This window comes from Oreochromis aureus, linkage group 12 (assembly GCF_013358895.1).
Source record: "Oreochromis aureus strain Israel breed Guangdong linkage group 12, ZZ_aureus, whole genome shotgun sequence".
Taxonomy (NCBI): Eukaryota; Metazoa; Chordata; class Actinopteri; order Cichliformes; family Cichlidae; genus Oreochromis; species Oreochromis aureus.
Window position 1 is genome coordinate 29,178,105 of NC_052953.1, and position 72,089 is coordinate 29,250,193.

The 72,089-nt window shown below is 40.6% G+C and overlaps 1 protein-coding gene across 1 annotated transcript; it reads left to right on the top strand.

Annotated features, from left to right (window-relative positions):
* Nucleotides 1-224: 224 nt before the first annotated feature.
* On the top strand, nt 225-32,859 carry htr7c (5-hydroxytryptamine (serotonin) receptor 7c). The gene is made up of 2 exons (XM_031743679.2): nt 225-682; nt 30,729-32,859. Exons 1-2 carry the CDS (start codon nt 225-227, stop codon nt 31,465-31,467), a joined length of 1,197 nt encoding a protein of 398 aa, XP_031599539.2. The 3' UTR covers nt 31,468-32,859.
* The last annotated feature ends 39,230 nt before the right edge of the window (nt 32,860-72,089 follow it).

A 72,089-nucleotide genomic window follows, 5' to 3' on the forward strand; every position in this document is an offset into this window, starting at 1 on the left:
CCACGTGTCCGGATAGCACTTCTTGAGACGAATCATTGATAAACAGAAGACAGTTAAGAACCCTGTTGAGTTGCTGGCAGCTCCGATGTGGTGCAGCTGCAACACACTCGATGTAAAACCGCTGGACAGGAACCGACAGCAGGTTACACACATCCAAATATGCGCGTAACTGGAGTGCTCTGGCGAGGCCACCCTTGCACCCCTATCCGGATAACATTGTCGTGATGTTCAATATTTCGGGGATTGAGCCCACTTTTAACAAGAAGGAGGACAATTCCGAAGTTATCAATGGCTCTCTGCAGCTTCTCCTCGTCACCATCAGCCCCACAGCCATGTGGAACGAGTCGTGCGGGGAGCAGCTGCAGGATTTCACTCGCCCGGAGAAGATCGTTATCGGGGTGATGCTGGCGATCATCACGGCGGTCACAGTGATGGGAAACACGCTGGTGGTGATCGCGGTGTGCGTGGTGAAGAAACTGAGACAGCCTTCAAACTATCTGCTGGTGTCTTTGGCGGTGGCTGACCTGTCAGTGGCAATAGTAGTCATGCCGTTCGTGATCGTGACAGATCTCACCGGGGGCAAGTGGCTTTTTGGGGAGGTGTTCTGCAACATCTTCATCGGCATGGATGTAATGTGCTGCACTGCCTCCATCATGACCCTGTGTGTGATCAGCGTGGATAGGTAAGTTTCCAAAAGTTTTCAAAGCACTGTATCAGAGCTGCTTTCGTTACTGCTTTGATGACTTTCGTTATGCACAGGTACCAAAATTACGCACGCAGCGCGCAGCGCGTTAACCGAAGCCAAGAACAGACCAAGCTGCAAATGAAGTAATGATCCGCAAGCGGAGCGAATGAAATAACGGTGTTGTTCTGTGAGACATTCACACGCATTTGCGTAGTTATTTGTGCGGTTGAAGCCACTGGAGCAGAAGATGAGTTCATAGACTGTGAATGATCTACAGCAGGTCTTATTCATTTGCTTGACCGGACCACGGCAGCAGCATTTCCTGTATGCTTTGAGGATCAGCGCCCATTGACCTTACAGCAGCTATTTCCTTTATAGATGACTTACCAATGTCCTGCATATCTGCTCCAGTTGATGTAGGTTGCCCCTTCTCACTGTTAGTCTTAACAACAAGAACAAAGCAGCGGGGAAAATTCCCTTTAAGTGCATGCAGCAGTACACAGTGTAAATTTCATATTAGAAATCTGAACTGTTTTTTTTTGTCACAGAAAAAACTCAAATATGATCTTTCATATTTATTTTTTGCCCATTTTCTATTTGTCCCTATTCATGAAACTGAATTCCCAGTTAATTGCTTTACATTCCACTTTCAAAATGGGGAATGTAAGACCTGAGCTCTCATCCCCACACACCAAAATCCCACTGCGCATCTCAGGTATTGGAGTGACTGCTCACAAAACCTGAGCTAACTCTGCTCGTAAAGAGAAATGAGAATTTTCCACTGGTCTCAATACAATCCACACTGTGATAAACATCAGGTGATTGGTGTAACCAATCTGCCCCTGTAACCATAATGAAGGAAGAGGCTCATGGTTGTATTGATTAACTGATTATTTCCCTTGACTTTCCAATCAGATGTTATTACCTCAGGGTATTATGCTCAGAATTATGCATGTTTCCTGTGTGTGAATGAGTGAAGCACGTGGGGCTTAAGTACGCTTGATAAGCTAATGATATTATGGGAGGAACTGGCTCACAGATATCACACTGTGATACTGTGATTGCACCAGTCAGCTGTAGTAAAGCTGACAGAAGTATGGATGTGTTTTGGGTTGGTTGATGAGTTTGGATAGAGGCTGAGGGTTAGGTCCCATATGGAACCATGTGGAACCAATAACCTGTAATATTGCTTAAAAGTTTGAAGCCACTTTAAATAGTTCTTATTTTTGAAAAAAAAAAAAGAACTATTGAATGGATCAAGGCATTCCAGTTTCTTTTTGAAACGGAAGTTCTAAAAAAATGTAGGCCTTTGCCAAAAACCTAAAAATTTGACGCAAGATTGCATCCAGTGGTGTACAGTACTCCCCTCACAGAACTGCCAACCTGCACCTACAAGACAAGTAAAGCATATCTCTGGTTTAAGAAACAGATGCCTCATAGATTCTCAGCTGGGAGCTTCATTAAGTGGTATCTCTGCAATACCAGTCTCAGGGCATGAACAACAGTGAAGAGGGCACTCTTGGATGCTAAGTTTGACTGCAGAGCAGTGAAAACAGGAGAACAAAAAAAAAAAAGTGCCACGAGGAGGAAATATTTCAAACATGTCAAAGAACACGGATGTGGGACAGGTGGTGAATGGAGGTTTCAGTTTTTAGACCAGGAAGAAGAACATCTGTGAGATGCAGAACCAATGAAAGGTTTGTTGTAGGTGCTTGATGTCATTTGTCAAGTCTGCTGGAAAAAATGGGATGCCTTGGTGGCACATGTTTTCTCCGTTACTTTGCCATACTCTACAAACATGGCCCGATAAGAGCTGATCTCTCCCAACAGTACAACAGTACGCTCATGCAAAGCACAGCTCTAAATATGAAGAACTCTTTAGAGTAGAAGCAGTTAGCTTAACCCTATTGAGCTGTCCTGTGAACAGCTTGACTGTTTGGTGCATATGAATTGCTCAGGAAACCAATTTAGCAAGTAGGAGGTACATCAGGAAGCATGGGGTTAATGTCTCTAGATTACCTCAATGAAGACAGAATGCCAAAGGTCTGCTGGACTCTGGTTTCTGCAAATGGAATGGAAATCCTTTGAAAAAAGCAAAATTTGAAGGACAAAAAAGAATAGTATTAGAAATCATAACTGCCTTTTACAAATCATTTAATGACTAAAAGTATGATTAAGAAATTTTCTGCGTGAACCCAAACTTGTACATCACGCAAGCTGAACTCATCGGAGCCAATCTGAAAAGGATCAGAGAGACTGTGGCAAAAAGCCTTAGCTGATCTTACCCACTTGCTGTGATTATAAATGTGGCATGCTCATACTATACACTCAAAAAGGACAGATGGAGCCACCTTTGAGCGAGCGTGTCTGTAAAAACACAGCGTCTAATTGAATCTGTAGCCGTGAAATCAAAACCAAGTCACCGAGCCACCAAGGTTGCTTTCTGCATCTGTCTGACCTTCCCCTAGCAAACGACTGAAAGAGAATTTCAGCTAATGTTGTATCAGTTTAGGTTTGTTTTCATCCCTAACATCAGCTCTACAGGCAGTTCCCCCGAAGTGTTTGTGTCGATCTCCATGAAAACAGAGTCAGTTTAATTAAACAATGCAGTGTGTGTTGGGCATATGATTCACAACAGGAAGTGTAGAGATCACTCATTAGGATGAGAATTACCAATTAGACGCATGATTAGCTGTAATTAAGGGCCTCTCGCAGTCGTCTCAGAGTCCCAAGGACATGCTTTCTAAAAAAAAGAGAAGCTCAAGAGCAGTGCTGCAAATTGACCAGATGTGTTTGCAGCGATTATATGCTCCCTGAAGCCTAGGTGTTCCACAACAGAGAGGACTATTGATTTTCTCTCAGAGCTCATTTAGATTTAAAGGGGAGAGCGTGCGATGTATATGCCAACATAGAAGGACGGTCTCTAGTGTAAGTGGTTGATTCATTTATGATCCTGGATTTGACAGAGTTCAGTGGCGGTGTTTCAGCGTGATCGCTGTCATCCTGGTGGAATACAGTATCTCCGTAAGGTCATATCATTCATCCTGTTAGAACTGTGGCACAGGAATGAGTTTGTAGCTGTGCTGAAAGAAGAATCAGACAGTCCTTGAAGCAAACTTAATGTCACATATAAAAACAAAAGTGTGTCCCTTTAATAATTCTTAGCCTGATCAAAGACCCATGCTATTGTATTTTTTGTCAGTAAGGCAATTTACTGGTGCGCATTCATAAAGAAATATGTAATTAACTAAATTACCAGCCAGCAAATTAAGCCTTGGTCTAACTCTAAGCTCTCAGTCTCTTACCACTGCAAACTGTGCCTTATAAAAATGACTTGACAAACGTGAGACTTGAGCAGTTTGCCTGCGCAGGGGAAGCATTTCCTGTTTCAGCGAACAATGTGAGAGAAAACATTCTTACTGTGACTCCAAAGGGTTTCAGTCTTCTCACATTAGCACAACAACACCATGGTGTTAATAAAATGACCAGATAGGAACTTTGTGTGTGTGTGTTTTCTCATCTAATCCAGCAAGTTAAATAAAAAAAAAAAAATCAAACTACTAGAAAAGTTTTAGCAGCAGACAATCTGGCAATCAGAATTGCAGTTTTAAGGCAGAGGGCCAGCAAGAGGCAAATAAGGGTTATTTTGAGTTGTGGCTCATGCAAAGCTACATTAACAGAGTCCAAGAACAAAAATAGAGAGCTGGAAACGAGCACAATAAAACTACATCCATGATGTGTCACGTCAAGTAATTAGCTCTGATCTTCTTTGTTTTTTCTTTGCCATTATTCTCCTTTGAGTCTCTGCTTCACCACAAGTGACTTATGTTTGGATAAAACTCATTTACATTTCATTACGTACATCAGTTCAACTGCTCGCTAGTACAAATATTTAATCAGCCAATCACATGGCAGCAACTCAGTTCATTTAGGCATGTAGATGTGGGCAAGTTAGCTACATACCAATTTGACGATCAAATTGAGCATCAGAATGGGGAAAAATGATGGTTTAAGTCACTTTAAATGTGGCATGGCTGTTGAGGCCACACGGCCAGAAACTGCTGATCTGTTTGGATTTTTCACATCTTACAGAGAATGATCTGAGAAAGAAAATCAAAAATCCAGTGAGCATCAGTTCTGAAGGCAAAAACACCTTCTTTGATGCCAGATATCAGAGGAGAGGCCAGACTGCTTTGAGCTGATAGGAAGGTAATAGTAACCCAAATATCTAATCGTTACAACTAAGATATGCAGAAGAGCATCTCTGAATGCACAGCACGTCAAACTGTGCAGCTGATGGGCTACAGCAGCAGAAGACCACACCGGGTGCCACTCCTCTGAGTTAAGAACAGGAAACTGAGGCTATAATTCACACAGACTCAGCAAAATACAACAACAGAAGATTGGAAAAATGTCGTCATAAACATCATGAAAGCATGGATCCATCCTGCTTTGTATCAACAGTTCAGGCTGCTGGTGGTGCAACAGTGTGGGGATATTTTCTTGGCACACTTTGAGTTCCCTCCCCCCCCCATCCTTTCATGACCACAGTGTACTCATCTTCTGATGGGCACATGCTGGTTAACACACGCCCAGCAGGATAACACCATGTCACAAAGCTCAAATCATTTCAGAGCAGTTTCCTGAACACAGCAGTGAGTTCGCTGTACTCAAATGTCCTCAACAGTCACCAGATATCAATCCAACAGAGCACCTTTGGGATGTGGTGGAACAGGAGATTCACATCATGTATGTGAATCTGACAAATCTGCAGCAACTGTGTGACGACGCCATGTCACTATGGACCAAAATCTCCTCTTTCCTGGGTCTTGTTGAAGCTCTGCCACAAAGAATAAAGGCAGTTGTGAAACCGAAAGCTGTCCAACCCAGTACTAGCAAGGTGTAACTAATACATGAACTGGCGAGTTTATTTGATTAGTGCCACCACGAGGAGTCATGTTTTAGAGACTGTGGTGAGTCAGATATGTGGTACAATTCTTTAGGAGCACCTATATACAACAGTGTAATAAAACATATTGATATTTGGTGCTAAAGTAACAATAATTGTGTGTATATTGCTCTATCAATATATGGAAATATATAAAAACCCATTAAGAAATTATTATTAAACTTTCTAGAAAGATTTGACTTTCATTTAAAAAAGCACCGTCCTATGTTTTCTGTTCTAAATATATATATTCTAAACAAACAACCTGCTGCTCTACTCCCAAAATACCCAGTAATATAAAAAGCTTCAGTTAGTTTGTACTGTTTGTGCAAATGGAGACTTAGAGTTTGACTGTAAAAGCGCGTTCATCACCTCCAGCCTCTTTAAATGGAGATTCAATAGTGCAAATCGAAGCTAACACACCAAAGCATGACCCAGTCACAGCAGAAGAGTCAGTCTCTTGATGTGCTGTGAAGTGAAGAAAAGTGAAGTTACATACCCAAGGCCTCCTGCCCGAACTAACGTAGGCCTGCTCCTTCATACAGCGTTCCAGCATGCACTTTCAGTAGCAGCCTTCATGCCCACTTCCCTAAAAAGTTAGTATCACTTTAGGCTACATTCAGTTTTTACCTTGACTGAGAGTAATATGTTGTACGCTCAATAATTCAGAAGTCAAAGATGAATGATTTATTCACAACAGTGGGAAGCGAGGAAAGTCCTTTTTTCTGTAGTTCCCCAGAAGTCTAAGAAAAGACGACTCTGAAGGAACGGAGGAGTGGGGCTTGTTAAATTTGCAAATCAAATGGCTTAACTGTCAGTGAACTTGTCTAAGACGGAGAGGGATGTAGGTCAAGAAAAAAAAATATCACAGGAATGCAGCGAAGTAAACTTTTCCATCAAGGTTCAGACTTAGTGCAACATAGGTGTGATCACACATGTAAGCTCCTGCAGGGAGTGCGATGGATGGGGGGAAGTATGTCAACCGGTTCTCCGCAACTGATAATATTTTTTGTGAAGGAGGCGTGCACTTTTGTCCCAGGAGAGACTTCCTTTGCTTAGAGCAGCTGGGAAATGTCCACCTGCAGCACCACACATAGATGACTTGACCTCTGTGATGTTTCCTGTGGTAATAAGATGTGACACTAAAGCGCCACTTTCCTGGGCACTATCCGCTCCCCGCTTGTCGGCCACCTCTCCAAAATCTGAAGGAACAGACATCTCAGACGAGGCCTGTGCAATCAGGTCATGCTCATAAAGATGTGCTTAATCAGTAAAGAAAGTGTGTTTTGGGATTAAACAGGATGTCACAGTGAATTTTTAATTCCTGTGGACCCAACCAGGTTAGAGAAAGTGCTAAACTTGAGAGGTTTTAGAGACCACACGAGACCCACTTCCTGCTGCAAACCTCTACAGCTTTTCTTTTACTCCAAGCAGATAAACCACTCTTGTATTTAAGAGGAAAGAGTATTTACTTTTAAAATACATCACTGTTCCTGCAATGTAGACAAACACTTCTTCTTCTAAAGCAAACTGCTGTCAGTGAAAAACATTTCAGAGCAGCATTAAATAAAAATGCTGGGAGCAGGATTTTTTCTTTTTTAGATCAAGTTAATCATTGATAAATCCTGCTTACACAACGCACCATAACCATCCTGTTTAACGGTCTGTTTGAGTTTTATTAGAGGAGCATGCAAAGCGAAAGACAAATTGCACATTGATCATGTGACAGGGTGAGGTGTGTGTGGGAATGGACCTGTAGGGGTTTGAAATAACTGAGAACAAAAAAAAAATCAAAGAGAAGAGAGTGAAATTATAAAAATGATTGCAATGTTGTATTGCTGTTTGAAGGCTTTAGTTTTCAGCACATGGTGCAGGCAAACATTATCATTATCCTTCTTGTTAGTTATATGCTTTCCACAGCATGTCTTTTAGCCTGTCTTCCTTCTCTCATGGCCGCCCCTTCCTGAGCCTTCCATAGATTTCTTCCTGTTAAAAGAGAGTTTTTCCTCCCCACTGTCACCAAACTGCTTGCTCATAGGGGGTTAAATGATTGTTGAGTTTTCTCTGTATGTATTATTGTAGGGTCTACCTAACAATATAAAGCCCCTGTGGTGACTGTTGTTGTGATTTGGAGCTGCATAAATAAAACTGAATTGAATTGAATTATAGCGAAGTCAGATCCAGTGTCAGTCACAGTGTGTCATGTGTATTCACTACATTTGGAAGTTACATTAATGAAGAGATTTCAGTTTGTTGATTGAGATTTATCATTAAATGCACTTAAAATTAATCAGGACTGATTTCAGCATTGTTTCAGGATTGATATGAATTCATAAATGAAGAAATTAAAACTCAAAACAGTGGTCCAATACGAGAATATAAGGGAGACTATTGCAGTGACAGTGTCTAATTTTACTGTATATACTGTGGAAAACTGCACAAGCCACACATATGAAAAGATGTGAAACATGAGTGGCGGTTGAGGCAAACCTAACCTCCAAATCTGGGTCTTTACAATCTGCACAGTAGCGTGCACTCTGTGCTTTACACTGATCGATCAGATCAACCTGCAAGCAAACGAGCTTATTAACAGAGAATGCAACTAAAAGAAAGTGACACAGATTATACCAACCTGACCCTGTCACTGTCATCTGACAATTTACAGTTTTTGTATATTCTTTGATTTTTGCATAATACATTTAGCACATTTAATACTATATTAATTAGTTAAGTATAGAAAATAAATTCAATCAAAATGTTTTTCTGGTCATGGGCCTTGACACACATAGAAGTTTTAAATTCTCAGTTTGTGTTAATTTTCCCAGCATTTTTCAGCCCTCATAACATCATAATTACAGCAAATAGCCTCAGAACATTTAAGCTTTGTTAAAAAGTCCAAGTCAAACCACTTTTATGTCAACTCCATGTGCCACAATCTAAAGCCAAACTCTTGTTTAAGCTTTTTGGACAACCAAATCTGGTTATCAATATCATTTTGAACTCCATGTTCATGATGCAGAGTAACAGAAACAAGCATTAGCACCCTGAATGTTTTATCTGTTTTTTGATAACTCACTCGAGGAAACTTTAAAATGTGTATTTTGGGTAAACCTTTGTGGGAAAGGTGTCGGGTCAAAACAATAGCATATGTAGCGTCTGAGAGCAGTAGCTTATCTTGTATTTACCAAAAATTGGATATCAGTCCACGAGGCATTGTGTATCAAAATACTTTTCTAATATAGTCTAGCTGGTAAATGAGTGAAGGAGACCTATATACCATTATAAAGGTCACAATATAGTTGTGACCTACATAATGGTTTGAACACATCATGCAGATTTAGTTGATACAGCAAGTTTTTTTTTTCAAATCCCCTTAAAAATAACTTAGCATGCAAAAGGGATCACAGAAAGCTTCTGAATGATCTGCATAGCTTATTTATTATTTTAGTTCTGCATTTCAAAGTATGTATTTATTGCATAATTTGAGCTTATTTTTAATCAAATCTTTATGTAATTTTTATGTATTTCAAAGAGATCGGTACTGGAGTTTAGCTCAGGCTATAAAGGCTGTGGTATGTGTCACAGTTTAGAAAACGGGACGAATAAAAGACAGACATGTTCCACAGCCAGTGGATATTACTGAAATGTAAGATTGACTTGGTTAGGGCCAGTAAAAGTGGTTCCAGAAAAAAAAATCACATACACTTTGACTGAGGAATGACCACAGAGACACACATGGTGCAGAATCTTCTTACCCCTGTCCTGCAGTCTGCACACAGACTCTTCTCTCTGGTGTGAACAAAATGTGTGGGCTGGGTGTAATTACAACTCTGTCAAATAACTGATACTCTGAAGTTGTTAACATGAAAGTTAAGAGGAACTTGGAAATTTGAAAAATCCTCCCAGTTCACAAATAACTCAAGAGCAATAAGCAAAGGGGATCTATGTAAGAATTAACTAAATGTATGCTTAAATAGAAATTTAAAAACATCAATTGAGGACAATAATTTTCAGATTTTGATGTATGTTCTGTTGGAGACATGACTACGTTTTTATTGGAGTGAAACTACTAGGTTATAGCTAAGACACAGGAAAGTGCTGGAGTCTTTAAGATACTGATACCAGAGGTAAAGCAAAGCACAGAAATGTTTTTCATGTCCTCTAAGGTCAACCATATGGAAAATAGAATTTTACATAAAACGATTTTATTGCTAAACTGATTAAATTAACAGATATTGTGGCATACTCGCTAAACAAAAGGAGCTAAATTATTCCCATTGCAAACTATGATTCATCTGAAAGTGTGTGTGTGTGTCTTTGGGCAGGTGCTTCTTAAATGCCTGAAAAAGCACACGTGGAAGCTTTGTGATTTACTTTTAGGTAGCTTTGGTTAGAATAGTCCCAGAAACACGAATCAGACTTTGCCACATTTAAAAATGAATGACATGTTCCGAAAAAAAATTCAAACTGCCCTAAATAGCTTGTCTGAAGTCAATCTGGAGACTAAAGAAACACTTCAAATCAGGGAGAAACTGGAACAAACCACTTAATAAAAGTTTTGAATCAACCTAAATACATGCTCTGGATCTCTGAATTATGGGTGCCTTTTGAAAAGCTCATAGCTTGTCCAAAGCTTCATTTCTTCAGTTCTTTATTCACTTTAACACGTACATTGAAAAAAAAATTCAATGCATCCTGTCTTTCATGAAAATGCTGCACGAGTTTGAAAAGCACAAAGATTCATGCTTCACGAACATGATCGCATGATGTGTCTGTTTGATTTATTGTGTCTATTTGGAGGTTTTCTTTGTTGGAGCCTCCTAATCAGTGAGCTTTAAAACCAGATTCAGATCAACATTCGATCTCAACCACCGGCGTTAATACAGAAGCAGCAGTATGGGTATGTTTCACTTTCATCTGCAGTGACACAGCGGATGATAGATCACTAACCAGACCACGGATAGAGATCTGAGTTTATTTTGCTATTCTTGGTCTGTCACCTTATTTACCCAGCAAACTCTGGGGACAGGATGCAGAAAAGGGCAAAGTGCTGAGTGAATTTAGTGTGGTATAAATCATGCTTTGTGTTATGTGGTATAACAAAGGTGGGGTCCATTACTCATCAAGGCCGAACAAAGCACCAACAAGAATTTACTAAGCAGTGAGATAATGGGTTTCCTGTTGATGGAGCTGAGAGACTGCAAACATACACGCACATATGCACACACACACACACACACACACATGCATGCACGCTGTGGATTGCAGATAATATATTCAGGACATTTAGCATATTGTTGCTCTTGCAGAATAACTCTGCAACTCAAGCTGACATTCAGTTCATTTGTGCACATGGACTGAATATTTATACGGTCCACAAAATGCAACGGTATTAAAGATCCTACAAACAGTTATTGAGAAGTTATCTCTGATAATTCAGTGAGCAATCGTGTGCATTACTCTGTGTATAGTGTGTTGCATGTCTAAACGTACTGTCTGCATTGGAGCACATACTGTAACGCTGCCGCGGGTGACAGCTTTTAGCGGCAATGTCTTCAGACATGCAGACTTTAATTAACTTGTGCATGTTACTCTAACTGATACAGCGCTCTTCATATATGCTCACTGCTGTGCATCATTAAAATATACTTATCAGTTAACAATCCAAGAATGTTTTATGATGGATGTGCTCATTGGCTATAGTTCAATGTGACTTTACAGCAGATTTGTTTTCCCTGTTATTTAGGTCAGGTAAATGCTGGGAAGTTAGTGATTTAACTCCCGGCACTAGACAGAGTTTGTATTCCAGCTGTGAAATAGCAAACTGAGTTATGGCACACCCATCACTGCCAAACTGCCCTTCAGCAAGACACCGAACTTTAGAACTGACAACTAACTGGGTCAGTGCACTGTGTGCTGAACTTCACTCTTTGAAATGTCTGGTGTGGAAAAGGGAAAATTCTAGCAAGAAGCAACTACAAAAGTTTAAAAACAGCAGTAAACAGAAACATTACCAATACAATGTCGCGCTCTTAGCTGATTTTGAGTATTCAGGATTGCTCAGAAAAAGGAGAATCTCAACACTGACAGATTAGCCTGGCATACAGAATAGAAAGCTCCTGTAAGCTGACAATCAGAAGGCATTTCAACATACAGCGAGAGAGATGTGCTGACCACATAAATTCTTGATTCAACTCTCTCTAGATCTGTAGCTTCAAATCTTGCAGAAAAACACACTGATCCTGAGTACTGACAGTTTAGTCTGCAGGTTAGTGACATTATTCAAAATAACACACAACAACAACAAAAAACTAAAATGTAATTATACAGTCCCAAACAAAATTTTAAGACCACTTCAAAAATGGCAAAAAAAAAGTCATATTTTGCATGGTTGGATCTTAACAAGGTTTCAAGTAGAGCTTCACCATGCAACAAAAAGAAATGGGAGTGTGACAAAACATTACTTTTGAGCATGCAGTTTATTGAAAACAACACTTAAACTGAAACAGGCTGTTTTACAGCTGATCAAAAGTTTAAGATCACACCTCCAAAAAAACCCGTAAACCACCCCCAAACCAGAAATCAAAATTTCAAACATGAACTCAGCAATGAGCAGCTCCATTGTTGTCCATTTTTGAAAACTTCCCTTGCCATCCATCCCCAAAGGTTCCCATTTGGATTTGGATCAGGGGAGCATGCAGGATGGTCCAATTAGAATGATGTTATTCTCCTGGAAGAAGTCCCTCGTCCTGCGGGCATTGTGTACTGTAGCGTTGTCCTGTTGATAAACCCAGTCGTTACCACACAGATAACAGCCCTCAGTCATGAGGGATGCTCTCTGCAACATCTGGACATAGCCATTGGCCGTTTGACGCCCCTGCACCTCCTAAAGCTCCATTCTTCCACTGAAGGAAAAAGCACCCCAGACCATTATGGCGCCCCCTCCACTGTGGCACATAGAAAACATCTCAGGTGGGATCTGCTTGTCATGCCAGTAACGCTGAAAACCATCAGGACCATCAAGGTTGCATTTTTTCTCATGAGAGAATAAAACTTTCTTCCACCTTTCAATGTCCCATGTTTTGTGCTCACTTGCAAAGTCCAAACGGGCAGTTCTGTGGCGTTCAAGGAGACGAGGCCTTTGAAGACGCTTTTTGTTTTTGAAGCCCTTCAGTGTCAGATGCAGTCTGATGGTTATGGGGCTGCAGTTGGCACCAGTAACGGCCTTAATTTGGGTGGAGCATCATCCAGTGTCTTGATGGACAGCCAATTGGATCCTCTGGCTCAGTGCTGGCGAAATTTTTTTGGGTCCTCCACTTGACTTTTTTGTTCCATAACCCTCAGGATCATTTTAAAAAATTCTAAATTATGCTTATGCAGTTCAACAACCCAACCACATTCAAAAAGGGAATGTTTTTTTTCCTTTGCCATCAGAACATCATGACAGTGTGACTACCTGACAGAAAATGTCAATGAATCCACATTTTTACACAGATTTGGCCTTTTAAAGGCATGTGGTCCTAAACTTTTGATCAGCTGTAAAACAGCCTGTTTCAGTTTAAGCGTTGTTTTCAATAAATTGCATGCTCAAAAAATGTTTTGTCTCAGTCCCATTTCTTTTTGTTGCATGTTGAAGCTCTACTTGGAACCTTGTTAAGATCCAACCATGCAAAATATGATTTTTTTGGGTCATTTTTCAAGTGGTCTTAAAGTCTTGTTCGGAACTGTATATATAGGGTCACTCCTTCTCACTCTGCCTTGTTCCCAAACAGTAGCAGCGGTGTCAGAATAATATAGCTGTCAGGTAATTATCAGAGAATGTTGTATGATGGATGTCCTCAATGGCTGTGACTTTATAGCAGATTTGTTTTCCTTGTTATTTGGGTCAGGTGTTATTAGCTGGTTATGGTCCGGTACTATAAATCAAGTTCGACGCACCATGGATAGTGTTTTTTTAAACTTTATCTTAATCATTTAAGATATGTACACACATACATGGGTGTTTTTTTATATCAGCGATTTTCTGCTTTAATTAAAACTAAACAACTGAAAAATTGGAAACCCCCCCAAAAAAAGAAGTGTTGTCAAGATTGTGCCAAAGCAACGAGCGGTGATATAACAATAAGAGGATCAGGCAGGTGATAAAGCAGATAAAGGCCCACACTGCTTTTCCTTGTTGATGCTGATAGTAATGGTATTCGTGGTAGCCAGAAGCTGTTTACAATGAAACATTTGATTGTGTCTTTTAACATGGTTTGCTTCAAAGAGGTAAAATACGATATTTATCTCACATTTGTGAGGAAAACTTTTTTTAAAAATTATATCATAATCATCAGTGAGTAAGAAATGTGCCCCTGATTGTAATGACTCACGAGCTTGTAGGTGCTCAGATCAGCAGTTCCAGTGTTCATGGATTGAGTGGGTGTGTCTGTGAGAGCACAAAAAATATACATCACCTGTAAGAAAACAGATTGTGTGCTACATTTATTGCTGCTCTACACTTAAGTTCAAAACTGCATATGCTTTGTGGAAGGTGGAGACACCTCTTAGAAAGAACCACAGTTTTCCTCCTTTAGCTCAAATGATGGAGCTTACTGCTCGGCATAACACAGGAAGGATTTCACTGCCACTCAGTTTCCCAAATCTGATTGAATAAACTCTAACATGAATAATTTCATGATGTAAATGAACAGGACGCTGGTGCATATGCAGTCAGTCTACATTAAAAAACACACCGTAGCTGAATAAGCCAGCTTCGTTGTTCGCACACATTCCTCGCTGCACTGCACTTTTTCTTAGAGTGACAGTTTTTCGCCTATAATTATGTGCACTGCTTCTGCAACACAATGCTAACCTCTATTTTGCCAGATCACTATTATCACTGTTATTACCTTGTTGTCACAGCTGTGTTTGCTCACCTGCAATGGCATTTTGTCTGTCTGTCTTTGAAATTAGGCCACACTGAGACTGGGGATGTACATGGACATGTACAACTGTGATTAAATATGGGTTTTCAGCAAAAAGTTAAGACAGCTACTGGCTCCATAATTGCAGGTAAAAGAAGAAAAACAAAAACATGAAGAAGTGAGACCTTGAAAAGAGGGTCATTTTTCAAAAACTAATGTAAATTTATGAGGAAAACAAAGCTGTGAGGTTGATTGTGAAGCTCTTAATCAGAGTACAGCTTACTTTGCACTTCTTTTTTTTGCATTAAAAAATAGTGCAGTGTATTTAGACAAAAAGAAACGAGGATGAGGTGACAGCTTTTGTGCATTCAACACAATGGACCCATGCAAGTACGTTACTGGTTAAATCATCAATATGGCTCCGTACTCGGCTGTCACAAAAATTTGATCCAGTCTTGCAAAGTGAATTGGTGGCAAAAAACTCCACATTTTTGGGAGTTAATTTGTGCTTTTATAACATCAAATACTATTCAACATTTTGTCATAATGTACCACTTTGTTCCCAGAAAGTATCTAGTTCTTTAATATAAATGTAAATATGTGAAATTATGAGTTTTTCCTTGGAGTACGTGTAATTAATTAATTAATTTTATTACATTTTTATTTTGTTTTACCCTAAATTTTCCCAAAAAGTGCCATCAGACGCAGGTGAATAATTGATATTTTTTCCCCCCTCGCTTGCCTTAGATGAGATTAGCAAAATTCTTGCTATAATGAATATTCTTGTCATTAGTCATTTCTTCATCTCTGGGTAGTGCACTGAATTTGACCTCCACGTTTGATGTTCTGATGTGTGTCATCCAGTACAAAATCAAATTTAATTCATTGCTTTCTTCTCCTGGAAATTATTAATATCAATCTTGCTGAAGTCATATCCTATCTTTGCTTATGTCATTACCTCTGGCTGAACATACTTTTGTCATTTATTTGATCAAAATCTTTCTGTATAGAATACAGCTTAATTGATTTATACTTCAATAGATTTTCCAATTAAAGTGACAAATCCAACGAGATAGAAGACATGCAGTAGATCCACTGAATCGTTTAAAAGATTACAATCCCCCCTCAGATCTCCTGTGCTCCTGATTGGGATGAGAAAATGATCACATGAATAAATGAGCAACGTTTGCATATAAGATTCTAAAAAAGAGAACACCTGCATTTTTTCTTTACCAATCATGCTTCGTGTTTGAATGCACACAGATGAGCTATTGTTCTATATGGATAAAAATAAAGGGAGAAGCCTTTAGTGAATGTACTTGTATAGCTCCTTTTAACAGCAAGGTCATTTGAATTTTATTACATGAGACAATCAAAAGGAACCATAACAACACAGAACTGCAGAAAATACATATAAAAGACTTTATATAGCTTACAATATGTATATATATATTAGGGGTGCAACGATACACAGAATTCCTGGTTCGGTTCAGTTCGATACTTTGGTGTCACGGTTCGATATTTTTTCGATACAAAAAAATGTTCAGGCCTTTTTAATTTGTCATTTATTAAAATTATAAATATACATTTTAACTCAAAAGTACAGTTTTTAAATTTAATGTTGCTGAAACAACAAAATAATAAAAAAATAAATAAATAAAGAGAGTTTATTACAGAGAAATGGCTCTTTCCAAAATAAAAGCTATACTATACGCTTCTTCTGGGGTATATTCTCAGCAGCATATTAAACATATCAGGTCCCCATAAGGAGAATCATGTGCTGACGGCTGTCTAAATGACTCGGGTAAAGTTTGTAGCATGCATGCTTGTTGTTTTTGTCTGCTTCCACTTGTCTTTGCACTAGGATGATGTCGGTGTAAATGTGCAGTCCACTTGTGTTCCCACTAGTGCTGTCAGCGTTAATCTCGTTAAAATGACGTTAACGCCATAATGCAGCAAATCTCCGTTAACGAGTTAAAATTATAACGCGGCAAATATCCGTTAAGGAGTTACCGCGGATCGCGCCGTGCGTGGGGCTGGATGGCGTCAACACGTTAACGAGCTAACTGTGCTAACGCAGTAGTTCCCACCAATGTAATTGAGCATTGCGTGGCACATCCGACATACTGTTTTACTTTTGTCCATGACACGCTTACCTTCAGGGTCATACTTCACATGAAAACCAACATAGTTCCAAACGCCAGATCTGAATGAGGGTGGGGAAGGTTCAATTTTGGGAACTTCTGTCTCGCTAGCTTGCGCTGCGCTCAGTGGATCTGCGCTTGACAGTGCAGCCTAGGCGGAGTAGTCGAACGCAGATCCACTGAGCTCTCAACACAGACAGCATCGTCAGAAGAAAAGTTGATAAAATAAATTAAAAATTTTGTATTGTTCGATACATAGGCGTACTGAACCGAAAGCACTGTATCGAACGGTTCAGTACCGATACATGTATTGTTGCACCCCTAATGTATATATATATTTGATTGTCAATATAAAGTTTGATTTGGTACAGTGATGCTAAAGAGAAAGTACACGCTTTTAGCAGCAAAAACGTGAAGTAATTGTTTTCTTTACTTCATCAGTGTCTCACATTGTTGTGGAAGACTTTGGCCCACTCTTCTTTACAATGCTGTTTCAGGTCATTGAGGTTTGCAGACATTCATTTATGGACAGACCTCTTGAAGTCCCATCGCAACATTTCAATCAGGTTGAGGTCTGGACTTTGACTGGGCCAGCACAGTGATTCTTTCTTTTTCAGCCATTCTGCTGTTTATTTGCTGCTGTGCTTGTGATCATTGTCTTGTTGCATGACCCAGTTTAGTCCAAGCTTCAGCTGTCAGACAGATGGCCTGACATACAGAGGGGTTCATGTTTGACTCGATTACTCGAAGAGCCCAGATCCAATATCTGCAAAACAAGCTCAAATCATCACCCCTGCACCAACATGCGGACAGCTGGTGTGACGTATTTGTGCTGGTTTCTTGTGTTTAGTCTTCGCCAAATGTAGCACTTTGCATTGTGGCCAAACGCTGATTTGGATTTGCTCTCGTCTGTCCAGAGGACATTTTTCCAGATGTCTTCTGGTTTGTTCAGATGTAGTTTTGTAAACCTAAGCCATGCTGTTATGTTTTTTTTTTTTTTTTTTATTATTTTTTTTTAGAGAAACAAGACTTTCTTCTTGCAACCCATCCAAACAACCCATATGTGTTCAGTCTCCTTATAATTGTACTGTGATGAACATTAACATTTCACATACTAATCCAGGCCTGTGGAGGCTGAAATGTAGCACTTGAGCTTTTTGCATAGCATTCATAGCACAGTCTGACCTTGGGGTAAATCTGCTGGGAAAAAAGACAACTGTCTTGAATGTTTCCACGTGTAAAAAATCTAAGGTCATTCCTGTTGTCTTTCCATTGTGTTAACACACACCTGAATGCTCCAGACCAGAAAAGTGCCAGAACTTGTGCTTTTATAAAAGTGCTCACACATGCATTTGATCATTAGCACCTGGCTGCTGCTTACCCTTGTAATCCTTATGGAAGTGATAAGACTGTACTTGATCTTTTTTTTTTTTTTTTTTTTTTTTTTTTTAAATAAATGACACAGTGTAATATGTCATGTTCTGTTGCTCATCTGAGATTGTATTTACCTAAGAACCAGATTATTTTTTAATATATGTAAAATCTTATAATTGAAAGAGGGTGTACTTTGTTTTTACAACAACTTTACAATGTCTTGTTTTGCCCTCACATGGGTTATAGCCTTTAAATATATCCTCTTGCTCTTAGCCGAGCTTTTTAATATCTCTGATATTTTCATCTGCCCAAAATAAAAGGTCAGTAAGAGGATAAGAGGTTGACAAAAGAGCAGCACTCAACGGTTGCCTTTGTGTTGCATGGTAGTGTTGTGACTCTGGAACAAGTTGGCTACAGCTCCTCCTCACTGTCCTTTTCCATTTGCAGAGGCATGAAATGATGGCGTATAATGGGGCGCGCAGCTACTTCAGCTATACCAACTGCTGGCTAGATGCCAAATTGGAAAAAAAGTGAGTCGGTTCAAAAGAGGAGCTGTCTGTGGTATCCTTGGTAACTAAAATTGCTCAACATTTTTTCTCAAAGGTCAGAAGAAAAACGGGAAGAAGTGGAGACTTGGATTCCTCCCCCACATCTGAGACTTCCTTTAAGCTTATTTAGTTTTCAAGGTGTCCTTTGAGAGGGAGAGCGACAGAACCAAAGGGAAGGTGACAAAGATGGAGGGGCTCTTCACCCTGGCTCTCTCTCATCATCATGACAGGGAAAAAAACGGAAAGGAAGACAGATTTGCTGGCACATACTTATTCACCTTCCAGTACCAGACTTTACTCGTTGTATAATAATGAAGAGAAAATGAGTACACTCTTTAATATTTAACGTAACATTTTGGGAGCTTGCATTTGAGACTGTTAGTGAGATGCTACTCACAGCTGAAAGTGTATATTTAGGTGGCCAGTAAGCGCAGCACAATGACAAGCATGCACATGTACAAATGTAATTTCCTTTGGAGAGCCAAAAGCCTCTAGAGGCTTTGTAGCTGCATTACAAATCAGGTCGCCATGGCTGCCACCATAAAGGAACTCCATTAAATAATTGACAGGGAGCAGAAAATGGCTAAATGCATAACAAGCAGGCATAAATCCATTCAGGAAGGAAAAGTAGATTGTGTGACAAGATGGAGCGATTTACTAATGTGACAGAGAAGAGAGAACGGTCTCATTTCTTACTAAAAAACACAACATTGAGGTAACTGAGAAAAAGTTTTTGTGGACTGAGGAGCTTCCTAACAGTGCTGGTCCAAATCAAAAGGCACCATGCATACATAAATTCTGTCTTAACCTCATTATTTCTACTTACATAATAGTTATATATAGGTGAGGCTGTGCAGCTGAAACAAATTGAGACCAGTTTGCCTCTGTTACATGAATATTAATTAAAAAATGAAGAAAGACATATGACCTGAACCAAAAATTTATGAGACTGCAAAACAAGTCACTTAACAGCGATCACTTGGAGAGCAAACACAAGGATCAGAAGGTAATGTCATAACAAGTACCGCGTTGTTCTAACGCCAGGTAACAAAGTAATCACTAAATTGCTTCTGAGCTGTGAAAATGTAATTGCCATGGTATTAACAAAACAGCAACAACTAAAACATTGCTACAAAGGTAAATCTATTAGCTGCTTAACACCTAAATGTTGTTAAACAGCTAATAGGCTGTTAGCTATGTCAGCGGTCTCTGTTAGCTAGCATCTATTAGCTAACAGAGGTCACGCGTGCTGCAAACTTTCTCATATGTGTATCAAAGTCACAATTATTGCAGACATGCTAAACATGTACAATGTTACAAATGATACCAAAAGGAACCAAAAACTGAAAGATAAGGAGGACTTTCTGCTTATTAAACAGCTAATAGACTAATTTAACCTCGATGAAACCAAAGCTTAGATGTAATTTGTCTAACCTCTACCATAGATTTTAAGTAAATGCAGTACGACAGATAGATTATATGGACATAGGTACAGGGCCATTTATACATTATACTGACAGAAGCTGTTTAGCCTTGGAAGCTCATAGCATGAAGCTCTTGGTACACAGTTTCTGTGCTGATGTTAATGTGAGACAAGTTACTGAGTCGAGAGAGTTGGACACTTTTACACATTATGCACATTAGCACGCGGCAAGCCCGTTCTGTAACTGTATATGGTCTGTTGCTGAGTTGCTGTGGTCCCTAAACTCTTCCATCCATCCATCCATCTTCTTCCGCTTATCTGGGGCAGATAAGCAGGGGCAGCAGCCTAAGCAGAGAAGCCCAGATCTCCCTCTCCCCAGCCGCCTCCAGCTTGTCCGGGGGAACACCCAGGTGTTCCCAGGCCAGCCGAGAGATATAATCTCTCCAGCCTGCTCCGGGGCCTCCTCCCAGTGGGACATGCCCGGAACCTCTCACCTAGGAGGCTCCCAGGAGGCATCCTTATTAGATGCCTGAACCACCTAAAATGGCTCCTTTCAATGTGGAGGAGCAGCGGCTCTACTCTGAGCCCCTCCCAGATGGCTGAACTTCTCACCCTATCTCTAGGGGAGAGTCCAGCCACCCTTCGGAGGTGCTGATTCTCATTCCCACTGCTTCACACTGGGCTGCGAAGCCGCCTAAACTCTTCAACTTTGTGAAATTACAGCTCACAGTTTAATTGGTTTATCTATTTGCTTGATTTTGTACATTTGTTGCAATGGAGCTGAAAACACCTGATAACAAAGATTAAGAGGTATTAAGAGGTCTGAAAAACCTGTGTGTGTGTGTTGTTCGAAAACCCCCCCCATAGCTATTTGTGTTTTTTTTCAAATCAGCTTCTTTACCCAACAGCACAACAACCAGTAATAGAAATAATTGAGCCATACATAAAATGTCTAGTGTGTGATAGATTGACCAACAAGCCATGATGCACAGAAAGATGTGACTTAGTGCTTGGGAACTAGCCCGAGGAGCAGAAGAGCAGAATAAAGTCCTCTTGGGGCTCCATTGTCAGGAAGAAGAGATCAGAAATACTGGCAGGAGGTTGGAGTCATATGATGTTGTCGGGGTCTGATGGGACAAAGAGTCGGAGGAGCATGCCGAAAACAGAACAGTGTTAAATAATGTGTGTGATGGGAATTGCTTGGTTCAAATAAACTGCAAATACTGCACTATGGCAGTAGAGTAATGTAACAGTATAGATAAAGGCAAGATGTAAGTGGTGCGTTAGTGCTTGTGATGCAGCGCTGACCAGTAATAGCAGACAGCAATAACATCAGCGGCAACAGAAAATGGTGGCAGCAGTGGTTTAAATCAAATAACGTGACATGACAGGAGCAGCAGCAGTGAGAGACACATCAGGAAAAACATAAATGGTATTATTGACCTTGGAAATGGCGCTTTAGAAAAAAAAAACTAAAGGAAGTGGAGCTTGTTAGTGATTTGTTATGTAGCACTAGCGGCAGGTGTTGGTGAATTAGTCGAAACAGTCTGACTTTTATTCATTTATTTTTTAAATTTTACCCAAGTAGGTCCGTTGGACTAGAAATTTGCAACATTTTGCTCTGAAGGCCTTTGAAGTAATTAAGAGTCACTTTTCCGTCCTTTAGTTTTATGCATGTTTTGTTGCCACGTGTTGATGCATGTAGAGCAACATGCTCTACATGCTCATGTTGGATTCAGGGGCCATGCAGTGCCTCCTACATTATCCATATTTTTGTATGGTCACTGACTCTCATTATAAAGGGAAGATCATCAAACTGACTTTGACTGAGTTTAGCTGGAACACCAGTGAAAACTTTAGTTGGGATGCATAAATTCCACCCTTTGGTCTTTGGTGCACTTTCCTCAGATACTTTAATCCCAGCTGTTTTGTTTTGTCACCGTTCTGGTTTAACTCAATGCTTTTGTGTTGCAGATTTTTTCCCCCAGCTTTTTAATTCGCCTTTATTCCTGTACCCTATTATCTACCCCGCTCAGCTCTCTTCTGTTCTCTGCTGTTTTTCCTTTGTTGTCCAAGGACACCCAGCACTGACTGGGATGGACACAATGACTGTTGGAAGTGGATTTCATTTATCACTGTGTCACTAATAGCTGCCCATCATCCCTATTGCCGTGAGAGCCCTTAAACCTCCAATAGTGACAGGTGGTGAGTTGTGTAGGAAAGGCCATAAAATATCCACTCAGAGGGTTTACAACAATTAGGAGGAAGTAAAACAGACATAAAGGATTTAAAGTCTGATGAGGGGAAGTGCTTTGTGAAGCTAGGTGTGTCTTGTAAGTATACAGGATGACTCTGTAAATAGGTCACCGATAGAAAATGGTTTTCATTGCTACATAATTAACAAAATAGAAAAAATCCAACAGATTTTAAAGGGTCAGGGATGTTATCGGTGAGCACTGAAAACCAGGATTGTTTTGGGACCCCAAAGCAGGCCTGAAGTATTGAATGTTGAGAAGGATTATAGATCACTTTTGTCTCAGATCTGTCCTTGAGCTGTGTTCAGCATGCCCACATTTCCCTGTGGTTCCACATGGATAGTTAAGTGTTTACAGGACAATACAGTAGTAATCAATCTCTGTTAAAATCTCCCTTGTTCTGTGGAAGGTGCTTCCAAATTAATATTTTGCAGACTTGCCTTCACAGAATAATTCAACTTTATTCCCACTTTATGCTGTGTTTACTGTGCTTTTTCAAAGTTGGCACTTTAATGATAACATAACTTTGTGCTATAGATAGGAGTACCAGTCACAAGTCTGGACATGGGTTGTACTGTATACACATGTGGGTAACAGTTTGATTGCGGCTGTTGCAATATTATAACATGAGTCAGTGTGGCTACAATGGTGAACTGGAGAAAAAAAAATGGACGCTAGAGGGGTATAAGTTTAACATTCAGTCAGATTAAAAGAAGTTATATAGACTTACTGACCACTTTATTAGGTACACCTGTTCAATTGCCCCTTATCACAAATATCTACTAGCAACCTGATGCATTTAGGCATCTAGACTTGGTCAAGAAGACCTGCTGAGTTCAAACTGAGCATTAGAATGGGGAAGAAAGTTGATTTAAGTGACTCTGAACATGGCACGGTTGTTGGTGCCAGATGGGCTTGTCCGAGTATTTCAGAAACTGCTTATCTGGTGGGATTTTCCCACACAACCATCTCTAAGGTTCACAGAAAATGGTCCACTGTCACGGCGGGGTGCGCCGGTGTGTCGATGAGGTAGACCCAAAAGCAGAGACAGTGGAGATAGAACTAAGTTTCCAAAAATAAAGCGAGCCTTTATAGTGGCTGATGGCATGAGAACAACACTAGAGACACACTGAAACTGGGAAAACTAAGGAGACTAAGAACACTGTGTAAACTAAAAGACTATGACACTCTGTGAAAGAACTATGAAAAACTATGAACACAGAGTAACTAGGAATGCTATGAAACACAGTGAAACAATGAGGGACAACTATTAAATCTGTGGCGAGGATAATAGACGACCTGACAAAGAACAGTAAGAGACAAAGGACTTAAATATACACATAAGGTGATGAGGGGGAGTGGAGACACGTGAGGAAACAGCTGACTAGGATGAACATAATGATGCACAGGAAATGTAAACCAAAACACAAAGACATGAAAACTGGACTTTCAAAATAAACAGGAAAACATGACAAGACACAGGCATGACACGAACTTGACAACATTAACCAGGCAGGCAAAAAGCATGACCAATAACACCCAATAAACAACAAGGGGAACTTAAACACAGGGGAAGATGACACAAAGAAATTAAGAAACAAAGGACTAACAGCAACCTAGAAATTGACTGAAACTAGAACACAAATGAATACAAAATGACACACTAACAACCCACATACTGGGTCATGTGACCCAGTACCGTGACAGTCCACAAAAGAGAAACTATCCAGTAAGAGAAAGTCCTCAGGGAGAAAATGCCTTGTTGTTGCCAGAGTGGTCAGACTGCTTCAAGCTGATAGAAAGGCAACAACAACTCAAATAACCACTTGTTACAAGGCAGAAGAGCATCTCTGAGGAATGCCGAAGGGCATCTCTGAATGCACAACATGTTGAATCTTGAAGTTGATGGGCTGCAGCAACAGAAGACCCAACACGTTCTCACTTCCAAAGCGTAATATTTTACGCTAGGTGACAAATCGTCAACACATTATGCTTCCGGGCACCCAACATGTCCCTAAATGATGAGATCGGAAAAATGAGGAAACATGAGAACCGTTTGGAATCAATCTACACATGTTTGTTCATTTTACTTAAATCGCTTTGGAAAACACTATTTAACGTCATTAAAGAGCTGGTTAGGGCTAGGGATAAGGTTATGGTTAGGGATAAGGTTAGGGTTTGGGCTGGAATACATGGCTGGAACGTGTATTACCGCGGGACCGTCACTCTACTGGATTTCACCCATAACCCGGTGTGTAGCATAAGAACGCAGAAGGTCACCTTTCACGTTCCTCAGGAACACCGCGGGATGTGAAACATCGTCGGGATGTTACTCGAGAGTGAGAACGGGCTGGAAGACCACTTTGGGTGCCGCTCCTGTCAGCTAAGAATAGGCTACAACACAGGCTCACGAAACCTGGACAAAAAAAAAAAGACTAGTAAAACAGTGCCTGTTCTGATGAGTCAACATTGAGATGGGGTCCGAATTATATCAACAGGTCAGGCTGGTGGTGATGGTATAATAGTGTGAGGAATGTTTTTTTGGCATACTTTAGAACCAACTGAGCATGTTTTAAATCCCACATCTATCTCTTTAAGACCACAGTGGGCCCATCTCCTGATGACTGCTTCCACGAGGATAACGCACCATGTTACAAAGGTCAGATCATCCTAAACTAGTTTGTTGAACATGGCAGTGAGTTCACTCAAATGGCCTCCACTGTCACCAATCCAGCAGAGCACCTTTGGCATGCAGTAGAGGTTCACATCATGGATGTGGATGAACTATGAGATGCAATCATGTTATTATGGGAAAAAGAACTCTGATTAATGTTTCCAGCACCTTGAAGATTGCAACGTGTTAGATTGACAGGTAAAATAGAAACTTAAGGGATGAGATTAAAATGTAGGCTATTGTCAAAATGTTGTGGTTGCAAAGAAAGTATTAATGTGTAAAAGTTGTCTAAATGTTTCAGGTTGGACTAAAGTTTCGGTCCAGCATTGCCATCTTGTGTGTGTGAAATGCAAAAAAACAAAACAAAACAAACCTGCAGTCACCCCCTCAACACTTTTTTGTCTTATTAGATTAAGAAAAGGAAAATTAAGGTGTTATGTTTGTTGTCGGTAACTATAAAGTTTGCATAAATTTGGCTTATCAACTTTTTTTTTCTGGTAAAAAAAAATAAATCATTGCCTTAAGTAGCAATTTCCCCCCTCGACACGTTGGCTGAAATAAAATAATAGTTATTCACAGACTGGCTGGAGGTAATACACAAATCTGAGGGAAGAAGTGTGTCTGTCCAGGGATGACTCAGTTTGGCTTATGTAAGAGTCTAAATGTGATTAAAGAAACAGCTCTATTGTTATTTTACTCACTCATTCTCACCTCACCATGAGCAGAAATCACACAAGAGAACAGAACCTGACCTAAACAGGTATAATAAGTGTGTTAGAACAAAAATGCTAAATTGTGTGTAAAACTCGGAAAAAGACGAAGCTGCTCCTTTGCTTCCTTGTTGAAAATTCATGTCGTGCTCTGTCAGAAGAAAAGCAGCTCAATTTCTGTCTTATGGTGCTTCCTCAAATAGAGCTGAAGCGCTCCTTGAGGACTTGACTCGTTGTCAGATGTCGGAGAAATGTTCCAGAGCTCTCACTGAACACATCCGTTGTGCTTCAGTTGAAGAAAGCTCAGAATAAATAAATGCATGTGTTGAACAACTGTACTCTTATTTTCTTCTTTATTTAATTTTTTAATTATTCATTTTTTTATCCAGAGGTCCAACCTTACATTTGTTTAGTCCAGCTCATAATACCCATATTACAACACGGTGTACTTAACAAATCAATAAGCAAACAAGCTTTTCTACGATATATCTTGCACACAGCTGACACTCGAGTGAACACTGAACTGTGTTTTCCGAGATCTTCCCCATTTTCAGCACTCTCGTTCACTTTAGATAAATCAAACCAAGCGTGAAAGCGGCCAGTACTCACAAAGCAATGAAGCTGCGTTTCTCAAAAAACGGTTTGATTTCAGGTGACGTCTGCACCTCTCTGTCCGCTCGCTTAAATCACACGCAGATGAATACAGAGATCTTCCAAAAATGGGCAACACTTAAAATTTTTAAACTCATGTTGAACCCCACCCCTGCACATTTGTGCTTTGACATAAGAATTATAAATGGCTTAGTGAAGGGACTTCAGTGGAAAGTTTCTGTGGGAAAAAAGGTATTCTGACAGACACAGAGCTCCAAATTTACCACCTTGTCTCTCAGCCAGTGGCTTGGATAAATATTTCACCATGTTTCCCCTCTCAGAAGTAAAAGGTTCGTGAGGTTCTCCTGGAGATGACTGACGACTGTTGCACAAGAGGGCCAGTTACAGTGTTTCAGAGCAGAAAATAGCACACTATACTGTGCTCTATGGGGTAGCCTAGTGGAGGTAATGGAATTCTCCATTAGTTTGGGCATTCTGGTTGCCTATGGATGGGTAATTCCTGAGGGCCGCTGTATCTACCAGAGATGTGAATAAAAAAACAATTTAAACATCACTGACTGTGTTCAGGTCATACTTGCATCATAATGTAAGGTTCAAATATGGTATGCATTTTGAAAAATGCTCTAGATTTCTATTCAGACTTACAGATGGTCCAGTAATGCATAAGTCTTGAACCACCTCTCTTTTATGTTTTCCTAACACGGGAAACAGATCCAGCAATTTACTTATAACGTGCAAATGGAGAGGCTGTTGCTTGGGAGGTAAAGCAGGTCATCGTTTATTCAGAAGTTTGGTGGTTCGAAGTCTGGCTGCTCCAGTTATCTTTGGGCCTGGAGTTCAAGATCATCCACATTCAATGGACTGTGAATGTTTTATAGAAAACACTTATATGAAGTAAAAAGCTTGAGTAGAAAAAGCACCATATAAGAACCGGCCCTTTTAAATAACTGGAAATACAGTATAGTCAATATTTGTTATGACCACCGTTATTCTTCAACACAGTCTGAACTCTCTGAGGAAAGCTTTCTCGTCATTTCTTTAAGGAGTCTTCTGGAATAGTTCTCCAGGCTTCTTGAAGGACATTTAAAGCTCCTCTTTGGATGTTTCTGCCTTTTGTTCCCTTTTCTGTTAAGATGATCAGGCACAGCTTCAATAATGTTGGGGTCTGGCTTCTAGGGAGGTCAGTCCATGAGTGACAGTGTGTGTGCGTGTTTTTTCTTTTAGTGCATTCACAGTGTGTTTGGAGTCATTGTCATGCTGAAAAAATCGATCTGTTCTTGTGTTATTAAGCATACCTTAGCCTTTCTCAGTGCCTCCCTTCCTTAAGAACGGCTTCTTGACAGACATCCTTTCACTCAGACCATTTCTGATGAAGCTTGAGTGAACAGTAGATGGATCAGTAGATGGATCCTCTCTTCCGGCGCCCCCCGTGTGCGGCAGCCTGTTACAGCAGCTCTGCTCATTCTGAGTTTCTTTCTTTCTTATTTTTTTTCTTCTCGTAATCAACAAATTTCCCACCTGTGGGACTAATAAAGGTCATCTTATCTTATCAACTGAAGGGCCACATATATCTCTCAGGTCATGTGTCTCTCAGGTCTTTGCTGGGTTTTTTCCTATTTCTTGAAGACAATTTTGTGCCTGTCAAACTATGTGATCTTTGGCATTTTTTATAGATTCGACTAAAGAAACGAGAACATATGATATATTTTTAAGACAGACTGCTAGTAACCAAGTGCATAAAATGCTATTTGGTTCTTGTCTGTCTAGAGACAACACAGGTTCATCCCTTTAGTTAGGTAACTTTTTGATGCTTGAATGAGTCACAGGTCAGTGTTAAGTAGCTTAATAAATAAACAAAACAAAGTCCAATATCTTGACTGCAAATTTTTTAAAAAGAAGCCAGTGTCTAAAGAAAAACTTTGAAATAACACCAGGAAGCTGGTGAAAAAATAAAAAATAAAAAATAAAGTCTGGGTCCTTGGAAGAAAAATGTGAAGGAATGAGGTGTGGTTCAAGACTTTTGCACATCCCTGTGTATGAAAATAAATTTCTGCAATCAGTATTTTAATATCAACATTGGATTAAGTGACTGTGTGTAATGTGGGAGACATCCCTTGTAGCGATCCTGCTTGGTTTCTCAGCTCAGTTCTGTGGCGCACTTATGTTTTTTGTCTCAGTGCTCATAATGTGACAGTGGGTCAGTGCTGGGGACTAACTGTGTTCACCTGGTGAACACAGGAGTTAGTGGAGAGAAGGAGAAAGAACAGTAGACTTTTATTTCTGCATGTTTCTGCCATATTAACCTATCACTGTTACGTCGTACGCGGCAAAGGGAAATACACTTACATGTACGTGTTTTTTGCTGTTATTGATCTTGTTACCCTGCCTCTCAAGGGTTAGTAAAGTTCAATTTTTAGAATGCAAAAATAAGAATGATTAAACCCACAGATGTTTGCATCAGCTCATCCTGCTGCAAGACATGCAAGAAGCAGTGTGATGAAGTGTTAAAATGCGTGCTCTCTTAGCCAAACCGCAGTCATTTGTCTCCAGAAGGACGATGAGAAGATTGTGTGTCCAATGAGAGTGCGCCTGGAAACAGCTCTGCCTTCTAAAGGTCTGAGTATGAGTCATGGTGGCAGAGAACTGCCCTCCACCCCCCACTGACAAACAAATATCCCCCCAAATAAGCACCACAAACACCATCTTCATTACTGAGTAATGGATTCAGAGAGGAGTGTTGCATTACTGCGTATCTATTATGAATTCCATAGAAGCATGCCATGTACCCATCTTGGCTCTGTTTCATATTTATTTGACATTGTTGTCTGGGTGTGTTTAGTCTCCCCTGTGAAACTTAAGTACATTTTAAGTGAGGGGTGTAAACTACTCAGATTAGTGGAGGGATTAGAAGAATGAACACAAAGTAGTTGTTATATAACGTCCACTGAGGACGGATAACCTGAGCTGAAGGATCTTAGAGTCTGACTGTGTGATGGTGTGTGGCACATAAGTTTACATGGAAACTGAAAAGTTACTGTCTCGTATAACCAATGACAAAGGTAACCTACACCAACGCAACTATCAGTCGCGAGTTGTAGCTGTATCTTTTTCTTTCTTTCTTTAGTGTCGCAGTATTTTCTGCCACCGTCAGCCCACAAGACCTGCCATGGGCGACAACATAATGACACCTGTCTCAGATAAACGACTGACGTTTCATTCGGCGTGGCAGTTCTGATACGAGGCGTGTGAGGCTTTTTAAAGCTGATTAAAAAAAATCTGATCTGGGTTAGGTGTCTGTGTGTGTGTGTTGGTGGTGAGGAAAGGGTATAATAAAGCGCTCCTAGCAAAGCGCTAGTTGTAGCCCCGGTGTCCGTTCCGAGTCATTCCGATTTAGATCAATACCACTTGCATTATGTGTTGGCAGTAGTTAATAGGCACCAGTGTGCATCAGAGGTGCTGGACTAGAGAGCATTTTGACATTTTGTGTACCTTCACTCACATGTGTCTTCAACCAGCATCTCTTAAAAATGCACTAGAAATGATTTCTGAGGAGTGTTATAATGTTATTTGACAGCCAAGTTTGTTAATGTCCATACTTAATCTGAATGTAACAGAAAATGAGCTGCAGATGGCATCGAGCTCTGTAATATTTGTGACTAGCATAATACTAAGCTGTACAAACACTGGAGAAAATGTTTATAGATGAAGTAATATTTTAAAACTACACCTGACTTGAACAAGCTGAACTTTTAAAAACCTGCCAATAGAGTAAAGACCCAAGTCGAAAAGCACTGAATGTAATTTGACAGTGAATCACAGCGATCCTTAACATTATTTTTTATGTTAGAATTAACAGCAAAGCAGAAATCAGATAAAATAGCCCGGAGAGTGGAATATAGAGTTTTCATCAATGACGCATCTGGTGCTGATGAGTGCTGCAGGCGTACCGCCAAAACATGCTGTGTTGTACACACAGATTTATCATTTTGTGTGAATAGTGGCTATTTTCCCAGTTTTGTACAAATTCTAGCCTTTCGCACCTCATTTTGTCTTTTTTTTTTTTCCCTGACACCTCCAGCTGCTATTTGAAACCACTGAGCTGCCTGTTTGATTGATAGCTCGTTCTCTACTTACCAAGCTCAAAGAGCCAAAGAAAAAGCAGCAAATAACCCTCCGGGCAATGACAGGGCTTAAGTCCTTTCATTCAGATGTCTGTCTTTGAAATGAGTGGACGTTTCTTTGATGCTACCACACTACAAGCCTAAAAGGGTCTGTGTGGATTGTAAATGATAAATGATTAATAAGATTTTGTTTTTGAGATGACAGAGAGACTATATTAGATGAGGAGTTTAAAAGAAGATGTCAATGTGACATCAACTGCTTTTAGTACTTTATAAAAAGATCCCTGCAACTGAGCAGTGATGCTTCATTTGTCTCCTTTTCTCGCAGGTATCTGGGGATCACACGGCCTCTCACCTACCCAGCCCGGCAGAACGGTCAGCTGATGGCCAAGATGATCCTGGGAGTCTGGCTGGTGTCAGCATCCATCACACTGCCGCCTTTCTGTGGCTGGGCCAAAAACGTCCACACAGCCGGTGTGTGCCTCATTAGCCAAGACTTTGGCTACACCATCTATTCCACAGCTGTGGCCTTTTATATCCCTATGCTGGTCATGCTGGTCATGTACTACAAGATCTTCAGGGCAGCTCGCAAGAGTGGCGCCAAGCACCGCTTCACCGACCTTTCACGACGCGAGCGTCTCGAAACAGTGGCTAACGAGGCTCTCCGAATGCAGGGCCTGAAGCCGCCCGGGGTGGCAGAGGAGTGTGCCGCATTGTCCCGCCTGCTGACCCGCGAGCGCAGAAACATCTCCATCTTCAAGCGGGAACAAAAAGCGGCCACGACACTGGGGGTGATTGTGGGCGTCTTCGCCGTGTGCTGGCTGCCCTTCTTTATCCTGTCCACCGCCAGGCCCTTTATCTGCGGAGTGGAATGTAGCTGTGTGCCCATCTGGCTGGAGCGCACGCTCCTGTGGTTAGGTTATGCCAACTCGCTAATGAATCCCTTCATCTACGCCTTCTTCAATCGAGACCTGCGCTCCACTTATCGTGACCTTCTCCGGTGTCGTTATCGCAACATCAACCGTCGGCTTTCCGCCGTGGGTGTACACGAAGCTCTCAAGGTGTAAGACCGAATGGTTAAAGCCGCTGCTCTCGTACACTCGGTGCTTAAAGGGCGACACTTAAACAGCCGGCCTGCAGACAGATATGGCCTAACGGGATAAAAGTCAGTGTTAGTGGCTCGCTGCAGACAGCACGATCACTTCAGTGTGTGAGTCAGTCATTCTATTTTTGGAAAGAAAATCACAGAGCGTACTTGATGGACTATTCAAGTCGACACTGCTTTTGTGCATATGCCACAATTCCATCCTGTTCCAGATTTATGATGGAATAATGCCGTAACAAAGGAAATGACATATAAACACAATCAATCATTCTAGGGCTTTCAAAGAGACCATAAGGCAAGCAGATTTCTGTATATTAACAAAATTGATGTTTGATAACAAATAACGTTTGTTTCGTGGCTTTCTGAGCGTTTCCCTCTCACCGTGTATCCACGCAAATCCCCGATGATTATTTTTCAAACGGGAGGCAATCACTTTGAGGCGTATTACAGGACTGAAACTTATATCACGCCATCACAAGTCAGAGCCTTCAAGCTGGTCCTCTGACTGAATTTATTTTGAGCACCCTATGTCGCCCAGTTATTTAAAATTTGGTGATTCTAAGTAGAACAAAGTGGGGTGGAAAATGCTGATTTAACACAACATAGTGAGAACGTCTCAGTGTTTGAAGGTAGTTTGTTTTGTGTCTGCATGAAACATTTTTCTTACATGCCACTGTATACATAAATCAAAAGAGAAGTAGTGGCAGCGGTGTTTCATGGGTGACCCAGACACTGCATCGCACAGAAACCATGATACTGTGGAGCTTTTCACTTTTCTCCAGTCATACTTGGTAAATAGAGCAAACTAAACGTTTCCACATTCTTAAGGCTCGTTTTCCTCACTGGTTGTTGACAGTGTTTTTATCTCTCTTCTCAATCAGGATGTGTGCCCCCCCCTCAGTTCAGTACATTTCCTTTTGAACTCCTCAGTGACTTGTACGAACCCATGTCCGATATCATCAGTCGAGCAGTGTGTGCTTTTTTTCTACCTCGATTTTTTGAAATGCTCTACATTTCCTCCCCCCCAAAAAAGAAGCTGTACTGCTGTATCATTTTGTATCGAAATGCTATTTTTTATTGTGTAAAGTCAATCTGTCTACAACTGTGTGCGAGCGCTTTGAGTGACCACTCTGTTATTACCTTGAGAAAGAAGTTGGGGAAAGTGGTAAAAGTATTTCATCACTTTGTAAATAAAGAAACACCGAAAATGTCACTGTGGCCTAGATTAGTATGAAAGCCGTTCGTGCAAAGTCAGTGAAGTTCTCGTTCTTTGGACTGAGACTGCAATGATTTAGGAGACAATCAACATGGGTCTTCTTGCTTTCTAGCCCCACCACAGAGCATCCTCAAATGCCTGATGCACCCAGTATGTCATGCATAGAAATAAAGACCAACCTTTAAGCCCATTAGAAGTCTTTAATACATTTGTGACCTTTCTTAAAGCAGTATCGCCAAGACTGTTGGGCTACAGCTAGGATTCTTAAGGATGGTTGCCCCTCCCGTCTGCCCCAGAAATGCCTTTGTGTTAAGTCTGCTTTGAGCAAATGCTTTTATTCAGAGTCTGGGTGACAGCTGTCTGCTTACTCCAAGGGAAAAACAGTGACGAAGAAGAGTAAAGTAGGATGTGTCTTGTCTTGTGGTCAGAAGGTATGTCTCAGTACAGACATATTTGGGTTGTGTTTGTAGAGGAGTGTCACTGTATTGCAGGCAAATCACCACTTCAAATATATTTAACACATAAAGACCAACTTATAAGACGAACAACATGGCTTTCCAGTCATATTATTAAGGCTGACACCAAACAAGCCTTTTTATTTTGCGTGTACTTAATATATACATATTCCTTCACTCACATACACATACAAACTGCTTCATCAAAATTACTTTGCACATCACAGGTATGATGCGACCAAACTCATTTATTTAAAAAAAATATTCCAAGCACTTGCCGATGAACCCCTCCCCCTATCCAGCGTATAGTGGTGCTCTTTATAGGAGTCTTTTGAATTAAACTTAGCGCTGCCCCTCATGAGCAGTTTGCCTCAGGAGACCATACCAGGGGCAAATGCATCATAGACAACATACTTGTGGGATCACTCAGACATGCAAACCCTTCACCTTAAAAAGGTTGGAGAAAGAACATAAAACTGATACTTTTCATTTGCAGACAGGTGCTAACAGGTGCTTTTCAGAGCTTTTTCCTCAAAATAGTTACTTGTGTTGGTTGAAGAGCTGTTGTGGTAAACTGTGAATTGTAGCAACTTTGACACTTCCTGTCCATTGTCCAATGCAACAAAAGTCATTGCAAGTTTTCCTGATTTTGCCAAGAGAAATTAGGCTAGCTTTATTTAATCCACAAGAACGCTGTTACTGTTCATCACAACACAACTGCAGCGACATACAATCCCAACACAAATGTGATTTTTCGAAATGTTTTCAACTCATTCCTGTGTAAAATCTCTTGGAAAACCCTTTAAATGTGACACTTTTAATATTATTACTGTTATTACATGAATCCAAAAATAAGCCTTGGCGGAACATTTGGCCATTTCCTTGATTTCACCGTCTGTCGAATGGTTTGGTGGGACGGTACCCAAATCTAACATAAGGACATTCCTAATTATATTCTTTCATTTGCACTATGAGTGGCTCTCCAAGTCAGTTGAACAATGTTATGCAATTCAGCCCTGCTGACAACAAAAAAACCCCATATGATGATCACAGGGGAAAAATCTAGTTAACTGGCCCTTTGTGGACTAATGTCTATTTAGGGTTCAGAGTCAAAAAAAAGAGTTTCAAATTCCCTGGAGTAAAGAGCAGCAACACAGCCTCAACCCGCACGCTGACATTTTGTTTCAGCACACAAATAGGAGGCAGCGCTGGTGGATCTTGTGTGCTGCCCCTAAGACCTTCAGACTCCCGGCAACCATGTCAACGGGCGTTACTCTCGGGGAGTGAGCACCACTGCGCCTGCGAGGAGCGCCTGCCCTCTTGGTCATCGTGTCTGGCCTCCTGCGCTGGCGCCTGATGTGTGTCATCGCTGTCGGTGAACGGGATGAACTATTTTCATTTGATGTAGTACATTCATCTAAGGGAGAAGGATAGTAGCAGAGAGTCTTTCACATATGCTGCCCAAAGGCTCAGTTGCCAGCTCTGACAAGCTGTGGGGGTTGATGTGGGGACGATTCACTCACGCTTTGCTATTTTTAATCTGTCCCAGCAATTAAGCGAGGAAGCTCTGATTAAGCATGGGGAAAAAGGAATTTAAAGTACTGTGATTTTGCTACCCTCCATGTACCTGCTGCACATGCAAATAATAATAATAATTATCGATTAGGAGATAGTCTTTGTTTGATACTGCATAGGACAATTATGGAGACCAGGAACTTGAAATATTTGCTTACATTTCTATTCAACTCCGTTAATACATGATTAGTCCACATTTATTGTGTTTAAAATACTGTTTGCGTTTCTTTCAGTACATGACAAAGTCAAGTTCATTTATATACAATATGTTTTGTAGCTGATGACACGTCACATGTTGGTGCAAAAACTTTTGGAAAGTATGAGTCTGACTTTCAACCACAAACAAAAAATGTGTGCATTAACATTTACACTGCGTTAACAGAATAAAGTACACAGCTGTGGTTTCCAACATGTCAACGGAAGGACTGGATGTCCTGAGACGATTTTAACCAGGTAAGAAATAAGAAATAAAAAAATTGCAATGAAGTTTATTATTATTATTATTTTGCTGAATTTTGTGAACTGCCACAGTTTCCTTCTTAAAGCCCCTAAAAACGGTGCAGGTGGTTCCATTAAAGTTGGAAACACCTGCACCTCATACAAAATTAAAAGAGCCATGTGATATTTTCACTGAATGTACATTTAGGCTTTCATTTAATATTTCTTAATAAAAGAAAGCATGCATTAAACTATTTTTTTGTTTTTGCAAGGTGAATGTTGGGATTTTCATATTGTACATTTTTTAAGTGTGTGCTTACCTCTAAGCATCATCACAGTGAGCTTAATAGCATCATTGTCATTTGCACTGAAGACTGTGAATGTAACAAATAGTAAAACAGGGTAATTAGCACAGGCAGAGAGCTTAATTAAAAAGATTTATTTTTACAGTTATTCACTGTGGGAATAAAATAATTAATTTAAGAAAATCATACATTAAAGATTATTAAATATTCTCCACTGCTTCCCTTCTCTGACTATAAGATGGATATATGGGTAGTTGCTGAATTTCTATTGCATTTACAATTTCAGACTTTTAATGTAACAGACTAGTTATTTCTTTTACCTGTAACTTATCAAAGCTACTCTCAGATAATTCCAAACACACATCGATGTAAATCTGATTTCTAAGATAGTTTGGACACACGTGTACCCGGATGTTACATCCTCAAATATAATCAGGGCCATAAATGTAGCCTCGTTTCCCACCTTCTAATTAAAAAGGGATGCTATAAATACACCAGTAAACATGTCAATTATGTGTTAATCCAATTTATGTGGTGCGTCCTGAAATATCAACTTCCTCCCACGGCCACCACCCATGGCCAATCACAGCACGAGAGTCTGTTCATTGTCTATGGGACTTCCTACGGGGATGGGCCCGTGGCAAATGCAGACAAGTTATCTAAGTGTCACCAAGAAGTTTTCTCCCCTCATTTTATTTTGTGGAGGCAGCAACCTGTAATTAGGTTTTGTCATAGAGCTGGAAGGTAAATGTCTGCTTTTTAAGGTTGCAAGCATCAAAGGACCTGCGTATGAGGGCAGCCTCTCCTGTACACTTCAAAGTGAACGAAGTAGATATAACCCTTCTTTTGCATAGCAGTTTTTTTTGTAACTCGGGTATGAGAGCATGGACTTGATGCCTTGTATTTGCACACATGTTCACAATGCTGGCTGCCAAGAAGCCCTCCTACACGGCTTGTATCGGATAAGCCTGTCGATTGTTCTGCACTGCATCTTTGAGGCCAATCAGTAAGAGTGTGAATGTGTGTGGAAAGGCCCCCATATGGTCTAATGCTCCACGTTCCCTTAATATGTTAAGCATATCACAATAGTAGCACTTCCTAAAATCATCCGCTGTTTTTTGGGATCTTAAAGACTTTGCAGACATTGTGATTAACCTACAAGCCTATTCACATGGAGGTCTGATATTTTTGCATCTTCCCATTTCAGTGCCAGGTTTTGTTTAAGTGGATTTTCTTTTATAAATAGGCTACAGTATTCGTGGTGGTAAGAGCATATTGCGAGCTACATTTTTCAGACAGACTTGATTTTCCAGAATTAAAACTCCCACTTGGAACAGTGTGGCATAAAATAATAATAATTAAAAAAAGAAGAAAGAATAGTACAGAATATTATTTTTAAACCAAATCTGCCACATGGAGTTATTATTAGGCTTGCAATCTCATGAAATAGCCTATCTAATAAAATATTTTAGGATGCAAAGAAATGTCAGCAATCGATTATTTCGTGGATGGACAGACTTGAAATGATTAGTAAGATTAGAATAAGTTTGTTCTTTTATCAGACTCACTTAAACGTATTCGCCACACATCAATTGTCTGTCGTTTTGTTCGTATACATCTCACACAGTGACCAGGGCAGGTCAGCTGCTTGTCATCTGCTCAACTACCTCAATTGCTGTCTCGCTGCCTTTTGAGAACAGTGAAAGAAAACAGCAGTTTGGTGAGATTGAGGATAATGGGCTGCCTTTTGCAACCAGCAGCCTATGAAATGACAGTAAATGCCTCAACCTGTAAAGGCCACCATTTGGTGTGAATTAATTCTTTGTAATTGTGTGCAAGACGCAGATTTAAAATGCAGTTCCATTGTCGGACTGAGGAACATTAAGTAGCGGGCTTTTATGCAAGTTAACAAAGCACAAAACAGTTATATTAAAGCCACTGTGAGTTGGTTATTATGCGTTCAATCAACTCAGTCGCTTTGCCATTTAGTTTCATTTTGTCATTATGGGAAGGAGGATTTTGGATAAAACTCCTCCATTTATCCAGACTTGGAACCGACTTTAGAAGTGCTGGGTTGTGTCTCTTCCTGGAATCAAACCAGAGATCTTTCACATGCACGGTGAAAGTGTTAATCACTATACAATGGAGCGACTAAAGAAAGTTTATACACTGTAACAAAGAAAAAAATCATAGAATAGACCGAGGTCTGACCAGAAAATTACCAGAAAAGTGCAATTTTCTATTAACCTTATGGGGAATTCCAGCATTTGTAAAACAGAACATTTTACAATTTTAAAGAACTGTAAAATGTTTTACTTACCATCTCTGTAGTTAATGGGCACTTTCATCTGTTCAGTTTTGTATCCTCTATGTCAATAATGGACATTTCCTCATCATTAAGATAAGATAAGATAAGATAAGATGACCTTTATTAGTCCCACAGGTGGGAAATGTCATGGTTCTGGGTCCGGTGGACCCAGTATTTTGAGTTCCTTATGTTTTGGTTTATTTTGCATGTTTGAGTGTGTTGGGGTTGTCTGGGGTTTTGATTATTTGTGATATATTATATTACTGTGATTCTGGTTTTGGGGTTTTGTTCGCAGGTTTTATGTTCTCATGTTTTGTGTGGGTTTAGTTCCATGTGTCTCTCAGTGTCGGGTCTGCGTCTTTGTGTGGTGATCTCTTATTTCCCGTTTTATTGTGAAGGTCTGCGTCTCAGGTGTATGTGTTCGGTTTTACCTCTTGTCTCGTCTTGTTAATTACTCCCAGCTGTGTCCACCACCTGTGTGTAATCTCCCTGTGTTTCTCTGTGTGTATTTAAGTCGCGTCTTCTGTCTTTGTAGTTGCTGCTTCGTCTGTGTTGTTTCCCTCGGTCTCCCTACCTCTCCCCGTCTTCCTATGGATTTCCCTGTGCCTCCCTGCATATCTGTTTCTGGTTAGTTTCTGTTAGTTTTTCCAGTTTAGGTTTTCTTAGTTTCTAGTTCACCCTCGCCACCGCTGTTTGTATTTTCTTCTGTTAAATAAACTCACCTGCACCAGAGCTGCCGCAACTTGGGTCCTCCCTACTACTCCACACGTCTGCCACACCGGACGTGACAGGAAATTTGTTTTGTTACAGCAAAGTGCAAAGTCATGTAGCAGAAATTAGAAAACACTGGAAAGCAATAAAATACAATAAAATAAAATAAAATAAAATACCATATACAGTAGAATAAAATAGAATAGAATAATATATACAATAGAATAAAATGGAAATACAACTACTATATACAACTGAGTAGGAAAATACAAAAATACAACTTCGTCAGAAGAAGAATTGCACATATAGCAGTCTTATTGCACATGTGTGGGTTTGTGTGTTTGATCAGCTGCAAAAGTCTTTATTATGGAGTCTGACAGCAGTGGGGAGGAAAGACCTGCGAAATCTCTCCGTCCCACACCGTGGGTGCCGCAGTCTCCCACTGAAGGAGCTGCTCAGTGCCTTCACAGTCTCATGCATGGGGTGGGAGATGTTGTCCAGCAGTGATGACAGCTTAGCCACCATTCTCCTGTCACTCACCACCTCCACTGGGTCCAGAGGGCATCCTAGAACAGAGCTGGCCCTTCGGATCAGCCTGTTCAGTCTCTTCCTGTCCCCAGCAGAGATGTTGCCGCCCCAGCAGACCACACCATAAAAGATGGCTGAGGCCACCACAGAGTCATAGAAGGTCTTCAGGAGTGGGCCCTCCACTCCAAATGACCTGAGTCTCCGCAGCAGGTACAGCCTGCTCTGCCCTTTCCTGTAGAGGGGCGTCTGAGTTATGAGTCCAGTCCAGTTTGTTGTTCAGATGAACACCAAGGTACCTGTAGCTGTCCACAGCCTCAATGTCCATACCTTGGATGTTCAGTGGTTGCAGTGGAGGATGCTTGTGCCTGCGGAAGTCTACCACCAGCTCCTTGGTTTTACTGGCGTTGATCTGGAGGTAGTTCAGCTGGCACCAGTCCACAAAGTCCTGAGTCAGTCCTCTGTACTCCTTGTCGTCCCCATCAGTGATGAGGCCGACTATTGCAGAGTCATCAGAGAACTTCTGCAGGAAGCACTGGGTGGAGTTGTGGGAGAAGTCTGCAGTGTAGATGGTGAAGAGGAACGGAGCCAGAACCGCTCCCTGTGGGGCCCCATGCTGCAGACGACCCTGTCCGACACACAGCCCTGAGTCCTCACATACTGTGGTCGGTCGGTGAGGTAGTCCAAAATCCAGGTAGTGAGGTGATGGTCCACTCCTGAGTTCTCCAGCTTGTCCTTCAGAACCGAGGGAAGAATAGTGTTGAAGGCACTGGAGAAATCAAAGAACATGATTCTCACAGTGCTCCCAGCGGTCTCCAGGTGAGCAAGGGAACAATGTAGGAGGTGAATGACGGCATCATCTGCTCCAATGCCAGGCTGGTAGGCAAACTGAAGTGGGTCCAGTGATGAGCTCACCAGGCGCCGAAGCTGAGCCAGGACCAGCCGCTCCAGGGTCTTCATCAGGTGGGATGTCAGAGCCACCGGCCTGTAGCTGTTGAGGTCCTTGGGGCGTGAAGTCTTTGGCACTGGAACAACACAGGAGGTTTTCCAGAGCTGTGGGACTCTCCCCAGCCTCAGGCTCAGGTTGAAGAGGTGCTTGATCACCCCACACAGTTGGTCCGCGCAGGACCTGACGACCCTTGAGCTATTAATCATATAAATTGAATAATTCAGCATATCTTCATCATTTGCCAGAAATGTATTTAGCACTAAAGTTTTATAATGACCTAATCTAGCCATTACTAGCCCACAAATTGTGGTAATTACCCAGTTAGTTTCCTCACCCCTAAAATCATATTAAAATAGATATAAATCACCGGACTAATAGAATATAATGTTTCTAATTACTAAACAGCAAGGACAGAAAGATGATCAAACAAAGTTGGAATATATAAAAACTAAACATGATTTCTGTGTGCAGTGTATAGACATTCTCTTGCCTGTGAATATTATAGTTCTGTGCACCTGTGATCCACCTGAAGTAGCGCGTTAGCATAGTATACAGTCGATGGGTTTTCCTTTCATTTTTCTGAAATCTTGAATATTCTTCTAACTTTCAGCATATTCAGCATTATTTAACATTATATGGTTTCCTTTTTAAATCACGGGCATATGTGTATCAAAAAAAATTTGAGTGAAATGCAACTTCGGGTGGCTGATGTGAGGCATCTGCTGAAAATCACGGGATGTAACGGTAGCTTGATGAATGTGACAGTACAAGTTTAATCTGCATTCTTCCAGTAAGTGCACAAAAGTTGCTCTGTGTGACTATGTGCGAGGACAGCCTGAGACTTGAGTGAAGTCGTGAAGTGTGGGTGAGGTGGGAACTAAATTGCACAGCTTGCCTATGTCAGTTTGTTAAGTCTCTGGCAGTGCAGCAGGGTGCAAAGTGAAGACTGACAGCAGTTGGTCTGTGAGTGTAGACTCAAGCACAGTCAGGTGTTCCTGTGCTGTCTAAGCCAGTTAGAGCAGCAGTCAATCTCCACCTGCCTCTTGTCACTGCACATTGTTGCTGATCTGTGGGGTCGAGCCCGTGCAAGAATTTCTCATCCTGACACCTTACCTGACTGCTCTCAAATCTTAGCTCTGTTTTCTGTTGCCAACTCCCCACAGTGTACTGCCCCACAGTCACTCAGATTTGCTCTCAGTGATGAGTAGCACGAACAGGACAAGATGAAGGACTCAAAGGAATTTTTCTAAATTGAGTCTATCAAACGGTTCCGTCCTGCTGGGAAGCAATATGCCAGATTGAGAACTTGGCCTATTTTGTTCCTGAAATCATCCAGATCCATGATCCACAGTCATGATTCCAGTGTTTTGTGTTTGTTTATGAAGGCTACTGTATATTTGTGGTATTATTCCAGATCCATCCATCCATTTTCTTTCATTGCTTGTCCAATTCAGGGTTGATCACCACCCTATTGCAGGGATAACACACAGAGACAGAGAACCATTAATGCTCCCATTCGTAGCTACAACCTATTTAGAATCATCAGTTAAACTAACAAGACTGTCCTTGAACTGTGGAGGAAGCCGTGCAAGCACAGGCAGACTATACACACCAAAATGCCCCAGTGAGCTGGTAGATTTGAATCCAGACCCTTCTTGCTGTGAGGTAATGATGCTAACCACTGCACTGTTGTGCAACCACCAGCCCAGATCTTTTCCAGGAAAAAAGATGCTGTTGCTGAAACACATATGTCTGAGTGTCTTGGGTGGTGCAATAGGACCATCCATCCATCAGTCTTAACTGCTTATCTACTTCAGGATCACAGAGAACTGGCAAAGCAAGAGACGAGTCTCCAGTCTGGGCAGTTAGTTATACTGTATATACAATCACACTGCTGGCACTGTGAGGCTGTATAACTATACAGAGATAGTTTGTGTAACAAAATGAACTTGTTAGCAGCAGCAGCAACAGCTTCCATTCATGTCTTAAGGCCAGGTCACCCCATGCTTTGGCAGCACTCAGATGCCCCCTGTAGACAAGCCACTGCAGTGTTTCAACATTAAAATGCCTACATTAAGAACTTTATATGCTAATGTTCAGCAAGTAACATTCACCATAATTTTTGCCATCTTATTTCATCAATGTAGCATGCTAACATTAGCTATTTAGTACAAAATAAAGCAGACATATGAGGTAAAGGGAATTTTGATAGAACAAAATTCAACTCAGTAGAATGTCTGTACAGCATACTGACACTGACTTTATTTTGGACTTGCAGGAAAAGTAATGATATCTGTCCTCTGGGTAACATAAATGAAATATTTGTGTTCAGAGAAAAAAAATAAAATAAAAATGCACAACTGGAATACCTTCGGGAGAGATGGTACATAGGAAGCTCTCCATTTATAGTTCTCTAGATAGAAGGTCCTATTTGCGTGTACTCATATTGATGGATTGTAGAGATGGACCTGGTTACAGAATCAGAGCTCCAGTCTTGATTTGCAGTATGCACAAGCTGTGCTGTGCGTGGCAGGCTCCAAAAGTTGGGAGGAGCATGACCGAGGTGCAGCCGTCTTTGTGCAACAAACAGAAGCATAAACTAAGAATCAGAGGTAGTAGCCGATGTTATGTATGTATGTAAATATCCTCTAAAACACCAGTTGGGTAGCTGGAGGGATGAGGGACATTTATATTATTTTACTTTCTTTTGTAAAAGATAATACTCATAATTATACTTATTCACTTATTTTCAGGAGATGGAGAGGAGCTGGGGGATCAGTGTGGTGAGGCGGGGTATTTGAAGCTTAATGCTTTCAAATGTGTCATTTAATGCAGACATTTTTCTTTATTGATTTTTTTTCCCTCTGCGTGGTCCTATTCCTTGCTGAGATATCACAGATGACACACTGGCTCTGTGATATTCGTATAGCATTTATGACCTTTATGTGGGCAGCAGTGCTTTGCAGAGGCTGAATGCAACTCAAGCAGCCCAAATGGCCTTCACGACACAAGCTTCAAACAGCAGCACTGGTTGCTGCTTCCATCTTCAGCGCTCACTAACACACTTCAGCCATCGAGTGGCATCTCCCACAACTGTTTCTTCTGTGCTTACTGATTTGTAAGCAATATCCACTCAGGATAATGAACATGATCGTCCTTTGTTTGGTATTTTTTTTCTTTTGTAAAATAACAGATTCTCATTGATTCAGAGTCATGATGGAAAATCACAAATCGTTTAAGTGCATCAAGGTTCAAGGTGACAGTGTTTTTTTCTCAAAATCAATAGAGTTATAAGCCATTATCTGTAACACAGGCTGTATAGTTTTCTTTTTTCTGTGAAGTATTTTTAACTTTTGTATAGTCCTTTACAGTAATGCAGACATATATAAATTCTGAGTGCACTTTAGACTCTCATCACTATTCATAAAAAAATCGGGACCTCTTACATAAATTCACTCAGGTATGTCAAATATGTATTTTTTGGATGATGAGGTATTAAAGCTGTTCTCTGAATCCTGAATATTTGATTTGTGGACTGTGTTTAATTATGCCATGAAAGAACACACACACACACACACACACACACACACACACACACACACACACACACACACACACACACACACGTATATATATATATATGTATATAGAGGACTGGGTGTTTTTATATATATATATATATATATATATATATATATATAAATGGTATATATATATATATATATATATATGTATATATGTTTTTATATATATATTTTATATATATATATAAAAAAAAAAAAAAAACACCCAGCACGCCCCTGCGGGCAGTCTATCCTTCAATCTTGTGTCCTCTACCAGAGGCCTGGGAGCTTGAGGGTCCTACGCAGTATCTTAGCTGTTCTCAGGACTGCGCTCTTCTGGACAGAGATCTCCGATGTTGTTCCCGGGATCTGCTGGAGCCACTCGCCTAGCTTGGGAGTCACCGCACCTAGTGCTCCGATTACCACGGGGACCACCGTTACCTTCACCCTCCACATCCTCTCGAGCTCTTCTCTGAGCCCTTGGTATTTCTCCAGCTTCTCGTGTTCCTTCTTCCTGATATTGCTGTCATTCGGAACCGCTACATCAATCACTACAGCCGTCTTCTTCTGTTTGTCTACCACCACTATGTCCGGTTGGTTAGCCACCACCATTTTGTCCGTCTGTGTCTGGAAGTCCCACAGGATCTTAGCTCGGTCATTCTCCATCACCCTTGGGGCATCTCCCATTTTGACCTTGGGACTTCCAGGTTATACTCGGCACAGATGTTCCTGTACACTATGCCGGCCACTTGGTTATGGCGTTCCATGTATGCCTTGCCTGCTAGCATCTTGCACCCTGCTGTTATGTGCTGGATTGTCTCTGGGGCATCTTTACACAGCCTGCACCTGGGGTCTTGCCTGGTGTGATAGACCCCAGCCTCTATGGATCTTGTACTCAGAGCTTGTTCTTGTGCTGCCATGATTAGTGCCTCTGTGCTGTCTTTCAGTCCAGCTTTGTCCAGCCACTGGTAGGATTTCTGGATATCAGCCACCTCCTCTATCTGCCGGTGGTACATACCGTGCAGGGGCCTGTCCTTCCATGATGGTTCCTCGTCTCCCTCCTCTTTCTTGGGTTTCTGCTGCCTGAGGTATTCACTGAGCACGCTGTCAGTTGGGGCCATCTTCGTGATGTATTCGTGGATGTTTCTTGTCTCATCCTGGACTGTGGTGCTGACACTCACCAGTCCCCGGCCCCTTCCTTCCGCTTAGCGTACAGCCTCAGGGTGCTGGACTTGGGGTGAAACCCTCCATGCATGGTAAGGAGCTTTCTTGTCTTTATGTCAGTGGCTTCTATCTCCTCCTTTGGCCAGCCTATTACCCCAGCAGGGTACCTGATCACGGGCAGGGCGTAGTTGTTGATGGCCCGGATCTTGTTCTTACCATTCAGCTGACTCCTCAGGACTTGCCTGCAGGTACTTGGTGGTTGCAGCTTTCCTAGCGACCTCTTCATGGTTCCCATTCGCTTGCGGGATCCCCAGGTACTTGTAACTGTCCTCTATGTCTGCAATGTTGCCTTCTGGTAGTTCAATCCCCTCAGTTCTGACTACCTTCCCTCTTTTTGTTATCATCCGACTACACTTCTCCAGTCCGAACGACATTCCAATGTCATTGCTGTATAGCCTGGTAGTGTGTATCAGTGAATCGATGTCTTGTTCACTCTTGGCATACAGCTTGATGTCATCCATGTACAGGAAGTGGCTGACAACTGCTCCGTTCCGTAGTCGGTATCCGTAGCCAGTCTTGTCAATGATCTCACTGAGGGGGTTCAGGCCTATGCAGAACAGCAGTGGGGACAGAGCATCTCCTTGGTAGATCCCGCACTTGATGGTGACTTGTGCTATGGGCTTGGAGTTGGCCTCTAGTGTTGTACGCCACATCCCCATTGAGTTCCTGATGAAGGCTCTTAGGGTCCTGTTGATCTTGTACAGTTCTAGGCATTCCAGTATCCAGCTGTGGGGCATTGAGTCATAGGCCTTCTTGTAATCAATCCAGGCTGTGCACAGGTTGGTCAGTCTGGTCTTGCAGTCTCGGCTGACTGTTCTGTCTACCAGTAGTTGGTGTTTTGCGCCTCTGGTATGCTTGCCAATCCCTTTCTGTGCCCCGCTCATGTATTGACCCATGTGCCTGTTCATCTTAGCCGATATGATGCCTGACAGGAGCTTCCATGTAGTACTGAGGCAGGTTATTGGTCGGTAGTTGGATGGGACCGGTCCCTTCTTGGGGTCCTTGGGGATCAGGACCGTCCGACCTTCGGTTAGCCATTCTGGGTGTCTCTCGTTAACTAGCAGCTGGTTCATTTGTGCTGCCAGACGCTCGTGGAGTGCAGTCAGCTTCTTCAGCCAGTAGGCGTGAACCATGTCGGGCCCTGGTGCTGTCCAACTCTTCATACTGGAGACCCTTTCTTGGATGTCTGCCACTGTGATGGTTACCGGACCCTGTTCAGGGAGGTCGCTATGGTCTGCCCTCAGATCCACTAGCCACTGAGCATTGCCGTTATGGGTTGCGTCCTTCTCCCATATGCTCTTCCAGTATTGCTCCGTCTCCAGCCTTGGTGGTGCTGTTCTGCTATTGTTCCTCTGCCACTGAGAGTACACCTTTGCTGGTTCTGTGGAGAACAGCTGGTTTATTCTCCTGCCTTTGATCTCTCTGGTGTACCTCCTCAAGCGGCTGGCCAAGGCTGTGAGTCTTTGCTTGGCAGTTTCCAAGGCCTCAGGTATGGACAGCCTGCTGTATTTCTTATGCACCTTCTTTGTCGCGCCTTTCTGCAACTCCGTTAGTTGGCTAACCTCCTCCGTGCTACTTTGATCTTGCCCTCTAGCCTCCTTCTCCATGGAGGGTACTGCCCCTTGTGGCTGTTCAACTTGTAGCCAAGCATCTCACTGATCACTGCTGCCGTAGTGTAGATCAGCTTGTTAGTGTCGGTAATCGTGGTTGTAGGTATCATCCGTAGTGCTGCATTAACATCATCTAGCAGACCTTCTGAGGGTACTTCACGTAATCTTGGTAACCGCCACGGGGGTCCAGGTTTCAAGCTTGGCCATGATCCTATCTTTCAGGTCAGTTCCTCTCGCACTCAACTCTCCTATCGCACTTGGGGCTATGTACCCAATCTCGGGTGGGGTGATGATATCTCCCCCTGACCTGGCGTCCTGACTCCTCCTTGCCGTAGCATTTATGTTGTACCTCGTCAATCTCTAGCTGTGAGAGCAGTCCCTTCTTTCGAATGTTGGAACACTGAGCTACTAGTTGTTTCGCCGTCATTGTGGATGTTGGGTATCGAAGAATCCATAGGTCCCTCATCCTATTCATGTAACCCCTTCCGCCAGGGTTACTTGCGTAGTAGCATTCCAACAACACCCTGTTTTCGCCTCTCTTGCCCACCGATGCCTTCTTGTTCCAGTAGCCCACTTATATATATATATATGTATATATATATATATATATATATATATATATATATATATATATATATATATATATATATATATATATATATATATATATATACATACACACGTGTGTATGAGCATGTTCACCAGTCTAGACTACACAGTTTGGGAAAAAGGCAAAAGGCCATGGGGAAGACATGCCATAAATAGCCTTGGGACAGATTTAACCTCTGCATATGAGTTGTCAGCATATCATCTTCTAACATCAAGATCATCTAAAATGTATGAATCTAATAAAAAATCAACAGTTCCTGAATGGAACAGGTGCTCATGATGGTGGAATTTGTAATGTAAAATATGTCTTTGTTAAACGCCTTAAACTAAATTGGAAAGTTTGGACTTCAATCACATCTGAACTGAGTGCTTTTTGTTATATTTCCAGCCTGCTTATAGAGTAGATGTGGATCAGAATTTAGTGACGGTGGTTTCTGCCTATGCAATTGGCAAACCCCCAAACTATTCTTTTTGTGGTCAAAACTCATCTTTATTGATGTATACTGGGGTGTTAAACTTCCTTGTTAATGCTACAGGAGAGTTCATCAAATGTCATTTTTATAGGGGGAAAAGAGTTCACATTCACTGTGTTGGGGTACAATGTTACTCTTTAAAAACTGATGGACCTAACTATATACGCTGAAGGACAGAGCAAACTCTGCCACTTAAAACCCAAGAGAACAAACACTATTCTATTCTATTAACTGCAATACACAAACCCCCTCTTTACTAATGAATCATGTACCCCATCTGGGCTGATGACTTGCAGATGTTCCACTTCCCAAACTTGACAAGTGTGGATTGTGTAGGATTGTTCACATCCATTACTCACAATATTCTCAGAAGTGAGGCCTACGCAGGGTCGATCAGCATAGGTGGCAACTTCTATTTTTGTCCAGGTTAAAAAGTCAAAAAGCCCAGCCAAGCCATGCACCATTGTGCACTTTGCAATCAGGATTTGCGACCCTGTCTGCATGCAGGCGACGAGCGAGATAGAGCAGATTTAGTAGTTCTCTGCTGATAGCTCCGCTTTTATTACTCATCCTCCAAAGGACAGCAGTACTGCTTGACTGGGTCAACCGACTTGTGCATAATGCATATTTGATAGACATCAGTGCTTTAAAATCAACTAATGTGAATCCTGTTATGTGGGAGGAATTAAACACTAGATACCATGGATACCACTATGCATCATTTGACTTTTTGATATCGCATAATCATTTGTTCGTCTTCTTACAAAAACGAGCATTATTGTGATTAGCTTCTAAAATATGACAGGGCACGCATGAAAAGCTGGCCTTCTCCCCTTCATTTTGGTCCTTTTTAATATGCAAATAACATACTTGCCAAAATATATCGCACAAAGGAAATATGCTAAATATGCACCAAGGGAACACAGATTTGCCTGGGGAAAGTCATGTACTCACACAAACAGGCTATAAAATGCAAAAAGGGAAATATCTGTGATAGTACGCATATACAGGATAAAACTATGAACGTTTGTGATTTATTCTCTGAATAATTCTGTCATTTTGTTATTATTAGTTTCTACTCCTTAACACGTCGGTTTTTTCAATTTTAAAATTGAAATCTACTTTTTCAGTCCCCTTTCTGCAACATAGGCTACGTGAATCTATACTGAAATGTATTAAAATTAATTCATGAAAAATACATGGCCTATAAATTATCATCCATGCTTTAATGTTGATTTATTAAAAAGAAATGATAAACTATCATAGCTTTGGTATATCTAAACAAAGCATGTCCCACTTCAGAAGTCAAACAAAGTTCACACCCTGCCCCCTGCAATTTATTATCATTCATGTGGAAGTGTAAAAAAAATAAATACAAAATCTAAGTTTACCTGTATTTGAATAAAGGTTAATATCCCTTGTTTTTTTTCCATTAAGAAATCTGATTTATTCTTCTTGTCTTCACTTCCTGTTTGGCCAGATCATCTACGCCTCAGCTGCAGCTGCTTGAAGCCTGACCAGTGGCGTCCACCCAACAGCTTGAGAGACTTTAAAGGAATCAGGGGTGGGCTTTTTTTCTTTCGATGCAGTAATCCAAGGGTCACACCCCTGGAAAAGTAATTTGAGACATTACACACACAGTGCTGAGATATGTTAAACTGCATGAGTTTAGCAGCTATGACCGATAATTTCTCATCATTTGATTTCAAAAAGAAAAAACAGTTTTGCAATGATCAAAATGTAATTTAGCCTTTAGCCACATGTTTACAGTCAGTGCATGAAGATATGTCTATTCACAGACACCAAATATGAACATGGCTTTCTGTAAAGGAACTTATTTTCTAATCTGTTATTACTCAATTAACTGTGTGAGACTGCCTTTTGCTTCTGTGGAGTAATGCCACTGTGTCATAAAACTGTCATTTATCCTAATAGGAGCTGTTAAAATAGTCACCCCTCATTATCTGTAAGCTGTCAGTATGACTTGTGGTAGTTCATCCGAGAAAAGGTTTTGTTCACACATGTAATAGAATCGTATACACGAGCATCTACTGCCTGTGAAGGCTTGGAAAGAGTGTTTCTTCAGGGAGCTGCGGAGTTTGTCCAGTGTTAATGGACTGAAAATTTGTTTGAGAGCAGTGTCACAGTGGATCTCAGTCAGTTGTAGTTACACATCTGGGAGGGGGGTGCTTTCTGGCCCCTGAGCGCAAAGCTCCAGATCTGCATGAGTTTTTGAAAAGCCAGTGAAATGCCAGCTGAACTCAGTGTGGAGTCCTGGACGAGTAGCAGTATATTTGTGGATGTGACAGGGTGCCACATCAACATGGCGTTAGTTTGATTGCATGTGTGAATATCAGCTCATGCACAAATACGTTCTTCGCCTGCATCTTCGGATTGAGGTCGTTCACTTGGCCCATTACCTCCACCCTGATTGCCACTTCACACCTCCAGTCCGGGTCTTACAACCTTGTAAACTCATTAGCTTTATTGACATATTTTGCCACTGTGTGTTCTAGATGATTACCTGCAAGTCGTCCCTGTGCTATGAGAAGAAATCTTCAAAACGACAATTCATTCCATGTTTCATTTATATTCCAAGCTTACTTCTTAATTTCATATTTTGCTGTTTCAAAATAACAAAAAGAAAGGTGTCTGAAGTAAAAATATAGGAAACCTGGTGACACTTGGCGACTCTCCCCATGGCAACTATTAGTTTGGAAATGCTACTTGTAGGAGATGAAAGTTTTTTTTCTTTTTACAAAGGCCCCTTAGATCTTTAGATAATTAAGCTGTTGTACATATATTCCTCTTTTAAAGTCCAGCCATATATTTGTTATGATAATTAGTTCAGGGGACTGTGAGGGTCACTGTTTGAAGTTTGAAGTCTGTTTTTTAATCCTCCTCCTGTTGTAGTAACTATCCTATTTGCAGTTAATGGGGATAGGTTAACTGGAAACTCTAAATTGCCCATAGGTGTGAATGGCTTTCTGTCTCTGTGTGTTAGCCCTGCAACAGACTGGTGACCTGCCCAGGGTGTACCTGCCTCTCGTCCTAACACAGTTGGGATAGGCTCCAGCTCCCCTGTAACCCTGAGAAGGTCATAAGCAAAAGAGAATGGATGGATGGATTATTTTCAGTTATTCCCTAAACTAATGAATTATCCCTGTATCATTATCTGGTTGAAATACCTCCATGCTTAAGAATTGCAAACAAACTTTCCACCCCAAAATACCTCTGTACATTCAACAAGTTTTCTTGATGCATTCTCAATCATCCAGGAAAGTAAATCTCCAAAAGTTGACTCTGTTCATCTGGACGTAGCGTTTTGTGGGAGAAACGTTTCGTCACTCATCCAAGTGACTTCTTCAGTCTCAGCTGACTGCAGGTTTCCCCAAACCTTATAAACAGTACATTTGCATAATGACTGAAACCAGCCCCCTGAAGGAACAATGGGCTGTGAGGTCAGTTCCTTAATCATAATTATGCAAATTCCCATGACCATTGATCAACAATCACTGACCAAAACCCACTGATCAAAGAACACTGATCAATGGCCATGAGTACCATTCACAGAGAGTTGGGGAATGGCTGCAATCACAGCATTGTAAGATGGCAAAAGATGTACCCTTAGGCCCCCTCCTCGATTCAGAGATGGTCTTTCCCTCTTCACGTAAATGGCCTCCTTGACTCTGCGCTCAAACCAGCGTTCCTCCCTGTCCAGGATGTGTACATCCTCATCATTGAAAGAGTGTCCACTGGCCTGTAGGTGTAAAAAAATGTGTGCTTCCCATTGCTGTAACTCCTCAACCTTTTTGGGACAGAGAGAAAATTCCAATGGTTCCTGAAGAATGAGGATTATTTTGTAATTTTACAGCCAAAATTACAAAATGAGTCCAGGCGGCCTGGGGGAGTATGTGTACGTTATTAAACCACACGTTATTAAAACCACTGGATGAAGCACCGGATTACCACTGGAACATTGTCATACTTGATTTTAATCTGCTGCTGATTCTCTTTTCACTCTTGTAATTGCAGGAACACAGACACACACCAAGAATACTTGTTTCAATCAGTGAAACTGAGTTTACTTTGATCAGCCATCGAACCTTAAGTCATTTTCCACGTCTCCTTTATCATGCTGTGAGACAGTAAGCTATAATGTTTAAAGTTTGCAAGTTCTGATGTGCAGCCATCACCTTAGAAATAAACAGCAGCACTGAGAGCGCACTCGGCCATAAACTAATTAACTTTAATTAAAATGTTTATTTTACCCCTTTATGCACTAAATCAAATTAATGATTTTCTGCAACATTAATCTCTTGTCTTATTATCAACAGTTCTATATTCACTGTTATATTTTTTATGCTGCTTTGGAGATCAAGTTTCATCATTATTATTATAACCATCATCTGATAACATCTCTGATTTTAGTAGGCGGCAAAGATGGATCTTTTCTGCAGAAAAAAATGCCCCTTTTTATGTGAGTATTCACCAAACCCGAAGCAGAAAGGCTAACCTGACAGAGGAAGTTGATAACCACTGTTGTGATACCTGTTATTTCCAGCTGGAGTTTTAGGTTTTGTCAAGCCAGCTAATGCAAAGAAAGCCTGGCTGTGTTGAACTCAAAGTACATCCCTCAGGTGGATGTTTAACTCCCCAGGCCATGTTTCCAAAAGGAATTCAGTTAGTTTGGATGATTATCTGCGAGAAAGTTTTTTTTCTGATGACTTTGTCTGTGGTTGAACAGTAAGATATTTGACCTGCTAAATTCTTGAAGGTCATTTACAGTGTTTAATTAGCCTTTATAGTAATCGTATCCTATTCAAAAGTTTACTTGGTCTTAAAGGCCTTAACTTGTAATTTCTCACTGTTACGACCCGGCTCAAGGCCGCAACATAAAAGAAGATGAATACCAGATTGTGGGTGAGAAGAGGCTTTATCTTAAAATAGACAACCAGGTTGGCTAAAAATGGCTGGTGCCGCTAAGGCAAGGACAACAAAAGAGATGGACAAAATGGTAAACGGAGAACTAAACTATACTGGGAAAACTAAACTACTGACCCTGAACAGAAACACAAACCTGAATACGAATAACAGCCAGCAGAAAACAGATGACGGTTGGGCAGCAGGGAAACACACGGATGAGACATGGTGGATACACAGACGGACCAGCCAAACTACAAAGACAGAGGACGCGACTTAAATACACACAGGGAAACACAGGGAGATTACACACAGGTGGGGAACACAGCTGGGAATAATCAACAAGACGAGACAGAGGTAAAACTGAACACACTCACATGAGACGCAGACCTTCACAATAAAACAGGAAACGAGAACAAATCCTTAAACATAACATAAAACAAAACACTGACAACATTAAATCATAACACTCACATAAAAAACTAATAAAATGAGTGAAAACACATTGCTGTTTTCTAACTATCCTCCTCCTGCTTTGGCACAATAATCATGATGCTAGGTAGCTGCCTGTGGCTGCTGGACAGACGGCCAAGATTAAAGAAGACGTTTGTAAATGTACTGGCATTCATACATGTATAGACCACTTAAAGTAACTGAACTTAGAAGCCATGTCCATCTTCTTCCTGCTCCCTTTAGGGGTCGCCATAGCGGATCATTGGCCTCCATCTCACCCTATCCCTAGCATCTGCATCTGTTGCACCAACCTTATACACCCGAGTTACGAGTGGTTGAGTGGGTAATCTACTAATTGGAAGGTTGAAGGTTTGGATGCTCCACACTGCATACCAAAGTATCCTTGAGCAAAATACTGAACCCGGAGTTGGTCTCCGATGCATCCATCGGAGTGTGAATGTTAGATAGAAAACACTAGTACGTAGCAAAAAGTATTTGGGTGTCTATAAGAACCAGTTCATTTACACTATGTAGTGCTTTATCTCTCCACTTTCAGTGGTTTAATATATTAAGATGTAGATCAAGCAGCAAGGGATCAAACTGCTGACCTCGGGACTAGTTGACAAACTGCTCTACTTTCAGGTCTTGTTCTACTTAATTAACTGTTTACTGTGAAGAACAATTTGACTACGAGAGCTCAGATTTTTGCACTTCACTTCACTTTCCTGAAAAAAGTAAACAAAAAGTTCTTCAAAGACAAGTAATCACATTTTAGTCTCATGGTTAGTTTTGGAAAATGTCATCAGCGAGAAAATGTTAAGATTAATTAGCCAAATGCACAAATTTAATCACAGTGCTTAACATTTGTTAAGATCATTTAAATTCACAAAAAAATTAAAGCATATTTGATGCGTGTTTACTGTAAAGAAAAGATCATATCTGTTGCTTCCTGCTTTACACTGCTGAGGTTAATCAGCAGCAAGGACCAAGCAGCAACAAGCGACGTCATATCATGCCAGCAAAATGATGTCATGCCAGTCCACGCTTGGGGGCGTTCTGCTGGCATGGCAAGGCTGGCTTGCATTGTCTGTTTGTCCACTTAGAGGGACAGGTCACTTTGAATCAATATAAAGTTGTCCCAAGTGACCAGCTAAGCTGAAAGAGAGCAAGAAATGCCTGAGGGTCCCGGACCACTAGGGATACTGAAAGCCTTTGCTGGATATGAAGATGACTTTGCAACATCTGTCTAGCTTCTGGAAACTTAGTGTACTTCCCAGAATTTAAGAAGTTACTCCCAGCCCTGGACTAACAAATCCTAAATTTATGATATTTGTTATGATTGTTTTGGGACTTTATTACATTCAGTTATTTACAGCAGCTGATGCTGGACATCCAGCTGTGTGACTACACAACATCTGGAACTGTCTGTTTCTTTTTCTTCTTCTTTTTCTTTCTTTCTAGTGACCCATCACAGTAAGAGGTTCTTTGTGTCATACAACAGCTGGGCACATTTTCCAAATTCTAAATTATCACTGAGCTCAAAGAGAACAAACAAAAATAGTTCTATGCAAAATATCTCAGGTTTCTACAGTCAAAAAAGTCAAAAGATTAAGAAAACAATGAGTTCTTGATGAGTTTGGAAGTCAGTCAGGCCACTCATTGTCACAGCAGACACTTAGGTACTTCATGTTACTCTAATTCTCACACTGCGTGCTCTCACTGGATTCACATTACAGTAACAGAAGAATATAAATCCCATTTTGACTCTTTAATGGTTTTTACTGTAACTGCTGCCTCAGATTATTTAGTTACACCCATAGTAAACAGTGTGTGACTCACATAAAGTTTCAACTCTTCAACTCTTCTGAAATGCCGAGTAGAAACAAACACTAAGCTCTTCGAGCGAGGGGTCGTTACCTCTCGATGAAACAGGCGAGCTCAGATGTTTGAGTGGAACATGTTGGAGTTACGTCACGAGGAGATTCGGAGTCAGGTTTAAGTGCGTTTTGCAATAAAGGTGCATTTAAAACCCCAAACAAAAGTGAACAAAAAGAAAGAAAACAACAATAGCAACAATGTTTTTATAAGAGATGCACAAATTCTCTTTTGATAGACAGTTTCCCATTCCTGATAGTAATTATGGTTTTTACCATCTCTGTCAGAGTAGTTTTAAATTAAAAAGCCATTAAATTGGAAAACACAGGTGTAGTTTATTGTGAAGTAGTCACATGAAATACAGTATGTAGAATTTATAAGTATGGTTAGCGAGCAATAGAGAGAAGACAGTGACTCTTCTCACTCTTTCTGCTGTGTTTTCTTGTTAACTGGGAAACTATTGGCCACTTAAATTTGAATTTTGATGGCGCCAATGCACCAAGTGATCTATTAATAACAAAAAGAAAACATCCATTATTTAGGCAGTCATGGAGCTGTCTAAGAGTTGTGTGCATTTGGTCTGAATGGGCTATCTGCCTGTCTAATTCTCCGTGCCTAACGTGTATGTGTTCTGCTTGTACACTTTTTCTCATTCCCAGTTTTCTTCTACTATTGTTTTTGAACAGCAAAGATTTTTTTTTCCTGACACGCCACCCGTGGGTCAAATTTGGGTAGTTTTTCTGTGATTGTCCGTGAAGGTTCTCAGTCATCCAGGTCATTGTAGTCTAAGGAGCTTGGAAATAAAAGCGTCTGGACTTCTTTAAGTTGCTTGAAGACATTTCACCTCTCATCCGAGAAGCTTCTTCAGTTCTAAGGTGAAATTGTGGAGAGTCCCAGATTTAAGCCCTATGGGAGTGTCCCCTCAAGAGGGGCATGGACCCCTTAATGATCCTCTACCTAATCACACGAGCCAAGGTTTGAAAACGGGTGTAGGTCACAATCAGCCAAAGTTTCGGGTGAACCCATTGTGGGGCCTTGCCCCACCCTATCATGTGATTTCCTGAGGTCAGATGGCCCAGGATGTGAGTGGGCGTTAAGGTTTTCTGTGATTGCTTACTTTGATGCAAACAGCTGCAATATTTATCTGCAGATTCTGTGTTGTAAGACTGAAGTTTGAAGACTGTCTGCATGTGTACCGACTCTGAATTTTGGGCAGACAGTCCTATACAAACTGGGAATTGTTTATAATTTTTCAGATTTTTTTTCCTGTATTGGCAGATTTATTTCCAATTATCTGAATAACCTTAAATATCTTGGCAGGATAACAGCACACCAATCAGGGACTTAAATGTTAGAGATTTAAATAAGACAGCTTCCATCTGTCATTCTCTCTATCGGTGTTGTGAATTTTAATCAGTGACAAATTTTGGTGTGTACTTACTTTTTGACTTCTACTTGTTTTAAAAAAAATAAATTACAACAATGAGAGAAAGCCAACGATGTCCATACTTTTTCACATGACTGTATTTTTAGAAGAGACCCAGTGTAGGCCATGTCCGAGCCTTTGCAGCTGAATTTCTGAATGTTAAACACGTCATTTCTTGTGCATTTATTCCTAAGATAATTAGGGCTCCTCGTGCGATGCAGCTTGGAATAAAACTTAATGTCTGTGGGTGAAACAGAGTAACAAAAGTAACATTTATTAATAAGCAAAAATGTGCAATTAACAGTTTGAAAGAAGGCGCTACAAACCTTGGCCTTTCACTACTAACTGACTGATCCTGGTTCCACTGATTTGGAGCGAATGCAATAAACACAATTATCACACAATTTAATGAAAAAAACAACAACAAAAAACCCAACACCTCTCCGTTTGACACCCTCAGTTTTCACACTTTGTTGTTTGTAAGATTTGAAAGCAGCACAAAAGCCTTACAGTTGGTTTTCTCATTTGTGCATGAAAATGTTTTCTTCCTCTCACATCCGACAGATATGGATATTGAAAGTGTACAAATCTTAAAACACACGAAGAAGCCGTCATGGAGAAAAGAAATCCAGTTGCAATGAAGAGTGTAGGGGAAGTACTTAATTATGTTCAAAACACATATGCTAATAATTGATGAAAATGAAAAAGTTGTGTATAAATGCAATTCAGCTCAGCAGACTATCACAATACAAATACATGTTAGTCCTAAAAAATGAATTAAATGTAGCTAAACTGATGAATTGAACTGAAAATTGAACTGAAATTTGTTCATTTCTAAGAAAACAATAGTCAATTAGAAGAACTAACTATTGGTGAATACATTTATTCAGGCCTTAAAATTAAAATGAAATATAACACACACCACTGCTTGACCAAACAAACCAGTTATTACAATCTTACCAAATCACCAATGCGGATGACCCACCACCTAAAAAGACTTGTGTACATACTCTTCTACTCTGTAATATGCCTTATATGTTCTTGTGGACAGCTTCCAGCAGCAGGAGCGTACATACTTTTTTATGATTGTAATATTAACAATGGAATTTTTGTTATTTTGACATCAGACACCATTTTAACATTGTGTATGATAAGGTTTTCTGTATTTAACAAATCTTAAATTGTTATTTATTATTTAGATTATTATCATTTATATGTGAGAATGAATTTTAAGTCCTGGTTAATCATGTCAACCATTCCATTCATTAGGGATACTCTCTAACCACTCTATGTGCTGTACTGTTGCTGGAAATAGTAGATGGGACGATTTAGGGCTGAAAAATGCCACCACATCCTCACTGCCCTGCCAGATGTTTCTTCATGCTGTTTCCACATCTGTTCATGGAATTCCAGGGGTCAGCAAGATCATGTTGTTTCCCACCAGGACACCAGACGTTTCTCAAGATAACAGCTCAAGATGAAGTTAAAAAAGCTCTGTCACAACATGTTTCTTCTTCCTCCATGTCCTCCAGTCAGATTTAATGCAGTGTTTGACTCTTCGAATGTATGAATAGAGCTAGACTATGACCTCACTTAGTTCTACAACATATTTTCATTGGTCAGCACAACTAAACACTTGTAAGTACTTTGTGTACATGAATGCCTTGAAGATATAAACATAGTGCACATACCATCATACAGCTTGCCTTCTAACATTTACCAGTTAAACCATTTTGTTGGTATAAGTCATAATAATTCATAATGGGATTAATTTGGAGAAAGTAATCATTAATCATTATTTGTCCAGCAATTTGTTTGTCCTCAAAAAACAAACAAAACAAAACAAACAAATAAATTATAAAAGGCAGTTAATTAAAACCCGGGTGGCAGGGTCTATTATAATAGCAGGGGGCTTAGGAAACACAAACAACTAAGGCCCTTAATTACATGCCAGAGAAAAACAATCCTGTCTAGCTGCTGGGCTTGCCAAAACTGCAAGACTTTCTGATTTCAAACAATCTTTTGTTTGGTTAATTTGATTTAGAATAAGCAATCCAATAACAAGAATTGCTATAGTTTCCTGCTTCATCCCTTATTAGAAAAAAGTTTTAAGGATTAAAAAAAAGTGGTGACTGCATTAGTCAATCAAACCTAACAGTCCTGATTATTTCCATTTCCAGCTGCAGCTGGCTGCTGCAGCCTATAAGCTGCCATCTGTGCAGTGACGCCTCAAATTCCTCCTGCACTCAGTGTCTAAGAAGCAGTTTGAGGAGACGTTTGAAAGGGAAACAAACTACAAAAAGATGCTCTTATTAAAAATCTGAAATTCCACCGATTTGAAAAGACAACACAACACTCATAGTTTCCATCGATCTTTTCCCCATAACCTATATTTTTACTTTAAGCTCACTGAAAAGTGTAAAATTTTATAAGGAATGCTCCTGTCTTCTGAAGAAACACCCAACAAAACAATTACCAGAAAAAAATGCACATATACAGTCATTCAAAAAAGAAAGGACTGCATCCATCAGACTCTATGCAGTCCTGTTTAAAACTACGTATACTTTTACTGCTTAGATAAAGAGGGTAAGCAGCAGCCAGGTGCTACTAATCAGATGCACTTGATTAACTGATCATCCATGTGTGAGCATCTGTATAAAGAAAAAATGCAATTAGTAAAATTACAAATTTAAAAAAAAAAAGTAGAATTAGAAAAAGAGAAAAACAAATACAGCATGTTTGGAATGGTTGCCAGGAGAAAGTCTCTTCTCTCTGAAAACAACATGGCCACAGTTGCATCTGAATAAACCACAAGACTTCTGGATCAGTCTCCACTGGACAGATGAGACCAAAGTAGAGATCTCAGGCCATAATGGACAGCACCAGATTTGGAGAAAACACAACACATCATATCAGATGTCTGGCACGGTGGTGGAGGGGTCTTGTTTTGCATATCTGGGAACGTTGCATTCATTGAGTCAATGATGAACTTCTTTCTATATCAAGTATCCTGCAATCAGATGTGAATCTGTTATAGCTGAAGCTTGTCCCAAATTGGTTCATGCATCAGAATAATGAACCCAAGCACAACAACAAACCAACAGCAAATTTGCTGAAAATGTCATTGGGAAAAATAGTTACTTCAATTTCTTGTTGCTAAAGATCTTTTTTTAAAATCAAATCCCACAGCATAAAAATGTGAACAATTAAAAATTTCAATCAAATGATGTATTACACTTAATAAAGCATTGCTTTACATAATTACTTCATGTAGAAAGTGAGGCATGACTCTTCACATGTGATCTTTATGTTAGTTTGTGTTGTGAGACAACGTGGCCTGAGACACTGTGTCACAGAATTACCAGTTAACAATATGCAGTACTGTGCAAAAAGTACTGCATATTGTTTCTTCATGCTTTGTACTTTTTTGCCTCAAAAAAGTACAAAGAATGCTTTCAGAAATATAAATGATTGTTTATTGGCCCCAAATGTATGTGTTTGGTTCCTTGTCTAGCCTGTCATGTGTTTTAGCTCTGTTAAGCTTGTGTTGTCATGTCCAAGTCTCCATGTTTCCTGTTTTATTTTGAAAGAGTCTGGTGTTCTTTGCTCATCACTTCCCCTGTCCCGTCATTACGTTCATGTGTGTCAGCTGTTTCCCCAGGTGCCTCCACTTCTCCTGATCACCTTGTGTGTATTTAAGTCCTCTGTCTCCCTTTGTTCTTTGTCATGTCGTCTGTGTATCTTCCCCCTCGTCATAGAAATCATAGTCAGTTCATAGCCGTCATCGTGTCTTAGTTGATTCATGGTTTCACAGTCTAGTTTGTTTTTCACTTTCATTTATGTTCCAAGTATATCAGCCATAATAAAGGCTTGTCTTTTGTTTAAAGTTCATTTCCATCTCCTAGCCTGTGTCTGCTCCTGGGTCCACCTCTCTCACTCCACCCGGGCTGCCCTGCAGACCGTGACACCACAGTCATTAAGAACCATCTTCAGCATAAAAAAAGAACAAGCAGTACTGGAATGGCTCCCACAGGGTCCTGATCTCGACAACATTGAGTGTGTCTGGGATTACATAAAGAGGCCAAAGGATGTGAGGAAGCCACATAAGATCTGTGGTTAGTTCTCCATGATGTTTGGAACAACCACCCGCCGAGTTCCTTTTTCACTAGCTGGGCCCACGTCCTCATTTTAAGTTTGACAGCATTTTAGTAGGTAAAAGTGAATGCTTTGACATGAATTGAGCTGCGGTTTGGGGAAGGCCTCGAAGGGGACTGGCGATGGCTCCCGGGCCTGGCAGATCCCCGTGTACTAAATGGAAGTGAAGAAGTTGAAGAATGGAGAAGGAGGGAGGGAGGGTGGGGCACGTAAACGAGAATGATCGGCTTGGAGAACTAGGGGAACCTATATAGATGACAGCCGGAAGGAGCGTGTTTGGAGGCGTGGTCCTGCTCCTGAAATTCTGATACATAATCTCCAAAAAAACTGTGTGCAAGTGTACCGAGAAGAATTGATGCTGTTTTGAAGGCAAAGATTAGTCCCACCAAATTTAGATTTCTTTTGTTCATTCACTGCATTTTGATGATTGATGAAAATAAATGATTAACACTTCAATTTTTGAAAACATTCTTTGTTTCCAGCATTTTTTCTCACCTGCATAAAACCTTTGCACAGTACTGTAAACCTTACGGTACATGACCACAAACTGGCATAAATCCCTGATCTGATGAGGACATCAAATCTTTCTTTTAGCATTTATGTTTTAACATGCAGCTGACAAGTCTAGGTCACAACGCTTTATTTCAACATTTTTCTGACAACAGTGATTCTGCTGTAGATTCTACTGTAGAAACAGGCGCATGTAGAAATAGAGGCTACAATGATACAAGGCTGACTGCTCTTCTCTGGTTTTGTTACTAGTTGAAAATCAAGGTTTGGCTACTTGGTTGTTCTGAATACACTCTGCTTTAGTGCCTTTCTGGGTCCCAGGTTATATGCAGCTAGCTTTGTGTTAGCATCTTCTTTGTAGATGCTGTGTTAGCGGTAATGTTTGCAGCTGCATTCTTGTCCACATCTCTACTCATCAAAAGCTGTAGACCGCTCGACACGCTTTTTTCTTCACAGGAACTAAATTGAGCTGATTTTGCAGGAAAAGTGAATAAGTGAATAACTTAAGTAATGCAAGGAATAACATAATTGTTTGATTAGTTACTGTAATATTATTAGTGAATTTATTACAGTAAAGGCATAGAAAAATATGTAGGTGATTATAGGTGATGTGTTCCTTTGGAGTACTTAACATTTACAACAAATTTTGTGAGAATTTGCATTGTTAGACAACGAGCTGAGGGAGCTGTAAGTAAGTTATACTTACACGATTTGGCTGGAGCTTGAAATGTTATCTACAGTAAGTGGGTTTCAGCTTTGGAGGGAAGGACATTTATTAAGACTTCTGCTTAAGCTTTACTATTTCCCTTTTCCAAATTCAACATTCAAGCACTTGTCAGGTAAATCTATCTTTAGTTATATATAGTTAAATATTAAAATCCTAATATATTTTACAATCAACAATATGATAAGCAGACGCTGAAAGTTTCTCATTCATAAAAAGGGAGACAAAAGTACTGCGCTGCATTTAACAACCAGCACTTGTATCCTTAAGCCTTTACTCAGAAGGAAGAGTTTGTTAGCTCCACACGCACGTAAAGCGTACAAAAACAGCATTTTTATTTTGTTGACACTTAGTTGACAAGAAGTGTGGGATTCAGACACTTGTTGTGGGTTGATGCTGCGAGCGAGCAGTCAACTTGGTCCACTTCATATACTTCACATCATGATGAATTTATTTCTGTATACACAGCCCTCAGCAGAAGAGTTTGGGTCTAAAATGAGGCATCCTTTAGTTTGCATGAAAACCTGACACCTACTCTTGCAAAATTCAGGGTACCAGATCACAACAATTTACTGCATTGTAGAGAAACACTGAACTTCACCAGCCAAATAGATGTACAGTGAAATGTATTGGAAACAAGCATGTCTGTTCAATTTCAGGAGAGAAGCTTTCTCAGTATCTTTAGTCCTCTTGTCGGCATCCTCAACATTGACACTAATTCACACTTACGTCTTAGTCATTTTGCAAGGCTCTTATGCAAAGCAACTTATAATCAGTGCTACTCAACTAGGAGAGCAGCTGTAATCACAATCACTGAAAGCAGTCATTAAAAGATGGGTCCAGGAAAATAATAAAATAACCATATGGTTAGTGGTTATGATACTACATTTGCAGTAACAGCTGATAGAGCGTGCGTGTCAAAAAAAAAATGCAAAGCAGGATCATGCATTAAACAGATAATTCCCTTCAGGGTCCATGCGGCTTTTGTTGCAAAAATTCACATTATTTCCTGACTTAATAAGGGTTAACATCTGAGCGGCGAGATATGCAAATCCTTACCCCAATTGTCCTATTCATTTCCCAGGCACAATTATATTCAACTTGCACATGAATATTCCGCTGAAGTCCCAAAGCCTAATAGGAAAACATGATTGAGGTGGCCAGGCAAGGTGGCACAAGTGACTGGAGGAACAGCTACTCTGTCACCAATTCAGTTCTGTAATCACTGCTGGATGATGCATTTCAATGCTTCAGGTATTATTTTGTGTAGGCAGAAAATATCAAACAGTGCACACCCAATAGAGGCATGGATTAAGTCTCGATTTGTGAGACAAAAATATCAGTACACTGCATCTCTGTGTGTTTTAGAAAACAAACTCGTATAGCTGCTGATTGGTTATGTCCACTTCACGTTATGCTGTGACACCAGAGAGGTAGTAGGGGTTGATGGTGGGTTGTTGGCCCTGCATGCAGTTAGGTTTACGCTCATAGTGACACCATGTTGTTGAGTTTTGAGGTGTGAGCGACACAGTTCACTCATGGGCCTTTGACGTGCAACATCACACATTATTAGTCAGTGACCATAGCCTGGTTAGTCCTGGTTTATACAACTCCATGCTGAATCCAGTGTAACCTGAAACTATAAACCGAGGCTGTAAACACATTAGATAAGAGTTGCAACCAAGGTCACAGAAGAAGTGAGCCGAGGGCAGTTTTCCCATAAACTTCTATACAACCAGAATTGTGTGATACTGTCAGTGACACACCTTCATGCTTGTCTATCCTGTGCTCCACCTTGGCCTTGGTGTTTCTTTGTAAAACTACCTGAAACACGTTGTCACATAATTACCATTTAAAAATATAAACCTACAGGCTGCAGTCACACACACCAACACAAATCCCCATCCTAATGGCGACACACATATGACCTTTCTCTTAATATTTAAGTATGAACACAAAGCCAGCAACACAAAGCAAAGATGAAAACCAGCAGAAAGAGACTTCAAAGCGATCTCCGCAGTGATTCGACTTTAGCAACATGAACAGGTAGAATGGGAGGCTGCAGCTGGACTGCTCATGGCTGCTTTTGTTTTTTGGTGAAGTTCAGGGTCCGGCGGCTGGGCTTGGGTCGGCATTCACTCAGCTAACATCACTGTGGGTTCTTGGCGAACTTTGAGTTAGGTTGTATAATGCAGTTGTCTCTGTCCTGGATGCAGTTTCCACTTCACCATCACAGTTTTGTTCTTTTGTGCAGTAAAAATAAAAGTAATGTCCATATCAATGCTGTAGACTGTGCCACTATTTTCCTGCTCCAAAACACGAACTGAAATCAGCTGATTGTAGTGCAAGTGGAACCTGTAAGCGGAATGATAGGCAGGTGTGAATAACAAGTGTTGAGACAGTAGCACAAAAAGTGGCTTTAAAAATGCAAAGAAAGATTTGCACATGCACAAATAATCTTTCAAGCATGGAGCCGGTGTTTAATACTCAGGGGTTTACCTATTTGTACAGAAGAAGATTAAATAATGATATTGTAAGAAAATAGGTTCATTTTTCATTCACTAATTCACTAATATAATTTATTTCAGCTTTGTTCAAAGAGAAGGATCTATACAACATTAACATATGGGTATTCCCCAAAGGGAAAGCTTAAATGCACTATGAGCAACTACATTCATTCATACTGCAGAGTGCATTGGTTGTCAAATGAGCGTAATAAAAGTGTAGAAATGTCTCCGTAGCATTTGAGTGTTCCATTTACAACAGTCCTACTAGTCCTTAAGGAAGATCAAGTGTTGCATTGGAGTGACAAGAGAGCCAAGACCCGGGAAGGGGAAGGATTTTTAGCTGTGTGCACATCATTTGCTCTATCTGACCATGAATGAAAACAAGTCATGTGCACAAAGAGTGCTAGCAGCAGAAGAATAAATCCATGCTCTTACAGCTGGTCACATTTAGGTACTGGAATGTTTCCTAAATATTGGATTAACTGCTTTTCCTGATACTCTTTTCATCATACTGTGTTCAGTGACAGCTGCTGTTTGAGTCTAGGCTGAGAGTTTCCCATCTGTTGTATCATGTACTACTTCTAAGCACTCAGCAATGGCAGTGGAGGGGTCAGCAGAAAACTGCTTTATGCTTTATGCTCAACGAGGGAAGAGTCATAGTCAACTTTCCCCACGCAGATTTTCTCAGCTGGTGTGGCAGTTCAGTTTTGACTGCCAGCATCATCACAAAACAGCAGAAAAACAAGTTTTTAATGGCAGAACATCATGTTTTTGTCATAATACAGAATGGTGGGGGTTTCAATAAATAAAGAATAAAGTGTCAAGATTTAGTTAGACCAATGGTTTAAGTAGCAACCACAAACAAAGCTCCATTTGACCCAATCACACAGAAAGAAGCATAGCAAAAATGATCTATATAGCACTCGTGTGGACACGAAGGTCTATTTAACGGTTAACAAGTTGAATATACAGTGAGTTGTCAGTTCTGATTTGCAGAAATTCATGCAAAAAGACCACTGAAGAAACCAGTGTGACCAGCACTTATTGTCTTTACCTACAAAAACATGATTGGACCAGCATTAAACCTGGAACGTCAGTCTTCAGAACTGTGTGACAAATAAAAATAAAAGGTATGTTTAAACATATTCACTCTTTATATTAAACTCTGTTGTGCAAAAAGCAACCAGGCAAGTGTAATTTTGATAGCACTCGCATGCAGTTCAATGACGTCAATTATGACATATTCTCTTGTTTCGGCTCCATCAAGGACATTTTATTTGTTGTGTTCTAGGTGTTGACTGTGATTACGCTTTCACAACGGCTGTGAGCAAGTCTTAAAATGTAAAAGTAATATTCATGCAGTGCGTCTACATTAAAGCGAGGAAAGGAAAGTTCTGTTTTTCCCGTAGTTGAAATGCGAGAAATGTATTTGCATTCTCAGTTTCTTTTTCTATCAGAGTATAATTGTGTGCTCACCTGGACTTCGCGCAGGGAAGTGGCTTTTATCCAAAAGGTTGCCTCTGCAGTGGCACGATCCTCCACCCACACCTCTCGCCAAGGGGCCTCGCCTCAGGTTTTATCTGGGATGCCAGCCCCACTCTTCACACTTTACTGTACAAACAAGCACCGGCACACATACACTCACTCAGAGCTGTAATTACTGTCAGGGCAGCCAGTGCAGAGAAAACGGGCTGCAGCCAACTTGCTATAAAGTCTTTCCAGCTGGCTCGTTGTCCATGTGGATTCACTTTATTCCGGCTATTTTAAGAACAACAGGAATCCGCCTGATTAGAGATCTGTTCAGGGATTGGATTGTTGTCGCAGAAAAGCCTGTTATGACTTAATATCCTCATTTATTTGTCCCATTTATGTTTCCTGCCATTATTAGGAAGTTGTTTTGCAACAGCCACATTATGTCACATCTCCAACTTCTGCATTAATCAGCCATCTCTTTCTTTTCTGAGCACATCGGAAGAAAAACATTCCAAAACACGGAATTCTGATTGGTGAGTGAATGAGGAAAAAAATACTGGTTAATCTTTTTCAAGCTCACATGTCCAGTGGTACCTAATGGACAGGTGATGATGAAGTAATGCTTTAGTACTGAGTTAGCACTGAGTACAATGATGAGATGATGATGATGATGAAGTGACGAGGGTCTACTTCGTTTTATATCTCACTAAATGTGATGCTCGAAAACATTAACACGAAAAAAGCAGTAGACATAGAGGCTTCACAGATAACGAAGAACTGATCATTGGAAAGGTACTTATTAACAAGTTCTGATTACGAGTTCTGATTAATTCCTAAGCAAATTTTGAATGAACTTATTTTTAAATAACCATGAATATTTAATTTGAAGATACTTATTAACTAACAATAATTATCATTTGTCACTGGTTCCATGCAAATAATTACGATTTTGTCACTTTGATCACATTAAATTTAATTATTACACACTGCATGACCTGGTGTGTTCTCCCATTTTATAATGACTCCCAGTATAAACCAGCACAGGAAAGTCTTTTCTTAGAGAGACGACTTTGGGTGGCACATTTGCCTTGTCACCTGGAGCACACAGAGAACGTGGCTGTCACAACTTCTTCATCTTCATATTTCAGGTGATGGTCACTTTGCTTCTACTAGAAAAAAAAAAAGGAAAAAAAAAGCCTGTCTGTTTTTGTGTGAAAGCATAAATGACAGTCAAGCTGCATGATGTACATGGAGTCATAAGCTGTATGCATTCTAAGTTGCATACATTTTAACTATAAATTTTCATACTGGCATCTTTACAGTTAAGGAAATCACAAATAAGCAGTCTGAAACTAGGATGCCAGCTTACAGCAGCTGGTTGTCATAGTTACACAACAGTCCCTCAGCAGTTATAAATAGTTACTGTCTAAGCAAGTGAAGAAAAGATTTGTCACTGTAAACAGACCTCAATGAAATGCTGACACACATCAGCCCTGATCGTAGTTTGACACACCTGAGTAACAACGAGCCAAAAGGACTCAAACCACATCTGGGTTACAGAATTTCCTGAAGAGTAGAAAACTTGCAGTCCCACACCAGAGTAGCTCATCCACAGGGAGAAACACAGCATTCCTTTACTCCAGCTACTCGTCCACATTTCTTATTAAATGAATAAATCCATAACCACTAACTGCAGATGTGCTGATAATAACTCTGGAGTTAACATCAGCACAAAAACTGATTGAGTTTCTGTGTCTCCTGTAGGTGTAATGTGCACGTTGCTCAGTACTTTTGCCCATGTAGTGTAGGTTTTGTTCACTCTGTGGAAATCCTCTGTCTGACCACTTACATGTACAAATCTGTGATTACTCCATGCACATCAAACAGAAAGCATGTATGAGCTTCTCTGTGAAACTCACCTCACTTTTTTGTTCTTGATGAGTCGAGGCCAGAGCCCATACACCACACAGCAGAGTTTTTAGTGGGAGAGGAATTTAAATGACCAGGCTTTTTAGTAGTTTAATAAGTTAGATTAGTAAAAAGGTCCATACAGGAACAATACTGAGGTGAAGGCAGAACCTGTTTTCATATGTGCCCAAAGTGAATTTTATCCATTTGATTATATTTTGGCCTTTTTGCCACCATGAGAAAAACAGAACATGGCCACTCTATTAATTACAGGGTACGCTGTATTGAAATATCATATAATCTCCTGGTTTTGGTTAAAGAATTCACTCTATCTCTGAGTTTAGCTGAAAGGGCCCAGAAAAGTAATTCATTGATGATGTTACAGTTTACATATGGGGCACTGAATATACGAGAGTATTTGCCGTGCAGTAAATTATATCTGCTCTAAGCTGAACAACCTTCCCTTGACGGCTTTGTAGAGCTGCAGGGCAGTGCACACTAAACCAATCAAAGTAATAACAAGAAAGAAAGGGAGGATATAAGAGGGAAGGAAGAAAGGAGATAGATACAAACAGCTTTTGCTGATGAGGGTGAGCCAGTGGGCCGCTGGCTGTTTGTTCCACATCAGAATGTCAAGCAGGGCAGCAGCAGCCTGAGCTGAGTCACAGAAGTGAAAATAATGTTGAGCGTTGGAGAAGTTTGAGTCTTTTAAGACTCCCAGGACCCACAAGTCAGCCACAACTCAAAAGGAGTGCAGATAAGGCTGAGTACTGCCCACACTGAATCGTCACAGCTAGGATTTCCTCCTCCAGGAGATGCGTGTGTGCTTAGTTGAAATAAACCTTGAGTAAACAGCGCTTGATGCATTCAGTTCTTGCTTTCTGTGAATGTATCCCAGTAGGCTACGGACGAGAGGCTGCAATAATGCTTTGGTGTTTTCACACCATAAACCATAGGCGGAACCAGCTGTCAGGTGTCATTTCAACGAGCACAGACACATTTACTCGTATGTGATACTCACCTTGTGGGAAAGTTGTAAAACTAAAGTTGAGCAGAGCAATGAACAGGAGCAATTATGTATCTGTTATTACTGCAAATCCTGCTCATTGCTACACCACCACTGGCACTAGCCTACAGCTGGCTCAGATCAGCCACCCAACAGCACGCACGTTGCTGCTGTGGGTGGTGTGAATATTGTCACTCCTCAAGGAGTCCAGAAACCTGGACTGGATCATTTTTGTGTGAGAGTATCGAGTCTCTCACGAATCCATGGCAAAAGTGCCTAATCCAATCAGTCATTGTCAGCTCATATTGAGGCCTGCATTTGTACTGTAGCTCTCAAGAACAGCAAGTGAAAAAATCAGGTTGCAGGGTGCATGAATCTGCATTTGTTAACACTGATGCAGTCTGAGTGCAGGGCTAAGGTCCTGCTGCTGGCTAAGCAAGGTATATGAGAAATAACAAGCATTTGTATGTTTTATATTTTAACAATCATGCTTACAGTATATTTAAACATGTAAGACGTAATAGATGTCTTAATCCAGGATAAATCTGCACGCTAGCAACTTATGCTAACACATTCCCAAAGAAAAAGAGCATGTTGCCTTAATAAATTTAGCATGTATGTTTAGTACAGTGCTAACATTAGCTAATTACTTCTTAACGATATTACAGTTGAACCTTCTACTAAAATACACGCTAAAAATAAGACAAAGTTTGAAACGATGTGTGTTATTGTTCCGTGCGCAGTGCCAGATGTTGTGTTTTAAAGCATGAGTGCTTTATCCAAACCTTCTCAAGGAAAGCTTCCTGTTTTCAGCCTCAAGCTTAGTATTTAACAACGCTACCTCAACAAAGGTCATGGTTAAGTCTAATATGTTTTCCTCTGCAATGTCATTAAGTCATTAAGTTAACTCAATGACAGGTTTGCATTAGTAAGGTAAAATGCAGAAGCTATAAAGCAATACATTAATTTCTGTGTTGGTTCCACCCTTGGGCTTACATGCACCTGTGCAACCTAAAGAGCTTCACATTCAGGTTTTGTGATAGTCTTATGGGTAAGTTCAATAAGGAAGATCTACAGTCTCACATCTGTCTGCTCCCAGGTGTTGCCGGCTAAATCTAAGCTTCACATCACTTCCACTTGTCAAGCTGTTTGTGACATCACTGCTCTAGTCCAGGGGCTCCTGCTCTAATCTCTTTCACAGGCGGGGTTCTGTTCCACCGAGACGGGCCATTGGCATCTAAACACCAAACACCTCTATTTAAATTCTGTACATCAATACATCTTGTTCGTTCTTTCTAATGATGTTTCCTTTTTAAATTTTATCAAACGATGGAGAATTATGGGATTACATGTTCGGGAGTATTTTGATTACAGAAATGACAATAATGGGGGGTCGGTATCAAAGCAGGGTCTGTTTGGACTTCATTTATGGAAATGGACTGGCTTCTGTATAATGCTTTTCTAGTCTTATGTAGAGTGAAAACCAACAGAATCATAAATTCACACAGTGCTTTATTTTACGCAGTTTAAGGATTTTATCTACCTGACACTTAACATAACATGCATTTCTTTGTCGCTCCAAAACCCTTAGAGCAACATAATGTCTCCTTAGTGTCCTCAACCTTTTCCATGATCTCTTGATGTGTCCAGAAAACCTCACCTGGGATACATCCAGGACGCATCCTAGTCAAATTCTAGTAACCGCTTCCTTTAGATGTGGAGGAGCATCAGTTCTACTCTGAACTCCTCACCCAACACTAATGTTGAGTTCAGACACCCTTAAAAGGAAACTTTTTTTTCTCCACTCCTTGTATAAGTCATCCTAATCTTTCAGTCAATACCCACACCTTGTGGGCAGAGGTGAGGTTAGGAAAATGGATCAACCAGTAAATGGATAACTTTACATCAGCAACGCATCTCTTGCTGCACACTAGAGCACCACAGTCTCAGCATCCCTGCTTATACTACACCTATCCATCTATCATTCCCCTACTCCATTCTTTCTCCCGCCAATGAGCAAACCCCTAAGATACGTGAACTCCTTAAGGCAATAACTTAATTCCAACTTAAACTGGGTGATCCACTCTTTTTGGTTGAAGACAGCGACCTCAGACTTGGAGGCTCTTAACCAACCATTTCACACTCTGCGTCAAACTGATCCACTGCCCGCTGGTGACTTGCTTGATGAAACCAACAGGACCACATCATCCTTGGAAAAAAAATAAAAAACAGGTTTTGAGGCCACTCAACTGCCTCAATTCTCTGGCTACACAAAAAACATATTAACAATGGTAAGACATGCAGTCTGAAAATCCACCGGATGGGTCTATTTAACCCAAAGAAGTCCTCACAGACAAAGTGCAAATGGCCACTCAAGTATCCTTTGGAGCTGGTCCTGTGTCCTGTAACCAGATTGAAAATGTCTCCATGAGGAAACTTTAACGAATTCAAGGTTAATCTCATCCATCCCTGGATTCCTGTCACCAAGGAATTGTATTAAATACCTCTGTAATCATAACCCAATGATGAGCCAGTTGTTTCCCTTGTCCCCAGATTCAGTTGTGTCTTCTCTTTTTAGGCCATCAACTGGATTTAGTAGATCATCAAATATTCTTTCCACCACTATGTCCCAAGTTAGCAGCACTACCAAAGCTGCACTCTGCATTGCCTGTCGGTACCTGTCAGCTGCCTTCAGAGGCTTGACAGGACTCTTCATCTCAATCATTCCCCATCTGGCTCACTGCTTGCTGATGCAACATGCACCAACAACCTCACAGCTCAGTGCAGCCTCCTTAGCAATAAAGGTACAAATTATGTATTTGTGTGCACCAGACCTGGTACCATGTTTCAAATAGACCACTTCATTTTCAGAGTGCAGGCTTACTTGTTGTTCGTAGACTTTTCAAACTCAGAATGGGACACAGCATTTTTAAATAGAAGGCTTTTCTCCCGTGTTACTGGATTTACTAGGGCTAAATCTTTAATTTTTAACAAGCTCGCAGTTAGAGCTGGCTCATGTGACTCTGAGGTAGCATAGTCATTTGCACATGTATTTCAATAGATGTAAAGATCATTACAATGATCTTTTGTTTTTGTTATACATGATGTGTTTATTCAAAATTCTAATAGCCAGATCTTTGATTTGATATCAATGTAGGAAACAAAAGAGAACAAAAAATGAGCATTTTAAAATGATATAAATCACTATTATTACCTTTAAGGTAGCAAAAGATCTTCCATTTACAATCATCAAAGAAAAGAGCCCTTAGATTGTGCATATGTCTATTAATAATCATCTATAAGTACAATTAAATGCTAGACTGACTCTGGGGTCACACACTCAGTGATGCACCATAGACCTTCTTTGAAAGCATACAAATGTTTCAGTATATACATGTTGCTGTATAATTACAAACATTTGCAAATGATGGAAATACATATTCAGCAACCAGTGTCATTAACAACTGGAGCTGCTTTTACAGCCCCATCCTTTAAAATCCCCTTCAAGTACCCACTTGAATATTGATTAGTGAACCTAACTACTTAAAGTTGTTTGAGAAATCCCCTTCTTGTATTCATCTTGTTAAATGACTGCATACATGCGTAATCAACAGCGCCTTTGAATGTTACTGCTAAAGAAGACATGCAAAGCAGCTTATGCAA

What these genes read in the sequence shown, in the direction of transcription:
- htr7c (XM_031743679.2), top strand. Translation starts at nt 225, where the DNA reads ATGTTCAATATTTCGGGGATTGAGCCCACTTTTAACAAGAAGGAGGAC. An exon ending in TGTGTGATCAGCGTGGATAG is followed by an intron (nt 683 to 30,728) that starts GTAAGTTTCCAA and finishes CTTTTCTCGCAG; the next exon opens with GTATCTGGGGATCACACGGC.